Source organism: Castanea sativa, chromosome 10 (genome assembly GCF_040712315.1).
Source record: "Castanea sativa cultivar Marrone di Chiusa Pesio chromosome 10, ASM4071231v1".
NCBI lineage: Eukaryota > Viridiplantae > Streptophyta > Magnoliopsida > Fagales > Fagaceae > Castanea > Castanea sativa.
Window position 1 is genome coordinate 6,184,602 of NC_134022.1, and position 72,089 is coordinate 6,256,690.

The following is a 72,089-nucleotide window of genomic DNA, read 5'->3' on the forward strand; positions in this document are numbered from 1 at the left end:
TGTTAGTAGTCAAACTATTCAATGACCTTCATGTTTTACTATTTCATGAAATACTAGTTTAATTGCTGTGGAATGCAGGAATTTCATTGTTATAGATAGAAAAATCTTATTATGGGATAGGTTGCAAGACCAATATAAATCAAACATGTAATGGGACCAAATAAAAATTTTGAAATGTAAAAAATCAAAATGAAAAGAGCCCTAAATTTTAAGGGTAAAACCTAAAATGTATACTTCACTCAAAAAATTACATAACAAAAATTGCTACTTATCAATTAAAATCAAAATAGATGTAGTCTAATAGACAAAACATGTAAGGTTCAAATAATTCATACACAGATCCATCTCAACAAAATGACGAAAGAAACTAGAGTAATGTTCTTCATAGCATAGGAGAAAATTTGTTATTACACTGTCTCCAATTACACCCCCATCAACCAAAACCAGAAGTTGAAAATTTTGTAATATCACTGAACAATTTGTAAAATATAAACTGCAAAATATTGAACACTTTGTTAAAATGCCAGATACATATGAACATGAGTCTCCAATGTAACAATTAAGCTTTTGACAATTACTTATTTTTGGTTGAATTACTCTGGTGGGGGCGAAATATTGAGCAAATCCAGGACCATAATCCCTTCTTCTTCTTCTTTGATGGTAGAGATTTAGCATCCCTCTTAGCAACAAAATCAGCCATGTACTGAACAACAGCCTAATGAATAAAGAAGTTGAATCAGTCAATGGAAAGTGACCAAAATGTAACAGAGCAAAAGACAAACCGCATTAAGCCAAAGTGGTGATCTAACATTACCTGAGCACCCAATTTGGTTACATGTCTTGGTGGCACTTCTAAAGGAGTCTCATTAGCATTAAAAACTCTCAATTTTGACAAAGACATGAAAGAATCTGGCAATATTCTTATTTGATTGTAACTTATATCCAACTCTTCAAGCATCTCAAGATTTCCAATAGCTCTTGGCAAGGCCCTTAGGTCAGCGAAATTATTCCCCGCAATCAATTTCTTGAGACTTACTGCAAAACATAGGTTTTCTGGTATGGACTCAAGTTCATTGAAGCTGACATCAACTTCCTTCAAATTGGAAAATTTGCCCATTGTCGTCGGGAGCTTTTTAACTCTGTTATAGTGCAAAGTGAGGATCTCCAAGCATTCAAGATTTCCAATTGCCTCAGGAAGAGCCCTGAGCTGATTAAAGTCTAATCTTAGCTCCACAAGTGATGAGCAAGATCCAATTGTGTAAGGTAATTCTTCAAGCTGGTTTGTTTCTACATTCAATCTCATCAAGCGAGTCAAACTCCCAATTGTCTCTGGTAAATGAGTGAAGTCATTTGCGCCCAAATCAAGATTAATGAGGTTTATCAAGTTGCCAAAAGAAGCTGGCAGTGATTTCAACCTGTTAGCATGGAGGTCAAGATCAGTGAGATTGATTAGTTCCCCAAATGAGTCAGGAAGGTTTATAATTTGGTTTGAGTGGATGTCAAGTTTTATCAAGGCACTGAGGCCTCCAATAGTGGGTGGCAGAGCCATGATTTGGTTCTCTGATAAATCCAATTCAGCGACAGTCGATAATTTCCCAATTGATAAAGGAAGCCATTCCACCTTATCCATCAACTTTCCTTTAAGATCAAGAGCTACTGCTCCTCTTTTAGCAGAATTTTCTATAAGGGATGCCACCTTCAATAGACTCAATTTCTCAGACTCTACACCACCTATAAATACACCCAGAACAACATCAAGACCATTATATTAATTTCAACTATCCTAATAATCCATATGGGCCTAGTTTCCAAGGGAAAACAACTATTTGCAATTATAAAACAAATCATAAAGATGGATTTCTAGATAACTATGAACTCGACTGACTGTAAGGTTAATAGAACAATTAAGCTTTCGACCATAATCTAAGTCATTTACATTTTCCTACCACATTTTTAGCTTCAACAACAACATAAAACCAGGAAAAATAATTATTTTTCATGAAACAACACAGAACGCAGGAAAATAACAAATTACCAAAAACAAAAAAAGAAGTCATCTATAAACAATTTTGCCTTTTAAATCTAAAATAAAACCCAAAACAGTAACTTTTTTGGTGATGAAATTGACCTCAAACTAATATGGGTTCTATATTAAGCCTTTCATTAATTGTTTCAAGTACAGGATTCAACAGTACATGCATAATTTCATAAAACTAACTAAATTCACAAAATAAATGAGAAATACATACTAACCTGCTCCTGAAGAGAAAAGAGAAGCCTTTGAGGAAGAACTCCTAGCCAAACCCTTCAAAGTTGTTCCCTTTGATTCTTCATGTTCCTTTTTCTTCAACAACCTCTCGTCACTGATTACAATTTCTCCAACTGGGTGACTCAGAACAACATGTTCCTGATTCTGGGTATCCCCAGAAACCAACCCAGATGCTCTCTGAATGAGATCATCAAAGGTCTGAAACATCTTGTCATGCTCAACCAAGTGAAGAGCCTCTTTCCTCTGTTCATGGCTCTGGAACAAGACCATGGTTCTCCTCACTTGCTGCAGTATAGAGAACAGTTCCTCAGGAACACCTTGGGGAGAAGACTCTTGCTTTGAGATTTCCTCAAGCTTCATCACCTCCTCAGTGTTCACAGTTTTGAGCACAGACATTGCAGCCTCAACCTCTTCAATGGATGGTCTTGGTGGCAGTGATCTGTAGGTTCTCATGATTTCTTCTACAGATTCTACAAAGGCAGGTGATGGAGGGTCTTGCTTTGGTATTACAGTCATGGCGATGGTGGGTTGGAAGTTGGAATTTTGGAAGAGAAGACCGAAGAGAAAGAAGACAACCTTTGGTTTTGAAAACTGTCTGTGGGCTGCGTCTGCCTTTGGTTCTTAATTCTTCTTATAAATAAATAAATAAGGGAAGAAAAGATTTTTTTTTTCCTCTTTTTATTTTTTATTTTTTATATATCATTCTCGTATTCGTATATTTAAATTAAATTGTATAGGTATACAAGGACTAAGAAAATTTATTTTATTAAACTCTTATCTGTACTTATTACTTACACTTTGAGCACGCGTGAGAGGTTCTTCCATTTTTTAGGTAAGGTTTGATTTAGAATCTTTTTATAATTTGGAATTAATACATTTTTCAATCACAAAAAAAAAAAAAAAAAAACTAGAGATGTGATGAATATTATGTGTGGTGAAATAATTTTTCATCACACTCTTAGGTTTTTTTTTGTGATCGAAAAATATAGTAATCCTAAATTATAATAAATGCTCTAACTCAAAGGCTAGTATTCTGTAACTATTATTCATTTTGTCAATTTTATTAATCTAAATTAATCAAAATAGGGTTAAAATAGTAAATTCCATCCAAATAAATTCCTACCCACGTTTGAAATACTACTCCTACTTCTACGTTGAAATACTTTCCCACAATCTTATAAAAAAAAATAATAAAAAAAAAAAAAAAAAAAAAACACTCCCAGTACACCAAAAGGTCCAAAACACTCCCCAAGTTCATCAACCAAAAAAAAAAAAAAAAAAACTCCTCACATTCAAATAATGCTCTATCAATTATCTACCCACGTAACTTTTCACAAATACAAACTCTTCCTAGTAGTTTTTTTTTCTCTTTTTTTTAACTATAAAAAAAACTCTTCACTGTGAAACCTTTAGGAATTCAAGTAAAAAAAAAAAAAACCCTAAAAATAAAGAAACACACACTATCAAATATCTACGCACGCTCCTATTGAAAAAAAAAAAGTTCTATAAAAACACCCCCAATACACCAAAACACTCCCCACGTTCATAAAAATAAAAAAACTAAAAAATTTTAATGCCAAAAACTTATACAATGATGGTAAAAAGATTTCGTAAAAAGAAAAAAAAATACGAAGAAGGGAAAAAAAAAGTGAGGAAATAGAAGATAAAGATTTTTTAGAATTTAACTCTATCATGGACTCTTTAAAATCTAATCACCACATCATCAACTATTTAAATAAATAACTAAATAATAAAAAATTAATGCCTAAAACATATACAATGATGGTAAAAAAAAAAATTTTAAAAGAAAAAAAAATACGAAGAAGGAAAAAAGAAGAAGTGAGGAAATAGAAGATAAAGATTTTTTAGAATTTAACTCTATCATGGATTCTTTAAAATCTAATCACCACATCATCAACTATTTAAATAAATAACTAAATAAAAAAATTTAACGCCAAAAACATATACAATGATGATAAAACTAATGAAAGAGAAAGAGGAAACAAAACAAACCAAAAGCAACGCAAATAGAGAGATATGCAATCAACAACCATTTAAAATAAAAAACAAAGATACTTATTCAAATGGGTCTCTCTGAAGAAAAAAAAAAAAACATAAACGTGAGTGAAATTTAGGGTTTTGTTTTGCTCCTAACCTTCACTAGAGAGTAAACTCAACTGACAGACAAAGAGCAAGCAAGAGAGAAGAAGTGGCAGTAATTTCCTCAAAAAGAGCACAATTCACACACCTAAGGATTGAGAGCGCAAGAGAGAAGATGATTTTTTTTTTTTTTGAGAAGTCGTCCTTGGGATTTGAGAGAACACGAGAGGGAAGATCAAAATTAAATTTTAAAAAAAGAGAGTTAATGTGATACACACACACACACATATATATAAGTAGAGCTCAAAGAAAGTCAATCATAAACCAAAGAAAAGAAAACAAAGAGGAACTTGCAAAAGATAGAACCTGAAAATTTGTTGGAGCCTCTGACAATAAATGTCATTAATCTGAAGAAAAAGAAAGGAGGATGTAGAGCTAAACTAAATGTCTTCAATCTGAAGAAGAATAAGAGATAGAAACTGCAAAGCGCATGTGAGTTTGTGAGTTTTCAAGTGTAGGAGTTTTAATTTACATATTTATCCTAGTTAATTGAAAACTTGTAAGTAGATATGATTTGGGTACTTTAGTTATCAAAAATGTGGAATCCAAAATGTGGAATCCAAACAGGGGAAGCCCCTTAAATAGTAGTATAGATTTAAGGGGCTTCTCATGTTTGAATTTCACATTTTTTTAGTTCAAAAATACTCATATGCCCTTATGTTTAAGTAGAGATAAAACTAAAGGACAATTTGGTAAAAATACAATTCTAATTCCCACTAAAACATTGCCTAAAATAGAGGACCACTTTCCTGTTAATTTTCAAATTACTTTATCCATTTTAGCCATTTATAAATTAGATTTTAAAAATAAAAATTATATATAAAATAAAATAAAAACAATTTTTTTCTACAAAATAGGACTACTAAAAAAAAAAACCTCTTTGCACGCGCTTTGCGTGTGTGATGAAGCTAGTTATTTTTAAATATCTTCATTTTTGCTTACAAAATAATAAAAGAAAGCAGAAAAAAAATTCAATCTTTTCATACTTAAAAATAAAATAAAATAAGCAATATTTTCAAGACCCTTTTACTAAAATTTAAAAAATGTAGTAAGTTTTTAATTAACTTATAAAGTTTATTTTTATTGTTGAATAAAGATTTTAAATTTAAATCCCGTCTAGATAAAAAAAAAGGTTCTTATTTTCAAAATAAAGCAAATTTAATCTTTTCAAACTCAAAAGACGAAAAAAAAATATTTTCAGGACAAAGTTTAGTTACAAAATTAGTTGTAACTTAAAAGTACAACCTTACTCAATAAAATAAATACTATTATATATTTTGAAAATATAATTGTAAAATTCTATGTGCTTTACACTTTTAATATCCATGTCAAATTTTGTGTCAATTGGATATTATTTGTTATATGATTTATAAACTTATATTTTATGTATAATTTTAAATTACAAAAGTTTGCAATTTAAACAATGTATTGATGATATAGTTATAAATTTAATTTTATAGAAATTTTGTAAGCATGAAGGATATAAGAAGAAGATGTAATCTAATAATGAATTTGTCAAAATTCACCTCTAACAAAAAGATATTGAGTAAGGTTGGCATTAAGTTACAATCAATTTTGTATCTAAATTTTGTCCATATTTTCAAGACCCTAATACTTATCTCATAAAGGATTTTATTGTAAAAAAGGGGTCTTAAATTACTACCACGTACCCTTAGAGCGATGGTCACTCCACATAGGGCTGTACACGGTGCGGTGCGGTCGGTTTTGGAAGGTTTTTTTGCACCGCACCTACAGGGGCAGTTTTTCCTCATCCCTGACCGCACCTCATCTGTGGAGGGTTGTGAACCGGTCTACACAAGGTGCAGTGCAAGATACCGATTCGGTGCGGTTAGTTCGGTTAATTTCTCATTTTTTTAGGTACCAAACACAATGCAATTAACAACCCCAAACTACATCATGCTCATTAAAAAAAAAACCCAAATATTCTATAAAAAAAAAAAACTACAAACAAATTCACAATATTTTCTCAAACATAACCCATTTCCAATCACAAAAAACTAAACCAAACCCATAAAGATCAAACAAACACCATTGAAAATAAATTACATAAACAAACCTGGTAGAAAGCATTGCATTTGTAAGGAGAAGCATCTGAACTCTGAAGTCAGAACATCATTAGAAACTTACAGAAGTTGAGGTGAGAGAGAGAGAGAGAGAGAGAGGAGTTGTGAAGAACTGAAGATTTTGCTAGGACTGGGAATTTGGGAGAGGGAGACTGATGAGAGTGAGGGAGAGAAAGAGAGGAGATGGGTAAATAATTCTAAGGTTTAAAATTAAAACGTCGTTGTTAGTAGCTTACATTTGTTTGTTTGTTTGTTTTTTTTTTTAAGCTGATGATAAAATGACGTCGTTTTGGAGCTGGTATTAAAATTTAATATCAAGCACTAAAACGACGTCGTTCTAGTGGCAGATTATATATATATTTCTAAAAACCTAAATTTTTTTTCTCAACTTACCCAACACCGTTTCCTTCTTCTTCTTGTACCTTGCTTTTTGTTTTCATGTCTAGCTTTCAGCTTTCAGTTTTCTTCTCTTTACACTGATACATATATTTTAAATCATAGTGTGTGTGTATATATATATATATATATATATATATATATATATATATATATATATATATATATATATATCGGTGCGGTGCAGTGCGGTTTCTTGTCGGAGTGCAAAATAGCCACTGCTTGCCGCACCGGTCGTCTTCTGTTTGCCCATATTGCTGCCGATCACCACGCCGGATACCTGCGGAGAGGCTTGGAAAGGGTCGGATCGGTTCGGCGCCGGCCAGTTTCATCGGCGCCGACTAGATCTTGAACAGGCCACAAGTATAAGTATTCGTGGAATGTGAGGAGTAAAGACTGTGGTTCAAGTTTCTAGGAGATAGTTTTACATACACATATATACTTAGATTAAGTTATAATATGATTTTTATGTTAAAAAAAAAAACTTATATTTGAAATCCAACTAGACTAAAAAGATAATAATGTCTTATTTTAACAATAAAAAGTAATTATTATATAATAAATGTCATAAATTTTAAGTTTTATTGACTTTATAAATAAAAAAGTTTTGAAAACATTAGGACATATAATGAGAAACAAAGTAGGATAAAAGATGCGCACAAAAATGTGATTAAAGAAATTGGGAGGAGAAGTAATCAATCAAATTTGGATAATGTTTCTCTCTGACGTGAAGAGGTAGGTAGTTTTTAATTTGCAATAGATTCTTATCTATCCCAAAAATTTTTAATAATAAAAATAATGAATTTTTATTATTATTCTTTTTTTTTTTTTTGAGAAAGGATTTATTATTCTAATAGTTTCTGTGATAAACATTAAAAATTTGGAATATGTAGACATGCAATGAACAACAAAGCATGATTACTTTAATAAGAAATACTCAGGTAAACATAAAAAAGAAAAAAAAGAAAAAGAAAAAGAAAGAGAGATAATTAATTAAAAATGGAGATTTTCTTTGACGTCGAAAGGTGACGGTAATTTCTATGATGGCATTGACAAAGCAAATTCCTTTTGCACGGAATTAGAGGAGCCGCCAAAGCAATCAAATTTTAAATGGTATTTGTGGGTTTTTATTTATTTTTAATAAATTGATTTTTTTATGAGAAATAATTTGATAGTTGGGGAGGGTGGTGACTGTAATTATTTTCTGTATAAATATTAAAGAGCACAATTATGTATGACTTGGTCGTTTTTTAAAACTCACCCATTTTCTTGTTTAAAAACTAAAAAGTCTTCTTTCTTGCAAGGCAAGAAGAAGAAATTACTAAACAGAATATCTATAGAAGTTTTATTTTTCCTGAATTGGAAACAAATGATGGAAACAGAAAGTAACTTTGTTTTTTTTTTACCCCCCCCAGAAAGGCTGTTTTCAAAAATCATTATACCCAAAGGTCCCAAACCGTGTTCTAAATTTCTAATATGTTTTTAATTTGAATTTTCCACCATTTTTATGTATTTTGTTGCCTCAATGATGTTTCAAAGGTGTTTTGTAATTCATTTTTCCATTATATTCATTTTTTTTTTGGACAAATTGCAACTTACTCACACGCGGTTTGACTGAAATTTAATTTGCCTTAAAATTTAACATTTTACCTGAAGTATGATTGAAATTTAAGTTGTTTACTTGTGATTTGAAATCTCATGATGCAAGTTTTTCGCTAGATTCTTTTTGATCTTATTTAACCTTGTACTTTTATGTTTTTGTATTTTTGAAGGAGAGAAATATAAAATAGAGCAAAATTACATATTTGGCCTTATCTTTAACCAAGATGAGTTATGAAAATCTAGTTAAGCTAACCTTAGGTAAGTAAAGTATCAGATTTCAAATCACAAGTAAGCAACTTAAATTTCGACCAAACTACTAGTGAATAAGTTGTAATTTGCCATTTTTTTTCTTCAGTGATAAAGCTAAAGACAAAAAAACCATTTTTAAGAATAGGTTCCAAACTGAAACTAATTTCCCATCCACCTCATAGACATAAGATAATTGCCGTAAGCCCTAACGTTATATTGTGTATGTTTCATCTCTCTGTCTCTCTCTCTCTCTCTCTCTCTCATGAACGCTTGTGAGTCCATCATGTCATCAGTGATGTATAGTAGGTCAAAAGGTCCAAGTGGTGAATAAGGTGATCTATATATGGTACAAGTTATCGAATTGAATTGTATATTTTTTTTATAATACAAGATAAAATTTTACTTTAGGTGCAGTGGTTACTCCATAAGTATAAGTACTTGTGGGGTGTGGGGGGCAAGGGTTGGGATTCAAATCTCTAGGAGGGAGCTTCACATGAATTGAATTGTATTTCATTGCTTAGCAACCAAAGTAAAATAAGTCACCCAATTGATATTTCCCTAAAAGAATACTAATTATAAAAATTTACTAATTAAGCTTAAGCATTAGTATTATATAGCATGCTAATATAATCATAGGACAATTATAGTATTGCAGATTCATTTAGCAAGACTGTTATAGTAAGGATAAGATTGATTCAACGACTTCATAATTTAATAATGTAGTATTTATCCTCTTTGCAAAAATAAAGATATAGATGCACAGTTTGTGGGATTTATAAGGTTATTTTATTGGAGTAATTAATCAGATTCAAGAGCTTAACCTGCCAACTAGAAATGTAAAGCAAAACGTCCTTTGTAATTTGACATGACTGATTATTGTTTACTTTTCTTTTTTTTTTTTTTTGATAGGAATTGTTAACTTATTTTGATATCAATTAGGAATATTCAGAAAATTGGAAGTTATATTTTTAGATTGTTTTAGAATATAATATAAATTAAATAGGTTTATATGTACACTTAGAATTACTTCCACTCTTTTTTTAAACTCCTTCTCAGCATTGAAAATAGTATTGAAAGTAGTATATATATCAAGTTACATTTAACTTTAAGCAATGTTACCCAAATTTTTTATTGAATTAATATTTTGAAAATCCCACAATTGGATTATATGATTTTTATGTTTTTATCATACCAGATTTTATGTTTTTATTATTCGATCTATAAACTCATCTTTTATAAATAATTTTAATACAAAAAAATTGAAATATAAATATGTTATAGATGAGATAGTTTTGATTTATGATAATCTTGATCGTTGGAAGTATACAGGTTATAAGAAAAAAAAAATGTAACCTAACAATGAATTTTGTCACATTTGCATCCAAGAAAAAATGAGTAGCATAACATTGTTTAGTAGACATACTCTACCCGCCACTTTTTATATGGACCCACAATAGGCCAAATGATTAAATTTTATTTTAAGACATGTGCTAGATAAGAGAGTGCCATATAGGAAGATTTTACTTAGATTAGGTAAGAGTAGAATTTTTATCTTGTATAAAAAAAATTGGTTTAATTAAAGGTAATAGCAAAAAAAAAAAAAAAGTGGCATTAATCAATTGGAGGCAACACGTGATCGCAAAGAGTGACAATTATTTGGAGCATTACTTCAAGTGAGACACATGCCAAGTACATGAATTTATAAGGCAAAAGTAACCTTTTTTTTTTTTTGTGGAGAAGGTAAGGAACAATAGCCTTGAAGTGATTAAAAAAGGTTACCCAGCCTTACTACTCATAGGTTATTTACTTTAATTTAATTAGGCGTTCATCTTGTTGAAAACTTATTCCTGAAAACTTAAACTATAATCTTTGTCCGCACATCCTACACCCCATAAGCACTTATATTTGTAAAGTGACTATTGTATCAAGGGTGCGCGATGGTAGACGTTCATCTTGTTAAGTAGGCATTTACTTTTCCTACACTATATTTTACTTTGAGTAGGTTTAATAACTTAGGCTTGGTGGATTAGACTTTGTAATCCAGGCATTTCCTCATTTTCATTTTTAACTTGTGCATCTCACAAAAAGTCCTATTAAGCCAAACCCCAAACCTAAACCTTTGAAGCCATATATCCACTTAGAGTCAATTTGAACCACTTCGACTGACATGAAATAAAATAAAGAGACCAACTTTAATATATAAAAATTGGTTTCTACTTAAACATCGACATTTTTTTTTTTTCACCGCTTACAATTAGTCACTTTAGCATGATGTGAAATTAGGTGTCTCTATAATTATTGTTGACACTTTTTTAATTCTTAACAACCAATTCAAAATTACAAAAAGAAAACCTTAAAAAAAAATGTTTCATTTGTTTCGACATTAATATTTTTTTAGAAAATGAATAATTTTCCAAAAAGCTTTTTTTCTAAAAAAACTATATCATTTTTTTTTATATTTAGTAGCAATCTTAAAATGAGTTAGAAAACTATTTTTTGACTATTTTATTCATTTATATAGGTTGATGTGAGACAAAGTTATTTTCTTTAAAATTTTAGTGTAAAATAACTTTATCTCACATTATGCTAAATAAGAGAAGTCAATAAATAATTTTTCTTTGAACTTTTTTTTTTCTTGACACTACAAAATACAGGAAAACATGAAAATGTATCTTCACATAAGATATTCTACCAAAACAAATGGAGCTTCAAAATATTTAATGCTACTCCTCAACTGCCACCGGATGTTCAAGGAATAGGGAGGCCACGGAATATTCTTAAAGAATCTTCCATAATCTTTTACATTATGTCGTGGGTTATGAACTCATAAAAGATTTGATTTTTTTTTTTATGAGAATAAAGGATAATATTTGATATAAGTGATTAACGAAACATTTGATTAAAATTAGGATCTTCAATGCAGAATTTTGTTATTGCTGACCATCGCTTTCGACTCAGGAAATAAAAATAAATAATAAAAAAAACTTTATTTTTGTTGAATCTTTGCATAATTCTGTAACATTGATGAGCCGAATATCAGTAGAAGTCTATCATAATTTTTTTGGTGAATTAGAAGTATATCATAATTAATTTTTCAAAGATGTCATAGTTGAATCAGTCAAATTAGAGGTACATTTTTTTTAAAAAAAATTATTTAATTATTTTAGTAACTAAGTATAGGATTTGACCCAATAGTATCCTTCAATGCTCTTAACTATAATAATGGCTCTTTATTATCATTTCAAAATATTAATTAATTTTTTTTGGGAATAAACAGATTAAAATATCAACAGATTTTTTTAATAGGTTAGATTTTTTTTTTTTTTTTTGGTTAAAAGGGAAATTTTATTAAACACAAAAGCTACAAAGCCATATTAGGCATAGTTTTGGCACAACGCCTTACATAATACACACCAGCAGCATCAGAGTTAAAAAAGAAGAAATTTCAGGCGTTGGGAGATTGTTAAACACTACAAAATTATCCTGCTGCAAGCACCCTGTTCTCGCCATGGCATCTGCACAACTATTTGCTTTCCGAAAGGTATGGTTCACTTTGACTTGCTGAAATCTGGTGAGAAGGGACCTGCAGTCAAGTAACAGGGGTGTATAAGTTCTGTTAGGCAGCAAGTTAGAAAGCAAGAGGTCTGTTACTATCTTGGCATCACACTCAACTTCAAGGAAAGGAATGTCCATTTGGGCAGCTAAGAGAAGACCATCTCTTACAGCCTAAAATTCAACAATTACACTGGTGGATTTACCTATTCCCCTACTAAGCCTTTCAGCCATTCACCCCTATGATAACAGATTAATCCTCCACCACCCGCTTTCCTCGGATTCCCTAGCGATGCTCCATCTATATTTAATTTACACCAACCCGTGCTTGGTATGGTCCATTGAATCTGAACTGAACTCCATCTTTTGGCACAGATAGACTTCCCAATGCAATAAAAATAATCAACAACGCGCTTGATGCAAGTATAATGCAGCCTAGGATTTAGGACACGGTTTTCAAAGACTAGCTTGTTTCTATGTTTCCATAGATTCCACACAGTGAAGGTAAATAGGATTTTCCAGGGCACACTATTGGAAAGGATATCATGACTGCTTAGACAGTTAACTTTTAACCATTGTAGCATCTCCAAATTGTAGGATGCTTCTAGCGGGGTTGGGATTCCAACCTTCCTCAAATCTGCATTGCATATGGGCATTCTCTGAGAAGGTGAATGGCAGTTTCACTGGCATTTCTGCAGAGAGGGCATGTGACATCACATTGAACTCCTCTATTAGCTAGCATCTCTCTCTTAGTTTGCCTCCATATAAACATGTCCTCCTTCCTCCCAAACAATTGGATGGGAGTGGCCTTAATTTTATCTACAATGTCAGAGGGGAGATTAAAAGATAGAGCATCCCAGTTCCAATTATTACCTTGGAGTACATCTGCCATTGCCAGATTGCACTCCATGTTATTGATTGGGCCTGCAATTAGTTCTCTAGGTGTACAGCCTCTTAACCACCTGTCTGTCCAAAACTTAACGCTCAAACTATTGCCAACATTCCAGCCTATGCCATTATAAACACAGGGAATCCATTTTAATGGCTTTCCAATTTGTAGAGCAAGGTAGCTTCTTTGGGTCCTTGGAGTTCATTCTTGACTGTGAACAGTACTTCCTCAAAATTACCTTGGTCCAAAGAGCATTTTTCTTGATACGTCCGCCAGTTAAGTTTAGCAAGATGAGCAATCTTTTTTTCTTTTGTAGATTGGATACCCAATCCTCCTTGTTCCATAGGTTTGAAAATTTTATTCCAACCTACAAGGTGCATCTTCTTTCTTCCATCAGTTGAGCATCCCCACAAAAAATCTCTGTTAATTTTGTCTAATTTCTCACAAAGATGGGAAGGTAGTGCCACTCCTTGCATCACATGGTTAGGCACGGCTAACATGACTGATTTGACCAGTACAGTTCTACCCGCGAAGGAGAGGAACTTGGATTTCCATCTAGCAAGTCTATTAATCACTCTCTTGGCTATAAAGTTGTACTGGTTTCTTTCTGTATCTTTGTGCTTTAGAGGGAATCCTATGTACTTTCCTAGGTTGTTAGTGGCATGAATGTTTAGATTACCACATATTCTTCCTTTCAAGTCATCATCCACATTTTGAGAGAAGTAGATCCGAGATTTGCATGTACAAATCTTTTGCCCTGATTCAGTACAAAACCAATCCAACACTTCCTTGATGGTTTCACTGTTCTCCTCACTTGCTGTAGCAAAAAGCATTAGATTGTCGGCAAAAAATAGATGGGATATGCCAATATGGTCCCTAGATGCTTTTGTAGGAACCCAATTGCCTTCCATACACTCCTTATCAATGAGGCTGCCTAAATACTCCATACAAAGTATAAAGATGTATGGGGAGAGTGGGTCACCTTGGTGAATTCCTCTCATGGGGTTAAAGGATTCTAGAGTACCCCCATTAAACAAGATGGATATGCTAGTGGACGATATGCAACTCATTATAATCTTGATCAGCTGAATGTTGATTTCAAGAGGAGAATCCTAGTGAACCACCAACCAGCTATCATAGTGATTACAGAAATGAGAGTTAGTGGAGAAAGGGCTGGCAGGATTGCAGAAGGTCTGCCCTTTGATGGATTCTATGCTATAGACACCCTAGGTTATGTTGTTTGTTTGTGGTTGCCCTGGAAGAAGGATGAGGCCGAGGTCTTTGTCTTGTCAACAATGGAGCAAGAGATTCATGCCTCAGTGAAGGTATGTAATTCAAAAACTACTTGATTAATTTCTTCAGTTTATGCTAGCCCATGTTTAGTTGAAAGGAGAATGTTTTGGTCTAATCTATCTAAAGTAGCTGAACTACATTCTTTTTCCAGGTTAGTATTAGGGGACTTCAATGAAATTCTGAGTGGGGAAGATAAATTTGGGGGTAGGAGTCTTAACCTCAATAGGGCTATTGAATTTAAAGAATGCATTGACTCATGCAATCTATTGGATTTAGGTTTCTTTGGACCTAAATTTACTTGGTCCAACCCTAAGACAAGTGTTTGATCTTATCTTGGAAAGACTTGACAGATGCTTTGCCAACCCATCTTGGGGCATCCTCTACCTTGAAGAGTTGGTGACTCACCTCCCAAGAGTGTTCTTTGATCACCGCCCTATTCTAATTGAGCTGACCAACCCCCCTCCACCCACTAGAAATAAATCATTCTGATTTCAGACAATGTGGCTACTTCACCCTGAGTTCCCTAGTTTGGTTCAAAATGCCTGGGGCCAAGATGCACCTCTCAGCTCTGCCATCCTAAACTTTACCAATAGAGCCAATCAGTGGAATAGGGAGGTGTTTGGTAATCTTTTTGCTAAAAAGAGGAAAGTTCTGGCTCGGTTAAATGGAGTCTAGAAAGTTTTAGCTGACCACCCCAATAATTTCCTCATCCAATTTTAGAAGCAACTCATAGAAGAATACTCACTTGTTAGACTTCAAGAAGAGGAATATTGGGCGCTTAAATCTAGACTAAATTGGGTTGCCTTTGGAGATCGTAATACCTCCTTTTTTTCATGTCTCAACATTGGTAAGAAGGAATAGAAATAGGACCAAATGTATTAAAAACACTCTTGGGGAATGGATATCAAATAAGGAGCAGATTAAAAATCTTATCCAAAACAACTTTCTTACCATCTTCACAACTAGCCTCATACAAGCCTTGAGAACTTCTGAAGTGGCACAATTCTTGTGTACCTTCCTATTTGAGGAAGAAAAGGCAAAACTAATTGAAGATGTCACTTATGATGAAATTAAGGCTGGGTTGTGGTCACTTAAGGCTTTTAAAGCTCTAGGGGTAGATGGACTACATGCTGGATTCTTCCAAATCTTTTGCCATGAAGTTAGTGAGTCAATTTGCAAGGAAGTGGGTAGTATATTTAGCTCAGGGGTGATGCTAGACTATCTAAACAGAACTTTGATAGCCCTAGTTCCCAAATGCTAAAACCCAGAGACTATCAATAACTATAGGCCAATTAGTTTATGCAACACAGTCTATAAAGTGGTCACCAAGATTATTGTTGCCTAGATTCGACCCTTTCTCAGCAATCTCATCTCTCCTGTACAAGTAGCTTTTGTACCAGGAAGGAAAGGATTGGATAATGTCCTCATTGACCAAAAGTGAACACATTCCATAGAAAAGAAAAAGGGAAGAGTGGGGTATATGGAAATCAAAGTGAACCTGGAAAAAGCATATGACAGACTTGAATTAGCCACCCTGATTCGTCCAAGTGAGGCACTACTAATGGCCTTCTTTGCTTGTTCAAGAGATTTGCTTCCTCCTCTGTTATTAAGTGGGTGTCTGTGAGGAACATTCTACCATGGGTTGAGAGTCAGGGCCCATGCTTGATGATCCAAAGGTAAACTTCCTGACTTAATGCTTGCTGGCGTTATTGGGAAGGGATTCTGCCAAGCTGCTTTGATATCCACTTCGAACCAGCCCATTGTGTCTATGGGTGATGCTCTAATTTGGGCAATCATCTCATTGGGTATTGGAATGGCCTTGCTCTTAAACCAAAAAGCCCAACCAGAGCTGACCAGATTGTGTGGTGTTGGACAAAGAGGGTTCATTTTCTTTTTAGGCAAGTTTCTCTGAAGCTTTTAGCAAGGTAATGGTTTTGTTCCCTATTGTGTGGCTGAACCTTTTGAAAGAATTTGTGTTTTTTGTTCCCATAGATTTCTTCTCTCGATGGGCTTTGGAGTGACGACTCTCTAACATTGCCATCCTATCCTTCTCACTGCTCGATATAGGCATCCAAATCTCCATTTCATTTCCACGCTACGCTCCATTCCTACCGTTGGATGTATTGTGTTCTCTCTTGCCACAATAGTATGAGTGGATTTTTCTGAATCTATAGAGATTGACTTGACGTTTTTAGGAGGAGTGGTTTGTACCACATCTTCTCCCGATATACTAAATTTCCCTTAGTTACTCTCTCCCCTTGGCGGGTTGGTTGGTTTGGCCCACGGGCCCAACCATTCCTAACTGAATTCTTTCGTCTAGTTACAATCATCCAAGAGCCATAGTTAGACTCTGACGTATCTTCAGCTTGCCTTTCATTGAATGGTGTAGGAGTATTATCCACCCTAATTGTTTCGGTCACCTTGGGAAGGATCTGGTAGCAACAGCTTTCTTTCTTATGTCCAATTCTTCCACAGCAAAAGCATAGTGAACTAATTTCCTCGTACATGACCCTCTGTTTCAACCTTCCAATTTTTACAGTGTTGATCAAGGGTTTATCCAAATCCACTTGGATACACAATCTGGCATAACTACCTCTAGAGCCAGTTGCCGTGAAGGAATCAATTCTAAGTACTGAACTGATTGCGTTGTGAATCTCCTTCAATGGGTAGCTCTAGGAGCCTTACCCATACTACTACTGATGTAAACTGAGCCTCTGAGGCCTCGAAGTATCGCTCCCAAGGCTTGATAGCTAGGAAGTGCTCCCCCACAAAACATGGTCCTCCACGCAGCACCTTATCATAATCTTCATTGTCATAAAATTTGATAAGGAAGAAGTCTTTACCTAAATCAACATAGTCCATTTTTCCTTTAGGATTCCACATGGCTTTAATCTTGAAAGTATGGTAGCTGAAGCCCACAATCCTTCCATACACTTTCACTATCAATGCCTTGGACCAAGGGGCTCTGATGCGTGATTTGGTTTCTCTTGACAGCGATACCTCTACCATACCTTCTGATAACTGATCTACTTCATCATTTGATACCTCAGCATCTTCGATGTCTTTTTCAAAACGAAATGCTTGAGCATATGCAGTGGCCGCTCTTGAAATTTTTCTTAAAATGTTCCTTAAAAAGCATAAATAATACAATCTAATAAAAAGAAAAATTCATATATTGACAACAACAATAATAAAAAAAGACACAAATACATAAAGTTTACAATTGTCTTCTAAGAGTTTTCATATTTTGAAATCATTGTATAATAGTCTCATTATTAATGCTACAAACTACATCTCTTTCAATGTACACAACCAAGTAATCATTCATCCACTGAATATAGAACAAATTATGGAGCAAAATTTAATTTTATTGGCATAAAAAAAATTGAGGGTGTTTCCAATTTTTTTTTAAGGGTAGACAAATAAATTTTTTTTAAATTATTATATATATATATATATATATATATATATATAAAATTTCAGGTCAGGGTAATCTGGGACCACCTTGACCTTAAGGTGGCGCTGCCCTTGAGCATATGCCCCTGGAATATCCCCTATAAGAAAATCCTTTTAATGTTCCTTTCCAGTATCTCGTCTTCTTTGCTGGAGCTTTGTGTCTCTTTCGTACTCGACCTCCATGTCAAACTTTGATTCTTTTTTAGATTCATTAATAGGTTAGATTCAAATCAAGGCAACGATAAATTTTTTTATAAATTAAGCTAATTAAACCCATGTAAAGCATTAATAAGAAAGTTAGGTCATTATCACAACCACAAAAAAAAAAAAGATTAAATTTAGGTGTATATGAAATATGGTTAAAAAAAATTAAAATTGTGGCCCAGACTACCACGTGTCTTGAATCTTGATTGAATTGATTCAAAGGAGAATAACACCTAAGTATTACAGGTCTTTTTTTTTTTTGGTGTGGTGTTATTAACCTGCCAGGTTTTGGGGTAACACAGACTCATGTCTTATCTTGTAAGTCTATGGGCCAAATAAATCATTAGTCGGGTTCCCTGTAATTAAAAGTAAAAATGAGCTCAATTTAAAAAAATTAAACCAAACTGATTGCAGATAAGATTTATTAAATTGGGTCACTACTTCTTATCCATTATTCCTTTGGGAAAGTGACGGTCAAAACATTGATATCAGAAAGTGCCAAATAATCAACGTCAATCAATTTTCCTAGGACTGACTATTGAGGCACAGCCTGCTTCAGAATTATTACTCCTACCGAAAATGCAAGATTAAGCTGGCACGGCAAGTTTTACAGAACATGAGTAGATTTAAAAAAAAAAAAATTTATAAAATTTTTACAATTTTAACTTTATTTTTATGTTTTAGAAATAAGGATAAGTTAATTAAATTAAGAGTATTTTTAAAATAAAAATAAAAATAATTAAATTTTTGAATCTTCTTAATATATAAAAGAGAGAGAGAGAGAGAGAAAAAAAAAAAAAAAAACTGAAGGAGAGTGTAGATAGGAAACAAGGGCAAGTTTCTATATACTGGTGTGATACACATGATAATACGACAATTTCCAAAATTTAGGATACAAAACAATAAAATACATGTTTAATTAATTAATTGATTATTTTATTATATATATTTTTGAGGAAGATATATATATATATATATATATATATATATATATTAACATCTTTTTTTTTTTTTATTAAATAAGCATATATCAATTTAAGAGCAATAATGGATGGTAAAGTAAATACATGGCCATTAAATAATACTAGCGTATAACTCGTGCATATGCATAGTACAATTAAAAATAATCACAATTGTAGGGATGTAATTCGAGCCTCAGCCCAACAAGAAGGAGAACGTAGGCCCAAAGAACCCAATATGATGAATTTATAGAGTGTGAGCTAGAAATCTTGATTCTAATGAGTTTAAACGGTTATGGCAATGACCCAAGATCACAAAACAATATATATGAACAAGTTTATAAGATGAAGTTTATCCTTGGACTCAAGTCGAGAACTAAGTGTTTATATTTCTTCTTACTTAAAGATCTTTTACCAAAAATTCTTCTCCCCTTTCTTTACAGGACCCTCCTCTTTCTTATAGTCCCTCCTCCTTCTTTGTAGATTTAGACTGCTCCCTCTGATACTCGTCCCATCCGCCTTTCTTGAAAATCCCTAGGTAATAGCTGTAAGGTTGAAAATCACTGTTCAGGTATCACTTCCTCATAAATGCGGCCAGAGACTTAGGTACAGAGCATTCAATGCGGTGGTAGCAGCTTTCTCAAAGATCTCCTTTTTCTTTCACCCCTTGCTCTCTGTGCCTCTTTTAAACATATCTTCATCCCCAAGACCTTCTAAAATATCATTCTAGTTAACATGACGTACCACTTGATCCTTACTGCACTCAACCGAGGAGGTAGTCTTCCTCGGATTACTTACATTCACTTCATCCGCCACATTTGCTTTAGGGGCTGTAATTTTGATATCGTTAATACCATTAATCCGTCCTCGGACGAGCAAATGTCCTCGGCTCAAGCCCATGGCCTAAAAACGTATCTTGGGCCTTTTGTTCCCACAATAGCCCCTCAAAACTTTATTTTTCTCTCCCATCTAAGGAGAAAATTGGAGTTTTGACCCAATCGTCACAACTTTTACGCGCTTCTCAAATTTTCACAAGTGAGAATGTCATTTCTCATTTTTTAAATTGTTTTTGACGCTTCGAAACCCACGATGCCCCCATTAAATGCTCTAGGCAGCGCCCTGTCTTCCACGTTCAACGGTGAGGTGTAAATCTAACGGTCAGAATGTATCCTTGAATTTTGAGCGGGATAACTCCCACTTAGCCCCGCCTTTCATATAAAACGCATGGGAGGTCACAATTTTTCCATTACTTCAGAAATCGGTTAGCCCTTAAGAATCCCTTATTTCCTAATTCTCAAGAAGCTCTTGAAGAGTCACCTGGTCTTTTTTTAGTAAGTTTTCACGCTCCCAAGTTCTTTTCTTCTCGGCCATCCTTCTCGGCCCCATTAATTTTATCCATTTTTTTTTTCAAATCTTCATTTTTATTTCATCCAAATGGGTAGATTCAAAGGGTTAGTAGACACCCCTGCTGGTATGGAGGGCTTCCAAGCCAGATACCATATTCCCCAGGGAGTGGGTTTGAGGTATTGTACCCCAGACCAGATATATACCGATAGGAAAGAAAGGGAAGTTGCCATTCCCATAATCGCATTCATAGAAGGGGGAATGACACTCCTTATGGGGAACATAACTTGAGACTACTTGTTAAACCATAGGTTATGCCCTCACCAATGTGCACCTAATGTATTTAGAATTTTAGGTTGTGTCAACGCTCTAAATGAGCAGATGAGTTAAGACTCACATGGCGTGACGTTGTCCATATGTATGAGTGTCGCTCACTTGAGGACTCGGGGTACTACCTCAAGTCTAGGTCTAGCGTTGTCAGACTCATATCGTGTCTTCCCAAGTCCAACAAGGGCATGAAAGATGATTACCTCATCGCCTCTAGGGAGTGGAACGACGGCCTTCACTGCCCAGTTGAGGAGCGAAAACCAGGTGTGATTCCGTAGGATTAGGCTCTTTAGTATGGGATTTAGCCCAATTAACCTTATCATTTGTCTATTGTATTATGTTCATTTGCTTTCAATACTGGAATTTACTATTCTGACCACGATTTGCTCCTCGAATATTTTTGCAGATAAACGACATGTGTCACCCCGCTTAAGCTTAACAAACGTCCAAGACCTTAACAGAGTTTTAAGATCTGAGGTGTTTGTGAGCGAAGACAGGCAGCTGAGGGCGGTTCATCTCATCCTAGGTTTCGAGCCATTATCAACCACCTTCCAGGACATAGGTAACGCCATAATCGTAGGCGACCGTAGGCACCAAAGGATAGACGTCTCTAAAACAGGATTTCTTGCTCAACAAGACTTGCTTGACGAATTTCCTATCAATCTTTACGCACACCCAATAGCTGCAATTCCCCCCTCCTGTACACCCTGAAGCAGCGGCCTCTCGAGAAGAGTCTACATTCTCACGCTTGTCCCTCGAGGAGGAAATAGACCAATTCCGACTCGAGAAAGTAGAGAAAACACCAGAAGGCCCCGTTGTCTACCTCTCAGATGAAAAAAGCGAATCGAAAAAAAGCTCGGGTATTAGAGGTTTTGTAGTTGCACATATGGATTAGCAGCACCGAAAAAGAGGAAGAAAAAAAGTCTCTACAAAAAGGAAGAGGCTTGAAGGCTATCCTTGCCGACAGGGGTAAGCAAACCACAAAAGGCGCTTCGGGGTCTCAGCCCTTTGCCAATCCTCCACCCCCTCCTCCTCCTCCTCTTCTTCCTCCTCCAGGTACCTTACTTCCCATACCCAATCTTAAAAAGAAAAGACACGATGAAGTTGAAGAGGGGGAGCTGGCTCAACAGAAGGGGCCTAAACAACAAAAAATAACCAAAGGCCAGACGCGAGCCTCTTCTGTGGAGAGCAAGGAGAGCCATGATGTGGCCAAGGTACGTCAAACTCAGTCCAATTGGGCCCCTCGGTTGGAGTTGGATGGAGCCACTATTCCCCGAAATTCTACAATAAGAGAATTTCAAAAAGGGCACGCACGCCCATTATCTGGCTGAAGCCTTAAAGCAGCCTATACTTCTGTCTAAGGATATGGCTGCCCTAAGAAAAATGAGGCAGCAAGAGCTCTTCCTGTCCCTCAAAAGGGACTTAGCTCTGGTAAGATTAGTTGTTAGCGTCAACATCTTCTGTTACATTATTTTGTTATTATTTGTTTTCTATTAGTATTACTTTATATTGTTTTATTATTATTATTTTTTTGTTATGACGCACTGGTTCGTTGCTTTTGTGCAGACTATCTAGGAGGTATTCGTTGGCGAGGAGTGGGTAAATGATGCTCGGAACAAGGCTAAAGCCGAGGCCAACTTCAGGGCCGAGACTGAAAAAGCCTTGGGTTTGGCCGAGAAGGAGAAAAAGGAGTTTACTGAAAAGTTGGCAGAAGAAGGGGAGGGAAGAAGGAGTGTTGTGTCTGGGCTTAAGATTGCCAAGACTTAGGTGGAGGAGTAACGCAAACAGCTCCATTACAAAGGAATAGAGCTAGCCACTGCCCAACAAGAAGTTCTGGGCTTGAAGAGTGAGTTAGCCCAAGCTAAGGAAGCGGCTTGCACCATCAAGGAGACCGTGGAGGCCGCGTCGCTGGCTTCCTACAATCGTGGGGTCGAGGAAACGGAGGTCCGCCTGGCTGGGGAGTTTGCTGAGGTATGTTGGGATTACTGCCAACAGGTGTGGGTGGAAGCCCTTAATGTGGCAGGAGCCCCTACTACCTCTGAATAGAGGAAGGCTGAAAACGTATGGTATCCCCTAAATATACGTGCGATTCTAGCCATCCCTCCACTTCCTACTATCCCAGAATCCACTCATCCTGTGCAACCCTTCACCACACAAGGCTTTCTTCCTTCTTCTATAGTATCCATAGGGCTCGGTCAAGTTGGTGATAAAAGTGAGAAGGTTGACAAGGTCCTGAGTAGGGATGTTGGTCAGGGTGGTCCTTGGCCAAGAGAAAAGGATAAAGGGAAAGAAGTTGTAATTTCATCTGAAGCTAAAGTCCCAAATGCTTCTCTCTAGATCAAAGAAGTTGCTCCCAGAACCAAAGAGGCTGATATCAAATCCAAAGGGGCTGAAGATAAGACTAAGGAAATCGCGGCCAAATCCAAAGAAGACCCTCTGCCAAGGACCAAGGCATAGCTTAGGCCTCTTTTCTCTTCTAGCTCAGTTTATGCTAGCCTATTTGTTATATGTTCATTTTTGTAGTTCTATTTGTGTTTTCATCCATAATGTAATTGTCTACCCATATGATGGTTAGATTAAGACTCTCATCTTTTATTCTGTGGAAATTTTTATTTATTTGAGATATTTACAATTAGTCAGTAATACTTTCTCTTAGCTTTTAGTTTTAAAGCTATTCCTATGCGCAATGTTAATGACTAAATAGTAATGACTAAACAATAATGTCAAAACAGTAATCATGGCATTTAGAGTAGTGAGCCAAGGAAATGAACCAGTTTTTACTAATATATTAACGAATCTTTTATGATGTTTTTATCAATGACTTGAATAAATCCTTTTATGAGATTACATTCTTTAAAGGACTAACAAGCATTGGCTACCAAACAATATCGAAAAGTGGCCATCCTCCCAAGGCAAGTGGTTTAAAGATCCAAACATGGCCTAGGGTTCATTTAATACTTAGACAAATAATGAAAGCTATCAATTTTTCCAAGGTAGGTGGTTCGAGGAGCCAGACATAGCCAAGGATTTGTTTGATACGTATAGAAACAATGGAAGATATCAATTTTCCCAAGGTATGTGGTCCGAGGAGCCAGGCACAGTCAAGGTTCTGTTTGATTCTTAGAGAAACAATGAAAGATATCAATTTTTCCAAGGTATGTGGTTTGAGGATCCAAGCATAGCCAAGGTTCAGTTTGATTTTTAGAGAAACAATGGAAGATATCAATTTTCTCAAGGTATGTGGTTCGAGGATCCAAGCATAGCCAATGTTCTGTTTGATTCTTAGAGAAACAATGGAAGATATCAATTATCCCAAGGTATGTGGTCCAGGAAGCCAGCATAGCCAAGGTCCTGTTTGATTCTTAGAGAAACAATGGAAGATATCAATTTTCCCAAGGTATGTGGTCTGAGAAGTCAGGCATAGCCAATGTTCTGTTTGATTCTTAGAAAAACAATAAAAGTAACGCATAAAACAATAAACTATATGGAACTGGAAAATACTCATTAATAATAATACATTCGCAGGTTATTTACATTCTAAGGACGTGGTACAACCTTTTCATCTAGGTCTTCCAAATAATAAGCCCCTATTCTAGCTACTGAAGTGATATGGTACAGCCCTTCCTAGTTTGGTCCCAATTTTTTTCAGGCTGGATTTTTTGCAGTACCTAAAACCTTCCTTAACATTAAATCTCCTGGCACCAATGACCTTAGCTTCACGTTTGAGTCATAACCCTGTTTAAGCTTGTGCTGATAGTATACTAACTGAACCATCGCATTTTCCCTTGGTTCCTCAACTAAGTTCAAACTCTTTTCTAACAATCCATCATTGTTGCTCGGACTAAAAGAGCTCGTCCTTAACGTCGGGAAACCTGTCTCGAGAGGAATTACCGCGTCGGCCCCATAGGTCATTGAAAAAGAAGTTTCTCATGTGGACCTACGAGGTGTAGTCCTATATGTCCAAAGGACATGTGACAACTCTTTCACCCATCTTCCCTTAGCATCATCCAACCTCTTCTTAAGCCCATTAACTATTACCTTGTTAATAGCCTCGGCCTGTCCATTCCCTTGCGGATAAGCCGGAGAGGAATATCTGTTTGTAATACCCTGATTGCAATAATATCTCCTGAAGTTCTTACTATCAATTTGAACACCATTATTTTAGATAAGGGTATAAGGAATTCCAAACCGAGTAACTATGTTTTTCCACGCAAACCTACTTGCGTCCAGATCCTTAATGTTTGATAATGACTCGGCTTCAACCCATTTAGTTCAGTAGTCTGTGCCGACCAGCAAAAATCTCTTATTTGCCGCTGCCTTGGGGAAGGGTCCTACAATATCCAAGCTTCAGTGAGCAAAATGCCAAGGACTGGATAGGGGATTAAGGACTACCCCTAGTTGATGAATGTTCAGAGCAAACCTCTAGTATTGGTCACATTTCTTCACGTACTCCAGCTCTTCCTTCTGCATATCAGGCCACCAATATCCTTGAGTAAGAGCTTTGTGGGACAAAGATCTTCCCCCAATATGACTTCCACAAATCCTTTCATGCAATTCTTCCAAAAGCAGCTCCGTCACTTCTGGGTGTATACATAGCAGGTATGGTCCTTAAAAAGAGCGCTTGTATAACTTCTGATCCTTGGACAGCCAAAACCGAGGAGCCTTCCTTTGTACTTTGTCGGCTTCATATTTTTTCCCAAGTAAGATATTCTCTTTGAGATACAGCACCACAGGGTCCATCCAGCTAGGTCCCACTTTGATTTGATGAACATGGATTACACCTACAATTATCTTAGTAGGCATACACAAATCTTCCACTAGAATAACCCAAGGTAAACTCTGTGCCGAGGACATTACCAAGGTGGCTAGAGAGCCGACATGAGTGTTCCTGTTTCTAGAGATTTGTACTAAAGTGAAAGATTCAAAATTTGATTGCAAGCGTCTAACCTAACTTAAGTATTCCTGCATTCTCGAGTCTCTGGCTTCTAGCTCTCCTTCCACCTAGCCTACAACCAACATTGAGTCCGAGAACATCTCCACGTTCTTCACTCCCATTCTCTAAACCATATTCATCCCTATTAGCAGAGCTTCATACTTGGCTTCATTATCCGTGGCTGAAAAATCTATTCTCAAAGACTTTTCGATGACGATCTTATCTAAAGATATTATAACTAGCCTTGCTCCAGATCCCCTTTGATTTGCTGCACCATCTACGTACACCTTCCACAATAAAGATTCCTTTAGGGAGATCATGCCAACTGATTTTTCATCCATGTCCGATCTCTTCATATGCTTTTCTAATGAGGGCTCAGCAAACTCGGCTACCAAGTCAGCAAGAACCTGGCCTTTGACAGAGGTACGTGGCATGTACTTTATATCAAAATCCCCTAAAATCGTTCCCCATTTGGCAATCCTTCCCGTATAATCAGCGCTCCAAAGTAGAGACCTAAGCGGGAGTAGAGTTAGGACCACCACTGTATGAGACTGGAAGTAATGAGGAAGCTTTTACATGGCATGTACTACTGCCAAAATGTCTTTCTCCAGCGGTAAGTAGTGAATCTCAGTTTCGTGCAATGATTTACTTACATAATAGACCGGCTTCTAAACACCGTTATCGACCATTGTTAGCCCTAAGCTGACAGCATGGGAAATTACAGCGATATAGGCAAACAGTACCTCATCTACTTCTGGTCTAGGCATAATAGGTGGCCGAGAAAAGCTAAAGCACACTCTTTAGTTCATTCAAATCCTTTCCACTTATTCAACAACTGGAAAAAAGACCTTCATCTGTCTGCGGACCGAGAAATAAACTGATTTAAAGCAGCCATCATTCCTGTCAATCTTTGAATTTCCTTAGGATTACTAGGTTGCTGCAAACTATTAATAGCCTTCACTTGATCAGGGTTAACTTTGATTCCACGATGTGTAACCATAAAGCCTAAAAATTTACCAAACCTCACGCTAAAAGAGTATTTAGAAGCATTTAGGCGTAACTTATACTTCCTTAGTGTCTTGAAGACGTTTTCAAGATTTCCCACATGCTCGGACACCAATTTACTCTTTACCACCATGTCATCCACATAAACTTCAGTGCTCTTTTCTAGTTGAGACTCAAACATCCTAGTCATCATCCTTTGATAAGTAGCCCATGTATTTTTCAAACCAAAAGGCATTACCTTATAATGATAGTTTCCAGTAGGAGTAACGAGGGTTGTTTTCTCTTGATCATCCAAAGCTAAAGGTATTTGGTGATAACCTTGAAAAGCATCTAGGAAACTCATTCGAGGATGTCCAGTCGTGGCATCCACCAATTGATCAATGCGAGGTATAGGGAAAGGATCCTTGGGACATGCCTTATTCAAGTCGGTAAAGTCTAAGCAGACCCGCCATTTGCCATTCTTCTTCTTAACTACCACAGTATTGGCCAACCAATCAGGATAAAATACCTCCTTGATTGCCCCTGCTTTCTTGAGCTCAATTACTTCTTCTTTTACATCATCAGAATGTTCTTTAGATGATCGCCGAGGCGGCTACTTCCTTGGTAACACAGCGGGGTTGACATTCAAATGATGACAAATGAAGCTCGAATCGACCCCCGGGGCTTCATAAGCATTCCAAGCAAAGACATCAAGGTTTCCCTTAAGGAACTTCACCAATTCCTCCTTCTCTTGAGGAGGCAGCTGGGCGCCTATCTAAAAATACTTTTCTTTATCATCACCTATAGCAACTCGTTCTAAGGATTCACACTCTGCTTCCACAGATAGATCCCTTGATAACCTCGGCTCCTTTAATTGCTACAAATCATGATCATCTGATGCCGATGACCCAACTCCAGACTGATGTCTAACTGCAGCCACCATACACTACCTCGCTGTAGATTGGCTTCAGATCAGCTCTTCAACCCGGTCTCTAGATGAATATTTCACCTTTAAATGCAAAGTGGAAGGGATAGCCATCATGGCATGAAGCTAGGGTCTTGCCACAATGACCATGTATGGAGAATATGCATCCACCACTATAAAGTTGACCTCTACAACTTCTGACCCTGTTTGTACCGGCAATTTGACTTGTCCTATTGGTATAACCATCTTCCCATCGAAACCTACCAGAGGTGAATTATAATTAGTTAAATCTTCTAGTTTTAATCTTAGGCCTTTATACAAGTTAGGATACATAATTTCCGCCCCGCTACCCTAATCCACCATAACATGCCTCACGTCATACCCCCTATCCTGAGTGTGACCACCAGAGCATCATCATGTGGCTTTATAGTTTCAAACTTATCCTTATCCGAGAAACTCAATACCAATTGCAGTGCAACCTTTGCTCTTTTTGGCCCATGATTAAAGTTGTCAGATAGTGGTCGAGCCACAGTTATTATGCGGGAGGGACACGAATCCGCCCTTCCAGGAGTTGCAAAGATGACATTAATGGTGCCCAACAGAGGCCTGGAAGAGGTGTTCCCTTGAGTACCTGATCTTATGTGACTGATTTGCCTAACGGGCCTATATAGGAACTGTTGCAACCTTCCCTCCTTAACCAATTGCTCCAAATGATACCACAAATTTCGGCAATTCTCTGTGGTATGTCCGCGCTCCTAGTGGTACTGACAATGAAGGTTCTGATTACGTCTTGTGGGGTCTCCATTCATCTTGTTAGGCTATTTGAAGTATGGTTCATTCTTGATTTTCTCCATGAATTGGTTCTCGGAATACCATGTTAACGGCCTGTGGCATAATACCAGCCTCAATCTGCCTAGTGAAGTCTCGCCGATGACGGTTATCGGTGTATTTGTCCAACCTGAAGTCCCTCATATCCTGAGAGACCACCTTCGCCTTTCCTTTACCTAACTGTTGGTCCTCCTCAACTCGCTTATACTTATCAATCCGGTCCATAAACTGGTGCACACTACTAACTGGTTTCCCAGTTAATGACTTCCTCAACCCATGCTTGGCTAGTAAGCTGACTTTGAAAGTTCTAATGGCCACATCTTCAAAATTTCCATCAATTTCATTGAACATTTCCCAATATCTATATGTGTACGTTTTTAAGGTTTCACCCTCTCGCATGGCCAGGGACAACAAAGAATCCAAAAGCCAAGGGATCCTACTACACGTAATAAAGCGAGATCCGAACGGCCGAATAAGTTCTTTAAAGGAATTAATGGACCTTGATCCTAGGCCATCAAACCATCTCATCGCAATAGTCCCCAAGCTGGAGGGGAAAACCTTGCACATCAACACTTCATTGTTGGAGTACACATCCATCCTTTGGTTGAAATGGCTTACGTGCTCCACATGGTCAGTTTGACCATTATACATGGTATATGTTGGTTGGGCGAAACGCTGAGGAAGTTTTCCCTTTTCAATCTTACGTGTGAAAGGAGATTTATTTGACTAAACACCCTACCCATAACATCAGTTCCTAAACCCCTGGTGGATGAATTCCTATTCCTGCAATTATGATGGCCACTATCTTCATACGAGTAAGACTCACTGGGGGGAGTTCTTGAACTTTGCCTATAGCTATCCCCCCCTCATTCTCATTCTCACCAGAAGAAGAGTCAGAGATGGACTGAGTCCGCCTTAGTTATTCGTGACATAACTTTCTCTTTAAACTGTCAATTTCCAACTGCATGGCCCTGGTATTCTCTTTGTGGGAGATTCTGCTTCCACCTCGTGACTGACTCTTGCTCGTATGAGTGGTATGTGCACTCCCCTCCCGATCTCCACCTTGTTCAATAGTGTGAACATCATCTTGAAGCTGAGACCCCCTAGAGTCTACTTGGTGTGGACCTAAATTTGCCATAAACTGATTCTAAACTCACTAAAAATCCAACATTTTCCACAGACGGCGCCAATTGTAAGGACGTAGTTCGAGCCTCAGCCCAACAAGAAGGAGGACGTAGGCTCAAAGAACCCAATACAATGAATTTATAGAGCGTGGACTAGAAATTTTGATTCTAATGAGCTTAAACGGTAATGGCAATGACCCAAGATCACAAAACAATATAGATGAATAAGTTTATAAAATGAAGTTTATCCTCGGACTCAAGTCGAGAACCAAGTGTTTATATTTCTTTTTACTTAAAGATCTTTTACCAAAAATTCTTCTCCCCTTTCTTTACAAGACCCTCCTCTTTCTTATAGTCCCTCCTCCTTCCATGTAGATTTAGACTGCTCCCTCTAATGCTTGTCCTATCTGCCTTTTTTGGAAGTCCCTAGGTAATAGCTTTAAGGCTGAAAATCACTGTTCAGGTTTCACTTCCTCATAAATGCGGCCAGAAACTTAGGTACAGAGCATTTAATGCGGTGGTAGCAGCTTTCTCTAAGATCTCATTTTTCTTTCACCCCTCCTTACTCTTTGTGCCTCTTTTAAACATATCTTTATCCCCAAGACCTTCTAAAATATCATTTTAGTTAACATGATGTACCACCTGATCCTCACTGCACTCAGCCGAGGAGGTAGTCTTCCTTGGATTACTTACATTCACTTCATCTGCCACATTTGCTTTAAGGGTGTAAGTTTGATATCGTTATTACCATTAACCTGTCATCGGACAAGCAAATGTCCTTGGCTCAAGTCCATGGCCCAAAAACGTATCTTGGGTCTTTTGTCCCCACAACAATTACACACATATATGAGTTCAAAATTTCAAATTATACCTAGTGCCTCTGTCAAAAAAAAAAAAAAAAAAACTTAGTGTAAGAATTACACATATTTTAAGTCATGGATGAGTTTTATTCTCTCTCTCTCTTTTTTATTTTAGTTTTTTTTTTTGGATATACACATGAGTTTACTCCTTTTTTTTTAATTGGATCTTTTTATGGTTTATTTATACTAGAGTCTTCTTCTTTTGCACAACATCAACTCATCTAGATCAAAAAAAAAAAAAAACTTAGATAGGATATGTGGGGTAAAATTAGACAACAATTGGAACCAAATTTAAAATCTAATCGAAGATTTTTTAGCTATTGCTCTCTCTCTCTCTCTCTCTCTCTCTCTCTCTCTCTCTATATATATATATATATATATATATATAGAATACAAAAGATAAAAAAGAGTGAATAAAAGATAACATTGAAACCAAAATAAAATAAAAGATTAGTATTTAAGACGATCTAACAACATCATCTTTTTCACTCCCAACAGCTTCGCGAATATTAGTACCAACATTGATACTAGCATTCCTAATAAGACTGCCATTCAACTTTGGCTCATCAATTGTAAGGCTAACAATCTCAAGCACCCCAGCTAATCCATATATGTCATTCCAATTATCTACTGCAATATCCCACATATTTGTTGCTCATAGGTAGTACTCCTCATTGTTGCACCTTGACAGAAGTTAAAAGATTATAATGCTCATATACCAAATTCTCAGCAGTTGCAAGAGTCATTTTATTTCTCAAATAAATAATAACAATTTAGTAAATATATTTGGAGCATATTGGGGTGGCATGACCAAATTCATCCTCGCCCTACCTCAATGATCAAGGCCAAGATTTTGCCCCATCCTTGAGAGAGGGTAATATCACATTTTATGAGTCTTATACACCAATGGGCTCACATACTATGAATGTCTTGTTACATGTAGTAGAAATATATAATTCTTTTTACCATCCTCACATCATCATTTTTTTTGAAACGAGAAAAACTTACGTGAGACAAGATGAGATGAAATAGCTGTCAGTCTATAAGCCTGTGAAGTTTAATTAACGCCTCAATATTTTTTGTTATGTTTGCCCATTATAGCCTGTAAAACTTGGCCCATTATAGCCTCAAGTTCATCATCCTGGATAATGTGGACATGGTCCAGCCAAATTTCTTCCCATCAATGCTAAGTTGTTAACCCAAAAAATTTAGAAAGTACATTTAGCCCAAACCAAAGCGCATCCTCATGATTTGTCAGCCCTCCAATTTGTCTTTTCACTTCTATAACACACACACACACACACACACACACACACACAAATGCTTTCTCTCTCTCTGTGTCTCAGAATTTCGTCTCAGCAAAACACTCCAAAATCAAACGCCGATCCTCATAAAAAATCCAGTGGTGAGTCTCTCTTCTCTTCTCTAGACCCGTAAAAAAATTTTCATTCTTTTTCTTCATTTCAATAAAAATACTATCAGATATCAATCAATCAATCTCTTTTTTTTACGATTCGTATATAACATGGGTTGCACTGTAAGAGAGAAGCACATGCGAGCGAATCGTAGGACCCGATCGCTTAAACCCGAATTTGATCCCTGTGCTTACATAGATAGAGCATCAATCTCCAAATCCATAGTTGATTCGGGTATTAAATCATTGAAATATCATCTGGGTCATCTGGGTCTCAAGGATTCGACCCAGAACCACAATTCTTGTAATAACAACCCCAATACCCAAGAAGATAACGGGTGGGGTTACTGCACTGAGGAGCAATTAGAGGAAATTCTGTTGAAAAACTTGGAGTTTTTGTATAATGAAGCTATATCTAAGCTTGTTGCATTGCGTTATGATGAGGATGTTGCCCTCAAAGCCATATTGCGAAACGGGCATTGCTATGGGGGCATGGATGTATTGACAAACATCTTGCATAACTCTTTGGCTTATTTGAATTGTAGTGTTAGTAGTAATTGTGGTGCTGGTGGTGGTGATTGTGATGGTGATGGTGATGGGAATTCGGATGAGTCCGAACCCGTTTTCACTGATTTGAGACAGTTGGAGGAGTACTCCCTTGCGGGTATGGTTTCTTTGTTGCAACAGGTAAAACCGCATTTGAGTAAGGGTGATGCCATGTGGTGTTTGCTTATGAGTGATCTTCATGTGGGTCGGGCGAGTAGTATTGAAATCCCGGTGCTTCCTTCGAATATGAGCAATGGCTGTGTTAGTAGTAGTAGTAGTACTATGGTGTCTAGTGCTGTTGAGAGTGTTGGTAGTCATTCGGTTGGTGTTGTGACCCCGGCACTTTGTAGGTTTCATGGTGGCTGGGGTTTTGGGAGTGGGGGAGGGTCAGAGTTTCCAGTTAATGGGCTTTTTACGTGTGGGGCAGAGGTGACTTTGCAGAGAGATATTGACTGTCCAAAAAGGTTTAACCTTTCTCCTTCGATGAAGTCATTGTTGAAAAGGAATGTTGCCATGTTTGCTGCTGGTTTCAGGGCAAACTCAAAACAGTTGCAGCCACGGTCTCAAGCTTGTCCAAGTGCTTTGTCACGCGGGGGTGCCCAGGTTGTATTGGGGGCTGAAGTTCCAGTTGAGCAGAGTCAGGAGTCTTCGTGTTTGAAGAACCAAGAGGTTGTGAACTCGGTTATGAGTAAATTCCGTGATTTGAAACTTGATGAGAGTTGGGATTCTGTGGCAGAAGATCAGAAGGATGAGATGATAGTGACTCTGCTTCATCAGGTTAAGGATTTTGAGAGACAAGTGAAGGAGCGGAAGGAGTGGGCTCACCAGAAGGCAATGCAAGCTGCAAGAAAGCTTTGTCATGATCTGAATGAGCTTAAGATGTTGAGAATGGAAAGGGAGGAGACTCAAAGGTTGAAGAAAGGGAAGCAGACTCTTGAGGACTCAACCATGAAGAGACTATCAGAGATGGAGAATGCTTTGAGAAAGGCTAGTGGTCAAGTGGACCGGGCGAATGCAGCTGTGAGACGACTTGAGACTGAGAATGCAGAACTCAGAGCAGAAAAGGAGGCTTCGAAATTAAGTGCATCAGAGTCTGTTACGACATGTTTGGAGGTTGCAAAGAGGGAGAAGAAGTGCCTGAAGAAGCTTTTAGCTTGGGAAAAACAGAAAAGTAAGTTGCAGGAGGAGATTGAAGATGAGAAAGAAAAGATTAAGGAATTGCAGCAACAACTGGTTCGGATCAAACAGGGTCAGAAAGAATTTGAGGTGTGTTAAGAATATAATTTACCTCTGTATCAACACACACACACACACACACACACACACACACACATGCAAACTCTCATGTCTATTTACATGGGTCATTTTCTTATGATATGGAAATAGAAGTGGGAGGCCAACTCAAAAGCTCACTTGCTATGATGATTTCTGCAAAAAAGCCATGATGTAAGATATATAGATGATCAATGTAATATGGGTTGAGGATAACAACTGAGGAACCAGTTTAGACTTGGCAGTCAGTTGAAGCAAAATGTTGCATAGAAGTATAATTTGTTAGATTGCAAAATGTTGCCTTATCTGTAAGATCAATTAATTATTCTGTGAGAGAAAGCAGTTCTTTTTTTTTTGGGTAAATGTTATATATGATTACAAATCAGATGAATTAACAATAAAATTATTTGGAGTTCATGGTCACTTACTCTTTTAACTTTGCTTTAGGCTTACTGTACTGAATTTCTGTTTACCACCCTCCTCCACATTCATGATTCATCTAATTGTCTGTGTATTTTATTTTTTGGGGAAACTTAAGCTCAGTTTTTCACGTTCTATTTTTATTGGATTCATCACCGTTAATTTTCTTTGCATCTACAACTGTCTCCACAGCTTTTGTAGCGCCTTATAAGTTCCCCTGAATTCTTGTGTTAATCTTAAACAATCAATGTATTCTATAATGTACATGCTGTACTCACTATTGCGCCAATTTTTTTAAAATTTATTTTGATAAGTATTTACTAGTGAACCAATTATGCCTGTGCAATTTTCTTATTACAGCTAAAGTGGAGGCAGGAGCTGAATGCCAAAGAGCTAGCCTCGGCACAAGTGGAGGAGGAACGACGCTCCAAGGAAGCAGCTGAGGCTAGTAACAAAAGAAAACTTGAGGCTTTGCGCCTGAAGATAGAAATAGACTTCCAGCGGCACAAGGATGATCTTCAAAGACTTGAGCAAGAACTTTCACATCTAAGATCGTCTACTCAATTCACTGAGTCGCACCATGCATCAGATACAGTGTCCACAGAATACAATGAGGGCATAAAACCACAAGGAGAATCCATTGCTAAGCTGCTTCATGAATTATATAGTTTGGAGGATTCTTCAGAGCAAGAAGTCAATGGTGATCGCGAATGCATAATTTGTACGAAAGATGAAGCCTCTATTGTTTTCTTGCCGTGTGCTCACCAAGTTCTATGTGCTAATTGCAGTGATAACTATGAGAAAAAGGGTAAAGCTACTTGTCCGAGCTGCAGGGTTCCGATTGAACAAAGAATCCGTGTTTTCGGTGCAAGTTCGTAGTTTATTCAGTTTGAGTTGTGATTTGAACATGGAAAATAATTGTAAGAGCATTACAAAAGGAACATCTTTGCATGCTTATTTCTTTATTTTTCTTGTAATTTTTTGGGTGCTATATAGGTGGTTACACATGTAACTTTTCAAAAATGGGCAATAAATTCTATGTTGTGTGGTTCGGCATTTTACAATCAATCTCATTAGTCATTACCTACACCATGATTAATTTTACATTTTTCATGATATATATTAGTTTTTGAAAAAAAAAAATCAGATGTAAATGAACAAGGAAATTTAAACCTATACTGTTTTCTTTTTAAATTCATTCAACAAGATAGTTTGAACCATGACGTCCTATATTTAAGGGTGGTCATATAATTAGGGTTGTTATCAAGCTAAGTTGAGTGAGTACCAACGGCTTAAGATTGGAGATTTTATTACCAACAAATTTTGTTTCTTGATAAATAAATTATATGCTAATCGAGATAAATGTAGAGGATTCCAATTAGCACAAGTAAAGTATTGTCATTGAATAAAAAAGCCTCTACATTTACAAAAAATCAGTTGTGATTTAATCTAATGATGAAAAACAATCATTATGGAGTTGATATCATAGTCATAGGTTCAAATCCTTCTTTATTTACCAAAAAAGAAGAAGAAGTTATGTTTAATTTTGTTCTTAGTACTAGTTGACTTGAGTTATTAACTTTACTTTTCAAACAAGCTCAAGCTTGTTTATGGTTGCTTCATCAATTTAGGAGCATTTCCATATGCAAACTAAACTGAGTTCAAATCTTCTGTCCCACTTTTCTTGCTCCACTTTATACTTTACCAATAAAAACTTGTCACGTGTTCACCTAATTAATTAAATACTACTATTAATTAATAACCGTAGCATTAATAAGTCAATAATGATAGTATTTAATTAATTAGATGAACACGTGACAAGTTTTTATTGGTGGAGTATAGAGTGAAGCAGGAAAAGTAGGACAGAAGATTTGGACTCAACTAAACTAGCCTTTAACTAGTGCAAAATATGAGAAAAGTTTGACAAAAAATTTATATATAATACATGTCTAATAAATAAGAATTAATAAATAAGAATTAATAAATAAAAAATCAAATTAGATACTTTGTATAAAGAACTTTTGTAGTTTAAATATCATTTGTTAAGAGAACGTCAAACTTAATTTAAACAAAGGTTGATTAGTGTCTAATTAATTTAAACTTACATTTTTTATTTGAGAGAAATTTAAACTAATATAATTTTTCACTACTGGTTCTTTTAAAAATATGAGATGAGTTCAAGTTACATCTGGTGTAACTTGACAAGAGTTACGCCATTTGTAGACCATAGATTTGTAAGAGCATCCACATCAGTGTATCTAAAATCATGTATAATACAAATTTTTTTCAATTTTACACATTTTGAGCTACATCAGTGTATCTAAAACTGGGTAAAAATGTGGAAACTCATCCACGAGCTACAGTACCGTGTAAATATACACGGTTACTGTAGCTCGGCTAAACAATATTTTATCATTTTCCCTTCGCTCCTTTTTTTCTCTCTCTGATCCGTTCTCAACAGACTCCATCATTTTCTCAACACAGAATACAGAGATATACTTTGCTCAAAAAAAAAAAAAAACACAAACATACACAAACAACCACAGATCGGTGCTTGACTTGTAGATCGGAGCTCGGATCGCGCTCCGAGCGCTGGATCGGAGCTCGCGATCGCGCTCGGAGCGCTGGATCGGAGCTCGGATCGCGCTCCGAGCGTTGGATCGGAGCTCGCGATCGCGCTCGGAGCGCTGGATCGGAGCTCCAATCGCGCTCGGAGCGCTGGATCGGAGCTCGCGATCGCGCTCCGAGCGCTGGATCGGAGCTCCGATCGCGCTCGGACCGCTGGATCGGAGCTCGGATCGAGCTTTGATCTGGGTAGAGAGAGAGTGAGAGAGATGATCTGGGTAGAGAGAGTGAGAAATGAAGAGAAGAAATGAAGAGAAGGAGAGAGAGAGAGAGAAATTAATCAGAACGGAAGAAAAGAAGAAATGAAATAAAGACGCGCGTAGGTTAGTTGAGGAAATTAATAAAAAAAGTGAAAAAATTATTATTTAATTAATAGAGGGAGTAGGATAGATGAACTGATGTGGGTAATTTGTAAAAGTGAATGTGTAAAATTTTAAAAGGGGTTTTTTGTGTAAAATAGAGGAAATTTTTACATGGACTGATGTGTTTGCTCTAATTGATGTAATGGTTAAAAAAAATAGCATTAAATGCTAATTGAGTTGCACTTCATTCACTAAGGCTTTGTTTGGGAGTTCATAAGGGAAGAGAATGGAATAGAATGATCATAAGGGAATGGAAAGGAATGGAATGGAATGAAATATATTTAAGTAAGGGAAAAGAATGGAAAAAAATGGAATGGAATGGAATTAAGTAACCTTGATTGAATATTTTAAAATAAAGGAATGGAAATGAATGAAAATGAATAGAATGTAAGTAATCTTGTTTGAGAGTAACATGGAGGGAATAGAATGGAATCATTTTATGACAATATTACTATTAGATCCCTATTTTAAAATAAAAGGTTGAATATATAGGAGTATTTTGGGAGTTTTAGTAAAAAATTCATTAAATCTAATTTCATTTCCTCCAATTCCTCCCAATTTCGGGGGAAAATGAAAATTTGAGGTTTTAAGGGAATAGAGAGGAATGAGTGTTCCCTCCTACTAATTCCATTCCCTCCCACTTAAACTTCCAAACAAGGGAAGGAAATAATATTCTAAAATTATTATTTTCATTCCTTTTCATTCCATTCTATTCCCTCCTCCCAAACGAGGCCTTAATTAATAGCAATTTTGTTTTTCTCTTCTTATTTATTATTTAAAACCTTTTACATATATTCCTTTTTTGCCAATGACTTTACAAATATGTTATTTGTATTTTGTTTCCAATTTCAATTTGAAGGTATAGAGGACAGGAAAGGAATTTGGGACTTGATTATTTTGTGGTACTATGCCATTGATAATCATATTGTGAGGTTTCCTCAACCTCCACTAGATGCAAAGCAATTAGGAAAATCTTATTTGGGAAATCTTGTTTGAAGACCATAAAATTTAATATCTTAAGACACTTAATACAGTAGAGAAAGCTTTCATTTTTTGTTGTTGTTGCTCATTTTAGGCAATAAAGTAGTTCAATGATGAATTATCTCTCTTCATTCAAGGCCAATCCTAGCCAACTAACACTTCCAGTTTAGCGATATATAGTTCTATTACCTCATAATTAAAATCTTACTCTTCCTTTAAATTTGTTCTTTGTAATAATGGTTTTTGAACTCTTTAAAACTTACTTTTTCAACTTTTTGACACGAGACCAAAGATTATCAGTGATCATGTTCATAAGGACTTAGACAAAGGATGAGGATCCCAGGTAACATAGTGATATAGTTTGATGCAACTCTTCATTGGTAATCTAAGTACATAAGTGTTTGATTTAATTTGTTTTGTTGACATGGCGAGACAGGATTGGCTGGCGTAAAACACATCTTTTACGCTAACTCCAAACCTTTTTTTTTTCTCTCTCTCTCTCTCTCTCTCTCTCTCTCTCTATATATATATATATATATATATATATATATATATATATATATATATATATGGGTTGGATTTAAGGGGAATTTTTGTGTACTTCCAGAGTACCATAAATGCATACTTCCTCTTTTCATATGAATGGTGGGTTCTAGTAATTAAATTCATGGTAGGACCCACCATTTATGTGAGAGGAGAGAATACACATTTATGGTACTCTGGGAGTACCTAATAATTTTTCGAATTTAAGTTACACTTAGTGTAACTCTCATCAATATTACACCACTCAATAACTTGTTATAGAATTTATATTTTGAAAATCCCACTGCTGAATTACATGTTTTATATGTTATCAAAAATCATGTCAATTGTATGCCATTTGATCCACAAACTCATCTTTTATACATTATTTGAAACTACAAAATCTTGAATTTAAAAAATTGATTGATGACATGACTATTAATTTTTGATTACCTTAAAATTTTGCAAGCATTGAGAATATATGAAGATAATGAAATCTAACGGTAGATTTGTCAACATTCACATCCAATTAAAAAATATTGAGTGGTGTAATATTGCTTAAAGCTACACTAGGTGTGACTTAAACCTCGCCCTGAGTTCAAGTTACACTTGGTGTAACTTTAAGTAATATTACACTACTTAATATTTTTTAATTAAATGCGAATTTTGACAAATCTACCTGTTAGACTACGTTATTTTCATATATTCTTCATGCTTGCAGAATATACACATACGCGTGAGGACACACACACACACAAAATAACTTTTGAGCACGCATTCACGCGTGTGCTTGGAAGCTCTTCTATTTTTTTTGGGTAAAGGTTAATAATTTGTATTTATTATAATTTAGAAATATATATTTTTTATTTTTTAAACAAATAAAAATGATAAACTTTAAAGATAAATGGTAATTGTAATTTCTTTTTTTGAACATGAAGAGAAAAAACTCCTAAATTTTAGGAGTTTTCTTTTTGAATTCAAAATGAAGTTTGTTATTTAAAAGTTATGACCTTATTTCTAAATAAAGTTACTCTTCAACAATATGATATTATGTTTATTTAAGTACAATTTTTATATAAAATTATCTGATATTATGTTTATATAAGTAAGATATTTATATAAAATTTTCAAATTTTCTGTTCATGAACTTCTTGAATATACTATTATGTTAACATCTAACTTGCTTATTAAATAAAATGCAAAATAAATAAAACCCTTTTTCTTGGGAGTTGAAGGAAAGCTGAGCACCATTTTCCTTAATTATCTACATACAAAAGGAGAAGATTCAATCAAAGATAACCAAAAATACACTCTTGAATCCAATTCCTATAAAGTATAAAATAATCTAATTAGAGCCACAACATCACATATCCTACCCAACCAATAGCCTAAAGGAAAAATAAAAAATCAGTTTTATCTAAATTCTAATAGGCTCATACTTCCAACAGCTTACTTGAGTATTATTAACTAGTAATTATCATTGAAATTGTGCATATAACCATAGTAAGGTTGGCATAGAAGTGACTTCACAAGCATTAAGAGAGGGAGAGAGCTCTAATGGAACTTTGATTGTATTGCTAATTTGTAATCTAAAAGGAAAAAAAGAGGTTCAACTTATTTCTACATCTTTCCATTGTTATTTTTAAAAGAACACAATGGGTTTTCCAACCTGAGAAATTTGTTGGAATCCCTATCTTACAATCATGAAATTTTCAGGGTTTCTTAAACACATGAATAGAGATTATAATTTTTTTTTTGTTTCCTATCAGTTCAAACCATAGCTATTAATCTACACTATCAATAATTCTATTACAACTTGTGTTTTGCAAAGGTATTCCATTGCTTATTCAAGAAACTGTCGTAATCTATTTTATTAATGATTATCTAAACAATGTCATACTGTAAAAAACATAGACAACCCAATCATTACTAAATTGCAGAAAAACAATTGAAAACCAAAAGAACTAGACAACCACCAAACTTTACAATCACAAAGCGCACTAACGAGTTTTTTTTGGTTCCCCAGAAATAGTAGGAACATTTTTTTAAAAAAATATTTTAAGTTTGAAACTTATTTTTTTTGTATTATTTGAGACCCATTAAATTTGAAACTGAGCCTAATAAAATCACTTTACCAAGTACAATTGAATCTTTCAAGCTGATTTCTTTTGATACCAAACCAGCTAAAAAACATAAAACCCAAAGCAACCAATTTCTAGGATTCTACTTTCTAAGCAAACAAAAAAATCAACAGAAAAGAAAGGAAAAATAGAAACAGAGTACCAAACAGATTAATATAAAAAGTTCGGCTTGATTTCTTTTGATACCAAATAGAGTACTCACAAAAAGAAAGGATTCTACTTTCTTAGCAAACACATGAATCGATAAAGCAAAACCCAGATAAAGAATTACATTAAAATAAATAAACAATAAAAAGGAAAAACATTTGATCTTGAGAGAGAAAGAAAGAGAACCAACCTGCAATTGCTATGAGCTAAAATAATGGTGACCCAAGAAACAGAGTACTCACACACACCCACAGTTCGACTTGGTATTTTGTATTTTTTTTTTTTCTAGTTGTAACCTAGAACAATGGTGGAGGACCAATGTAGAGAGTCAAACATAGACAAACGGAAAGAGAGAGAGAGAGAAACAGAGAGACAAAGGGCTTGAACACCAAACGTAGAGAGAGAGAGAGAGTCAGATGTTTTCTTTTGTTGGGTTTAGAGATACGTATTGAATGCAATAAATAAGGGATAACTAATGACATACTTGTAAGAATGTTAGCATTAATGAGAGTATTTTTTTTTTCCGTTGGATCTACTTAAATTCAATGGCTTAGAAAATGTGTAACTCTAAAGTTGCACAAGGTGTAACTTGAACTCATCTCATATATATATATATATATATATATATATATATATATGGGTTAGATTTAAGAGAAAATTATTGTGTACTCTTGGAATACCATAAATGTGTACTCCGTCCTTTCACATGAATGGTGGGTTCCAGTAATCAAATTCAGGGTGAGACCCACCATTCATGTGAGAAGAGGAAGTACGCATTTATGGTACTTCGGGAGTACCTAATAATTTTTCGTATTTAAGTTACACTTGGTGTAACTCTAAGCAATATTACACCACCCAATAACTTGTTAAAGAATTTATATTTGGAAAATTATACTGTTGAATTACATGTTTTATACATTATTAAAAATCATGTCAATTGGATGTTATTTACCATTTGACCCACAAACTCATCTCTTATACATTATTTGAAACTACAAAAACTTGAATTTAAAAAATTGATTGATGACATGGCTATTAATTTTTGATTACCTTAAAATTTTGCAAGCATTGAGAATATATGAAGATAATAGAATCTAATAGTAGATTTGTCAAAATTCACATCCAATTAGAAAATATTGAGTGGTGTAACATTACTTAGAGTTACACCAGGTGTGACTTGAACTCAGCCTTGAGTTTAAGTTGCACCACAAATCCACCATTAGATTACATTATCTTCATATATTCTTCATACTTGCAGAATACACACACACGCGCGTGCGCGCGCGTACACACACACAATAACTTTTGAGCACGCGTTCACGCGTGTGCTCGGAGGCTCTTCTATTTTTTTTGGATAAATGTTAATAATTTGCATTTATTATAATTTAGAAGTATATATATATATATATATATATTTTAAAACAAATAAAAATGATAAATTTTAGAGATAAACGGTAATTATAATTTCTTTTTTTTGAACATGAAGAGAAAAAAAAATTCTAAATTTTAGGAGTTTTCTTTTTGAATTCAATATGAAATTTGTTATTTAACATTTATGACCTTATTTCTAAATAAAGTTACTCTTCAAAAATCTGATATTATGTTTATTTAAGTACAATTTTTATATAAAATTATTTGATATTATGTCTGTGGGGGTAAAAGGCCCAAAAGGTGCTTTTGGTCCATGGGCTTTGTCTGAAGATCATTACCTGTTCGAGGACAAATTAGTAACAATAAGGATGTTAGATTTGGAGGCCCAATGGTAAATTGTGGCAGAAGAGGCTAATAAAACGATTCGAAGAGGGATATCTCCTCGGCCAGTCGAGATGGGGGTGAGATGGTAAGTCATGTTGACTAGAATGATCCTATAGGAGGTTTTGAAGATGAAGATATGTTTCATGGGGGCACGGAGAGCAAGAACATTTGGAAAATATCTTAGAGAAAGCTATTACCACCGCATTGAAGACTTTGTACCTAAGTCTCTAGCCGCATTAATGAGGAAGCGATATTTGAACAATGAATTTTAGCCTTACAGCTATTACCCAAAGACTGTCGGAAAGGGTTGATGGGACAAGTATCAACATTAGCAGTCTGGACCTACACGTGGAGAACAAAAACGAGAGGCGAGGGGGAGTATAAGAAAGAAAGGAGGTCCCAGAGATCGGTGGTCGAGAGATAGGAAGAAAAGTACTGTAAATTGGATATTTGTAATTAATCTTTAAGGGAGGAGAAATACAAGCATCCTTGTTGGGCCATATAATAAGTTTCATCATATAATCTTGCTTATCCTTGTTGTTTTGTAGTCCTGGGCCATTGTTAATACCGTTTAAGCTCATTAGAAACAAGAGGCTTGACCCATACTCTATAAATTTATTGTATTGGGCTCTTTGCGCCTATACCATTCTTCTTGTTGGGCCTAGGTACAAATTGTGACCTTACAATGTTTATATATGTAACATATTTATATAAAATTATCAAATTTTCTGTTCATGAACTTCTTGAATATACTATTATGTTAACATCTAACTTGTTTATTAAATAAATGAAAAATAAATAAAACCCTTTTTTCACATTAAATTTCAAAAGTTCATCTACAATTTGGGTTGAACAAAGTTTGACTTCAAATATGTTTGGAGTTATCTTTTCTAATTAATTATATGACGATTTATAAAACTATCCATGTATTATTTAAACATGTTTAAAGCTATTCTTATCTACCTTGGATCATCCCCCTCTTTGCATTTAAGGATGGGGTATTTATTGGAGGGCTCTGGGCCCTTATCCCCATAAGTGGGGGATTGAGTTGAGCAGGACCGGCCCTAGGCCTAGGCTACTTAGGCCATCACCTAGGACCACCTACTAGAGGAAGACCCCAAATTTCGGGGCAAAAATTCATATATTTTTTTAAAAATGGAGATATAGGAAAAAAAATTAGTTTTATATTTTTCCTCTACTTTTATGAAGTCCCAAATAATTGAGTAATGTTAGAGATAATACAACTTTAAATACATGGGTCTTACAAATAGAGTAATACTATAGTTACAAACCATTTTAAAACATTTTTACAAACTGTTGTTGTGGCCAACATTTAACATCACTTTTTTCTTTATCTATAATCATTTACCATATCATTAGTTTGTAAAAATTTTTGTAAAAGAATTTGTATCTCTAGCATTTTCTCTTACAAATATGTGTCACTAATCACAAGAAATGATTCAAATAGGAAAATGCTAGATATATATATATATATATATATATATATATATATATATATATATATATATATATATATATATATATTTTGATACAAGATAGAATTCTGCTCTAGCCTAATTTAAGTGTAAATGTATGTGAAACTCTCTTCTGGAGATTTGAACCCTGGCCCTTGCCACTCACACCCCACAAGTTTTTATACTTGTGGAGTGACCACAGCACCAATGGTGCGCGGTGGTGCTAGAAATATTATTAATTTTACTTGAAAACTTTACAACTTGATGTGACAATTAATATGATATGTGGACGTCAATAACCCATGAAATACATTTTTGAATTATTTTTTGTGATTAGTGATACATCATTGTAAGCCTCATGTTGTAAAATTTATAATATCCCTAACATTATTCATTCAAATACTTGTTTATTATCTTTTTGAGGTGTCACTAATCGCATTTATTTCTACATCATTTGAAAGTTTTTTTAAGTAAAATTTGTTATAATTTTAGCATTTTTCCCCCAAAAAAAAAGCATATTACAAAATAAAAGAAATAGATTTTTATTATAAAAAATTATGATATTAAATACTAGTTAAATATTATTTAAGTTATAATAAAAAGAGTCCATTTAAATATATCACTTTAGGCCTCCAAATTTATTGGGTGCCCCTGGAGTTGAGGTATTTGTCTATTCTCCTTTTCTTCTTGTGAGGGAAATGGAATGGCCTGGAACTTAATCCTAACATCCTAATTGTTCAAACAAGTCATTCAGTATTTAATGTATGGAGAATGTCTGAATAGGTAACTTAATACATTTCCTAAGGATTGTACAGGGCCAACCAAGTTTCTTTGAGTGAGATTCATGCAGATTTAGCCCAAGGGGGCATCATCTTGAGTGAGGTCGATTTTGATGTCCCGTGGCTTCGTTATCATGTCAGAGGAACTCAAATGGCTATTGGATTTTTGATTTCATCTTGTATTCGAGGCACTAGTCACTAGTGCCTTCCTAAGAGTGAGTTTCAAGGGCATGGGCCCAAAACTGTTCGTTTATTTATTTAGAAACAAATTGTTAGCTATATCTATGATACATAGGAAATATAGGGCGAAAATGGGCTTTTGCCATTTTCGCGAAAAAAATCAGCATGTTGCCCCTTTTCCCAAACTAATTAGGGAAATGCCTCTATTTTGAAACTTGATTTTTTCAAAATCGAGTTAAACCTTATAGCGGTGTTTTAAGGAACCTATAGTGACGTTTTAAGGAGCCTATTGTGGCATTTTGGAACTCGATCTCCATGAAATTGAGTTATAGGTAAAAAAAAAAAAAAAACTTGCATGAAACTCGAGTTCATGGAGCTCGAGTTCCAAAACGTCACTATAGATCCTTAAAACGTCACTATAGGTTTCTTAAAATGCCGCTAAAGGGCTCCAAAATTTTTTGTTTTTTGAAACTCGATTTTGAGAAAATTGAGTTTCAAAAGAGGGGCATTTCCCTAATTAATTTGGAAAAGGGAGCAACACGCTGATTTTTTTTCGCGAAAAAGGCAAAAGCCCATTTTCCCCGGAAATATATGAGCATACATGAGTTGAAGGATAAAATTTAGCTACAAAATTTGTTGTAGCCTAAGGTTATAAGTTAACTCACTATCTTTTTATTGGAGGTGAATTTTGACTAATCTACCATTGGATTACATTTTCTTTTTATGTCCTCCATACTTGCAAAATTTATGAGAAAATAAAGATCAATAGTTATGTCATCAATAAACTGTTTAAATTGCAAGTTTTTTTATTTTAAAAATATAAGCTTATAGATCATATAGTAAATGATATTCAATTAACACAAAATTTGATATGTGTATTAAGAGTGTAAACAACATGCAATTTAACGGTTAGATTTTCAAAATATATAGTGATGCTTATTTTATTGAGTAAAGTTGTAGCGTTAAATTACAACCAATTTTGTAACTAAATTTTGTCTTATAAAACAGTACGTGCATATAAAAAGATACTTCCAAAAAAAAAAAAAAATTCTATTGTATCTATAAAAAAAAAAAAAAAAATCAATTGCCATGTTGTGTGTCGCTATTTGTATGTATGTATGGGTTGGATTTAAATTTCATATGATGTAACTTTAACAATGTTATTCCACCTAATACACTCTGATTGGATTAATATCTCAAAATTTTCATTGATGGATTACATATTTTTTATATTCTTAACATGCATATCAATGTTTGTGTTAATTGAATACTATTTACTATTCGATCTAAAAGCCTATATTTTATGCACAATTTTAAATACAAAAACTTGAAATTTAAACATTTAATTTATGACAGTTATTGATTTCTAATCATCTTAAAAATTTGCAAGCGTGTATAGTATAAAAGGAAAATCTAATCAAATGGTTGATTTGTTAAAAATCACATTTAATAAAAAAATATTACATGATACGACGTAACTTCAAGTTAGAAGATATAAGTTGAATTCAATCCTCTCTCTCTCTCTCTCTCTCTCTCTCTCTCTCTCTCTCTCTCTCTCTCTCTCTCTCTCTCTCTCTCTCTCTCTCTTTGGCCGTGTTTATTACACATATGCGTGGGTCCATGCGTGTTTGACGGTTTTTCCATTGTATATAATGGTGTTGGGTTTTCCGTTTTAGGCTTACTGAGGAGTGAGAACTATAATAAGTCAAAGGATGGTTTGGTATCCCTAGTCTTGAGCAACAACGAGAATAGCGTTGGGGAAAGAGGAGGCAGTCTATTTCACAAACTTTTTTTTTACTTCTCACGAAAAAAGGAAGCTTATGCCAATGCCTTGTGCCACTTGGAAAAGCCTGGACTTCATATAATAAAGAAGTTGAGAATGCACGGGAGGATCGCTTGATAAATATCAACCACAGCTGTTTGAAAACAACGTTAACGTACTTCCAAGAATCAAAGGAAAAAGTGGTTCATAATTCACCATATTAGGTTAACAATAACAAATAATAACATTTCCTTCCATTTCTGACAAGTTCTATATGTTAGCTGTATACAACCCGTGAACCTGAATAGTACCTCTAGCACCACCTTTTAATGCAATGGGTGCAACACATATGTGCCACTTGAGTTAGGTCAACCGTGTGTGTGTACTGTTGACCCAACCACGCCGAGTTGTCAGCATTCATATAGCCAACTCGGGTGAATCAATTTTGAGACGACTTATTTTAGTATCATAATCAATTTTATGAGAAATTATCAAGTCCATTAGATGAATTGCTGACGTGAAATAATGTCATTTATGCAAATGTGTAAGTGAGATTCTTAATCAACATAAGGAATTAAAAATAAAAATTACCAGGTAATGTCATATTTGCATAAATAATTATATTTTATTGGTTGGGAAGTCAGGGAGGATTATGTTAGCCGTCTTTCTAGTGGACCTAATAATTTCTCTAATTTTATGCCAATTTTTACAATTATTTTATGTGACAAATTGTAATTAACTGCTTGTTATATTCACATGTACCCACCATTTGCAATTAGTCATATTAGATAATTATAAAAATTAGTGTGAAAGTAGTTGTGTTCCTATAAGTTTTGTTTTGAAACCGAGGTGGAGAGCAAGCTGATAAAACAAAGATTAGGTTTTGCTAAAATTGCGTACCTTATAAACTTGATTGAAACACACTCAAATTGTATAAGATTTTTTTTGGGGGTATTTTTTAAAAGTAGACTTCATGATGGGGCCACGTTCGGCATTCCTTATGATTCCTTTTATGTAGTGTTATTTATATAGGAATCAATCAAGAAAGGAAAGCTTTTTAAAATTTTAATAATTCAAATGCTTCACATGAGATGACAAGTGTCCCCCTTGTTAATTAAATGAACATTGCCATACTTGATGAAAAAGCTGATATAAAGGGTAGGAGGATGTATTGTGTATCATATTTATGGAACAGTTTCTCAAAAAAAAAAAAAAAAAAAAAAAAAAAACTCGAGTAAAAACAGTAAGATGACATTTTTTTAGTTTTTTTTTTTGGGGTTAAACTATAAATTGCACTCTTTAACTTCTTATAAAATTTAATTCAATCCTTTAATTTTGAATTTTATTTAATTCTTTTTTTTTTTGAAAAGAAATTTTATTATAATTCAATCATTAGTTAGGGTACATTGGAAATGCACTGTAAGGTTTCTCAAAACGATGTAGTTTTGATTAAAAAAAAAACATAAATTAACAAAAACTTAAAAAGTGATAAAATTTAGTTTTTCATATATTATTTAAGATTGAAAAAGATTAAAATTTAAAAAACAAACAAATAATCAGATTCAAAAACAAAAAAGAAACAACTTTTATTTTAAAAAAGAACTGATAGATAGGTTTTAAAATCCAATTACAAAAATAGAACTTAACTAAGAACAAAGGGTGTATCAGATACGAGCTGAAAATGTCTGATGGTCAAATGATCTTGCGGAAACTTTTGTTGATTTGTTCCAGGTATGCTTTCAGAAGCTTTGTTTACTTTCTTTCTTTTCGGGCAAGAGCTTTGGTTTTGTTTAATCCCCATCATTTGTTTGCTTCAAGTTCGCATTTAGTTTATCTGAACCGATTTCTTGATTAATTCTTTATTTTTTAATTTATTTAATTTTTTATGTTTCTTGATTTTATGTAAGTTGTTTTCTTGATGATCAGAAGGTGTTAAGTCCCACCAACCCTTTTTTTTTCTCCCAAAAAAAAAAAAAATCATTTTAATTTTGGTTTTCTTGAACAATATTTATTTTGTTAGTTTTTTGCAATATTTTTATCATTTAGCCTCTTTTTTTGGGTAGAAACTTTTATTTATTTATTATTTTTTATGAACACAACAAAATTTTACAATATTTTCACAACAAGTTGAGGTGTCAACTCTATAAATCAAAATAAAATATATCCAGACTTGCTATAACTCAAAACAAGAGTGTTATAAAAATATTGTGCCCCTAAACTTTCTCCAAAGGAAAAATGTGTGAAAGATTGGAAGACCTAAATTTTGTCGAAAAAGAAATAAAGAAAAAGAAAAGAAAGGCATAAAATAAATCTGCACCACCCTTAAGCCTTAAGAAAGTTCTTTCTCAAAACTTGATAGCATATCTTCCTCTTTTTGTCAAGCAATGAAACAGCTCAAGTGAGGGAGGTTGACGGAATTTAAAATTTTGTGACCAGTAAACACACATATCGATCTGGTTTCTTTATGTACGTAAAGAAATTTTTGGACAAATCCAAATTATAACCTTTAATTTTAATTTTTTTTATCCTTACATATTTTGTCAAAATTGTCCAAGCTTAAATTGTTTTTCCCATAAAAAAAAGAAAAGTTTAAGTTGTTTAAACGGAAACTTCTTAATTAATGGGAGTGGATGAAAGGATGTAATTGATAAAAAATGTGAACTTTATGCCACATCTTGATTCTAGTATGTCTAAGAGTTTAAAATTTCAGGAGGGTTTTTTATGCATCGTTCAACTACTCTAAAAAAAAAAAAGTTCAAAGGTTATGTCATCTTCATTCACTTAGTTGAAATACATTACAGTATAACCTATTTTTATAATGGAAATTACATATACACAAATCATTTATAATTTTGAATTCTTCTAAAAATAATAATAATTTTGAATTAATTGTTTCAATCTCTAAATCTTCTCTAACAATTAATTTCTTGATTCCAATATCAAGTTTATTTTTTGAGTAACAGAAGTATGACCTTGATCTCCAACAATATGGAAAGTGTACATTTTCCTACAAAATAAATTTCTATAATGACATGTTACAAGGGTAGTGTTTATTTCACACTTCCCTATTATACATAAAGTACACACAATTTAGTTTTTGAATTAATATCGTATCTTGAAGTTACAATTTCAATTCAAAAAAGAAATTACATAAGAGTCGCTTCATATAGTTCCACACCCTATTACTACTGCATCAATTACACAATAAAGTATCTTGTAACAACTCATCAAGTTATGCTTTGTTAACTAAAATCTTTAACTTATTTTCTTGCATACTTTAACAAACCTCCACTATAACTAAACTACGAACCATCAGTTAGGATTGGAGTCAACCGTGTACTAATCAAAATGTTAAGGTTTGATTAATTAGTTTTGGCATGCGTGTCAAAAAGAGCTTTAGAGTTGTTGTATGAGATTTGGTGAATAATATTATTTAACTTATTTCTTTGTGTATTTGTTAAAATTATGTCATTTATTTTTTACAAATGTTTTGAACTGAAGTCGTGACCTGAAGACGTGATTTGAATTCAAAAAATAATTAATGACCACAAGAAAAGGTCCACCGACTTAGGTTAAATTGGCTTCTACCTTGTTTTGACTAAGCCCTTGAGAAAGCAACCGCCTTCTATCTACTTTAATGGAATGCATGTGAATGTAGGAATAGCATCACGATCTCTCTCTCTCTCTCTCTCTCTCAGATATAAATATAAAGTGACACTAGCTTCTTAGAGAAAGGTGGGTTTCTTATTAAACAAACGAAACTCCACAACAACGAAACAAAAATTATCAGCTTTCCCCACTATTTTTTTCTTCTTTTCCCATATCGTGGCTGCATTGTCTTTTTTTCTTGAAGAGAATATAAATAAACTTCTTGGGAATCATCTGGAATTTTCGCATTAGGAACACCGTTCTCTCTATAGCTCAAGATAAAGAAATGTTTCCCAAAGTTCATGCAGGCATGGAAATGGCTATGGAAAGAAAAGGAGATTGCACTAAAACTATGGGGAACTGGGAGAAACATATCCCAATCTTTGCCCAGAAAATGAAAACATATCCGGGTTTGTTGTGGAAAACGATGTGGAAGGTAGGACATGACGACCCAAGAAGGGTGATCCACGCTTTCAAAGTTGGTCTATCTTTGACACTGGTTTCCTTGTTATATCTCACGGAACCGTTGTTCGAAGGGATCGGACAGAATGCCATTTGGGCTGTCATGACTGTGGTTGTTGTGTTAGAGTTCACAGCAGGTTAATTACTCTCTCTTTGCTATCAACTTATATTCTTCTTCCTCTCTCTCTCTCTCTCTCTCTCACACACACACACACACATATATATAGGTTTGCAACCAGAGTTTTATGCGCTTGGTATGAATTTTTTTTAGTCGATGTTACAAATTATTCATTATTTCATTACAGGGGCAACTTTATGCAAAGGACTGAATAGAGGATTTGGGACGCTATTAGCAGGATCATTGGCTTTCATTTTTGAGTACATTGCAACTGAATCTGGCAAGGTCCTTAGAGCTGTTTTTATTGGAGCTGCAGTTTTTCTAATTGGTAAGTTTCACATTTAATTTGCGCTATTCCAAAGGGATCCTTGAGTGTCTAAGCAAATGTATTGAGTTCATTGTATTTTAAAGAAGATATTATATATATGAGCCTTTGTTTGATATATTCATTTTATTATCCTTAATTTTTTTGTCATTTCTGATACGAAGGGAAGTTTATGATCTCAGTGATTGAATTGTATGTAGAGTCTACATAGCTCCTATAAAATAACTTTTTTTTTATTTTTTTATTTATACTTTTTAAAGTCTACAGAGATCTTGATGCTAAAGTTTTGTGCCTACATAAATATTATACAGTCATTGTCAAAAATTTTCTCAACCAAGAACAAAAGACGATCAATTACTTGATATCACAATCCTTAAATCCTTATTTTGTTGATTTATGTAGAGTCTTCATAAGAACAATTCCAATATAGTATAGCTGCAGCCAACTTTTTGTTTACAGTTGTACTTTCCTTTTTCTGAGGCTAAATTTTTCATTCCAAAAAAAAAAAGCTAAGTTTACGCTTCTTCTTCTTCTTCTTTTATTTTTATTTTTTAATTTCATTTTCAACATTGCAGGATCTGCTGCTACATACCTGAGGTTCTTTCCCTACATAAAGAAGAACTATGACTATGGTGTTGTGATATTTCTCTTGACCTTCAATCTGATAACCGTCTCAAGCTACCGGGTCGATAATGTCCTGAAGATTGCACATGATCGCTTCTTCACCATTGCCATTGGCTGTGGTGTCTGCCTGCTCATGAGTTTATTGATATTTCCTAATTGGTCAGGGGAAGAGCTCCATAACTCCACTGTGTTAAAGCTTGAAGGCCTTGCAAAATCTATAGAAGGTATACAAATTTTCAATGATAATACCACAGCTTCCTATGTGTTAAGTAATAGAAATAATGAGTAAAATTTGTTTGAATTAAGAACCTATGAGGATGAATGTGTGCAAACTTGTAAATTATAAACTTGGAACTTCTTTTTTGGCAAGCAATACTAGTAAAACTTCACTGTTATTCATGTCCTAATGTTCTTTTGATTGATTATGTCAATAATACAAGTAATGTGCGACATGAATTTTGCAGCTTGTGTCAATGAATATTTTGTTGATACTGACATAGAAGATACCGGAAATCAGTCCTCGGAGGATCCCATTTACGAAGGTTATAAGGCTGTTTTGGACTCGAAATCCAAAGATGAAGCCTTGGTAAGATTTTCAAACTCTTTCACTTAGTTTACTATTGTAAGGGTGCGATTTTGGATCCTAAGCCCAAAGATTAAGGTTCAAAGAGCTCAACACAACGAATTTGTAGAGAATGAACTTAAAACTATATTTCAATGAGTTGGGCAACAATCATAATGGGCTAAAGATGACAAGAAAAACAAAAATAAATAAGTTTTGTGCATAACAAATCTTCCTCAGCAAAGTTCGAAGAGAGTAGTTCTTATATATATCTCTCTTAAACTTGATTACAATAACAGTTCTTATTCCTACATATAACAACTCTTTAAGGGTATTGGAATGATGATATTGTGACTTAAACAGGCACTATATGCAAGTTGGGAGCCAAGGCACTCAAGATACTGTCATCGGTTTCCATGGCAGCGGTATGTGAAACTGGGAGGTGTTCTTCGCCATTTTGGCTACACGGTTGTAGCTCTACATGGATGTTTGAGAACTGAAATTCCGGTAATATATTGATTTTTTTTTTCTATTTTATCCTAGTCGAATTATAGTATAGCACATGAATTTATTTTCTCACTTCCAACTTTTAATGTTTGCCCACTATTTGCAAGGAGGCAATGAATGGTCTCTAATTAATTTTTTCTTCCTAAAAGAGTAAGAATGATTGCAAAAATGATTGGGTTTTGTACAAAACTTGGCCACCCTGTGTAACTTTAAACAATAGGTAAATTTTTCAAGAGCCATATTTAATGTAATCCCCATAAAGAAGTTTCCATTTGAATTTAGAGCCATAATTACTTCATTTGAAATAGGATAGAAGAAATAGTAAAGTTGTTTCAATTTTTATTTTATTTTATACAAGATATAAATTTTATTCTAACTTAATCTAAGTTTATATGTGTATAAAGATTTCTTCTGAAAACTTGAACCATGCTCCTTACTTTCCACATCCCACAAGTATAAGTACTTGTGGAGTAATCATCGTACCAAGAATGTGCAGTAGTCATTTTAATTGATGTAATTTTAATTTCTAGAAAGAAGTTTCCATAAGGTTTCATAATGTTTTAACTGAAAACTTTGAATTACTTGTCTTATGATTGTCAAAGATAGGAAAAACATAAATTTACCCAAAAATCATCTGAATGTATTGTATTTATTGTCTGACTGTCCATAACAAATATCTGATTATTTTGTCATATAAAGGCAACTCTTGTGCGTGACAATAAATACAATCTCAACAATAACTGTGTTAAGCATAATATTTGATATAATCAATACAATTGATGTTTCTTTTTTCTATAATAATTGCGATTTCTTATTAACTGATCTTTTTTTGTTTTGTTTTTCTGGCTAGACCCCGCAATCTGTGCGAACCTTATTCAAAGACCCTTGCAATAGGCTTGCAGGGGAGATATCAAAAGTGCTAATGGAACTTGCCAATAGCATAAGAAACCACCGCCACTGCTCTCCAGAAATACTCTCTGATCATCTCCATGAAGCCTTACAAGACCTTAATACCGCCATAAAATCCCAACCAAGGCTGTTCCTTGGATCCAACAAAAACCAAGCCACCAACATGCTCGCTTTAGCTGCTGCACAAGCTAGCCAAAAGCATGAAAAGGCCCCTGGAGTCTCATTATCAAGTGTGAAAACTGACAGTTCTGCATTGATGGAATGGAAATCCAGAAGGGCTTCTGATTCTAAGGAAGCTGAGAGGAAGGTCTTAAGGCCACAATTGAGTAAGATTGCAATCACTAGCCTTGAGTTCTCGGAGGCACTTCCTTTTGCTGCTTTTGCTTCTTTGCTAGTAGAGATGGTGGCAAAACTTGACAATGTTATTGAGGAAGTTGAAGGATTGGGGAGGGCAGCATGCTACAAAGAGTACCATCCTTGTGATGAGGTTGTTGTGACTTGTGACAGGAAAAAAATAAATGTTTCTCAAAATAATGTGCATACCGATGGAGCAGATTAGTGGAAAATGTTTTAGGTGTTTATAAATTCTTATCGGTCGCTGCAGGTTTAGTGTTAAATGAAATTGTTTTAGATGTCTTTTAAGATTTAATATTGATTCATATGAGAGCATATTTGAGTCAAAATGAAACAAGCTAAAACTTCTGATTTTTCAGTTTCAGATTACCTAGTGATGAAGATTTGAACTATAATAAAAACGTTCTTTTGTCAACTGTGCTTTCATGAAATTTTCTCACACTCTTAAGACTCTAAACATAGCATTGAAGTGAATACTTTTTTATTTTTTATTTATTTTTATATAAATAAAATAAAATAAAAGCATTGAAATGAATACACCAAAATTAAAATTCCAGGTTTCTGATTATCAATAGATCCTTATAGTTTGTTTGGGGTCTTTTTCCAATTGTCCATGTGTTTGAACTTGATTGGGCTTTTTTTCTGACAGATTTAATTAGTTCAAAGAGCTGAATTTGTGACTCACTTCCACACGATGAGGGAGGCTAGCGGTGCATCTTGACAATATGTGGTGCTCTATAAACCTACAAAAAATAGGAAAAATTTGCAGCCAGTTCTCACAACTTGGAGAATTGGGTGTTGGCTTCAAAGGAAAAGGGAAAATGAGGTTTCCCATTTCAGAATAGTGTGATGAAGAAGAAAGGGCATTTCTTTTTGTGCATTTCAGAACTCATATGTGCATCTTAAACACTTACTGAATGTAACCAAAGTGTTTTGGATGTATGGGAACCAAGAAGTTTCAAATAAGTTAAGGAACACATTTTAGTCAACTAAGTTCAAAATTCACTTACATCAATCCATGCAAAATTGTGTAAAAATACATGATCGATATAGTAACCATGTGTTTCTCAAAAAAAAAAAAAAAAAAAAAAAGATATAGTAACCATATAAATTTACACTATACATTTTGCATTTAGTTTTTTATTCTCTTTACATGTTTCGAAGATGAAAGAAGAGAATAGATGGAGATTGTTGTGAATGAAGAAAGAGAAAAAAAATTTAAAAAAAAAATCAAGAAAATTTGATATGTTAATGAAATATAGTGTAAAATAGATAATATGATTTAGGGTATTTTGAAAAGTGAGTATGTAAAATAGAAAAAAAAAATAGAAAAAAAGAGAGAGGAGGTTTTATGGTAAAAAAATAAATGAAATTTTTTGCACAAGCTAAAGCAAAGGTACTTAAGTTTAGTTTTCAAGAAAATTCTAAGACCACGTAATAAATCACAACTCTTCCACAAATGTCTATGTGGCAGATTGTGAGTAGTACGTAAAGAAAAAGTAGTAAATCCATTAGGCACGGAGCTAGGACTTGGAGTTAGGGGGGCGATTTTATTGTTAGCTATATGCAGTGGTTTCGACTTTTGGCTCTATTGCTTAGCCAGCAAAAGTTTTATTATTATTATTATTATTTTATGCGTATGTAGAGTGTGTCTTTTGTTGGTAAGGATAAAATTATTTTGTTTAAAATTTTTTAAATGGCTAAGTTATTTGTTTTTGGTAATATTGGTTGATTAGTCTAAATTTTTTTTAAGCTTTGCTATTGCTTATTGATAATTTTTGTTGTTGGGCTAATATTTTGGGCTTGTGTGTGTGTGTGTGTGTGTGTGTATATATATATATATATATTTTTTAGATTTTAGATCTATAAATTTTTTTTATTTACTTTAAAAGGAGAAAAATACTAGGTTTACAAATTTTTGTTGTGATTAGTGGTTATTAATAAGTAAAAAAGTGATGTAAGTGGTGGATTTAGATGCAAACTAGTAAGAATTTGCTATCTCAATAGTCTGTAAAAATGTTGTAAAAAAATTTGTAATTGTAGCATTTCTCTTATAATGATAAAAAAGGGGGACAAAATGTAATTTTATTGAATGAAATTACTAAAATTAGTACCTAAATATATAGTTATATAATTATATTATTTAAAAAATAGGGGGGGGGGGGGTTGCATTGCCCCCCAATCCATGAATAACTCCATCCATGAAATCTAGGTAAAAGTGATGTACAACTAGTCAAAATCTAGCCACATAAGATAATTGCCTACCACATGGATAGTCGCGACGATTACTAAAATTACTCTAGTTTAAAACCTTGACTCAAATGAGTGGCTGACTCAAATGCCTTAAAAATTACTTTCATAAAAGGAAAGGTCCTCACTGGAATTTGATGGTGCCAAAAGCTCCAACAGCTCATTCTCAGGTGATACTTGACTCTTGACTTGATGAAAGTAAAAAAAGATGTAACAGCAGGTAATGCTTGGTTTTCATAAGTTCTTTGTTTACACAATATAAGGATCCATCGGTCTCTCTTGCTAGACCTTTTAAGGATCCAAATTAATGTAGAACCACTCCTTTATGCCCTCCAGTCACGCTCTTACGCTTTTCCTTTTCCTGATTGCTTTCCTTTTTATGAGCTTTGGTTCACATGGTTAGAAACTTTAGCTGACTTTCCTTTAATTTATTTCTGTTGAAGTAGTTTCAGCGAGCAACCAAAACTTGATTTTTTTTAATTTTTTGCTTCTCACTTGTTAACATGTGTTTGTAGTCACGGGTTGGGCTTCAAAAAGAAGGGGTTTTGGTCTGATTTATGGGCCTTGGCCTCGTTGCTCTGCTGCCCAAAAACAAAGTCATATATGCAGAAATTCTAAGCAAGTCGCGTAAAAGAAAATAAAGAAAACAATACTTCTCTCTCTCCCCCCAAAGTTGCAAACTAATAAATCTCTTTCAAAATTTTAATTTAATGAAAAATTTTCTTAGGCTTCTTGTTTGGTTGTAAGGGCCTAAGAACACTAGCATCTAGCATCCGGATTTCTTAAGAATTTATCTATTTTATATCCTCAAAATCTACTTTATCTATTTTTTCCATCTCATTTTATAACCCACCCAACATCCCAATTTCTATTTTTATATACAACTCTTTAAAATAATATAAACTACACTATCAAATAATATAAAAAATTATGTTTCTCTCTCCTCTCTTTCATCTATCTTTCCTTTCTTCCTCTTTCTTTCTCTCCAGAAAACCCACTACCACCTTCCACCAAAACTCAACCACAAATGCCAATTTGTCACTACCAAAACTACTCCCAAAAAAATTGCCACCGCCAACTACCACTATTGAAAAAACAAACCACAACAATCAAAACTGAGTAACTACCCATCCTAAAATCAAACCCATAGCAAAAAACTGAAAAATAACTTAACCACAACAGCCACCAACCCCATAGCCCATCGCCACCACCTAGAATCCATCACCACCACCACTACCACCACCATCAACAACCACCAAAATCACATATCCATACTCACAAAAAAAAAAAAAAATCAAAACCTAGATTGGACCCACCACCACCACCACCACCATCACCATCACCATCACCATCTACCATAAACATCAAAACCCAGAAAAACCCTTCATTGCCTACCTTCACCACTCAACAAACCCACACCAAACAACCCACCACCACTCAACAAACCCAGAAAAAAAACCCACACCCAAACCGGCAAGCAACCCACCACCACTGAGCAACCCACTACCGCCGAGCAACCCACACACACCATTCACCACGAAATTGCCGATTCAAAGTTTAAAACTAAAACTCAAACCCGAAATCCCAAAACTTATACAATCCACCACCATACTCAAACCCAAACCCCAAACAACTAGCTGCCGCGGCGAAGAAAACCCAAATCCCCCAGCAACCCGAAGCCCATAACACTGATTTAAGGGAGGGAACTCTGATTTTGTTAAGGGAGTATTCTTAGCTGTGGTCTCACTCACATGGCTGTCACTCCTCTTGATCTCATCAAGTGTAATATGCAGGTCCGATTCTTCTAGATCCCTTGCTCTCTTCCGTTTTTAGCTTCTTTTTGGCTTGGGTTGATGATAGTGGGTTTTCTCTAAGATTGGTGGCTGTGGCGTTGTGAACCCCAGGCAGTGGTGGTTGTTGATTGGTTTGGATTCGTTGGTTATGGTGGGTTTGATGATTTTTTTGGGTTGGACGTTCGATGATTCTTCTGGGTTGGAGGTTTAATGTGGGTTTGATGATTTTTTCATGTTGGAGGTTTCGGTGGAGGATAGGGATTTTGTATGAATTTTCGCATGTTTATTTGATAAGAAAATACATGAAAAGAAAAGAAAATCTTAGATTATTTTAATTTTCAAGGCAACTGAAGAACATGTTACCCATTGTTCTTCCGAAAATAATGAAGTTTTTTTTATTTAGTTAAAATTAATAAATTGATTTTTTTTTAATTTAGATGTTGATGTGGCATTTTTAATGCTAAAATATATTTTTTATTTTAATAGTGCCGCCAGCCACGTCAACTTTTTCAAGTTAGTTGGCTGAGGGTAAGGACTGATATGACACGCGCTAATTGATTTAGGGACTAAAAGTGATAAAATTAAAATGTAGGGATCAAAATGAGAAAAAGTAAAAATGTAGAGACTAAAAGTGCATTTGCGCCTTTAATATATTGTTAAGGAAATTAAAGTTTGGCTACAAAATTAGTTGTAACCTAAAGTTACAATTTTACTAAACAAATTAACATGACTACATATTTTGAAAATTAACCATTGAATTAATGTATGTTCTTTGTGTTCTTAAAACTTATGTCAAATTTAGTTTATCTGAACCAATTTCTTGATTAATTCTTTATTTTTTAGTTTATTCATGTTTCTTGGTTTTATGTAAGTTGTTTTCTTGATGATTAGAAGGTTTTAAGTCCCACCAACCCTTTTTTTTTTCTCCAAAAAAAAAATCATTTTAATTTTGTTTTGTTGAACAATATTTATTTTGTTAGTTTTTTGCAAAATTTTTATTATTTAACCTCTTTTTTTGGGTAGAAACTTTTATTTATTATTTTTTATGGACACAACAAAATTTTACAATATTTTCACAACAAATTGAGGTGTCAACTCACTATAAATCAAAATAGAATAAAATAAAATATATCCAGACCCACTATAACTCAAAACAAGAGTGTTATGAAAATATTGTGTCCCTAAACTTTCTTAGAAGGAAAAATGTGTGAAAGATTGGAAGACCTAAATTTTGTCAAAAAAGAAATAAAGAAAAAGAAAAGAAAGGCATGAATAAATCTGCACCACTCTTAAGCCTTAAGAAAGTTCTTTCTCAAAACTTGATAGCATATCTCCCTCTTTTTGTCAAGCAATGAAACCACTCAAGTGAGGGAGGATGACGGAATTTAAAATTTTGCGACCAGTAAACACACATATCGATCTGGTTTCTTTGTGTACATAAAGAAATTTTTGGACAAATCCAAATTATAACCTTTAATTTTTTTTAAATTTATTTTTATCCTTAGATATTTTGTCAAAATTATCCAAACTTTAAGTTTTTTTTCCTATAAAAAAAAAAAGAAAAAGAAAAAGGAAAAAAAGTTTAAGTTATTTAATGGAAACTTCTTAATGGGAGTGGATGAAAGGACGTAATTGATAACAAATGTGAACTTTATGCCACATCTTGATTCTAGTATGTCTGAGAGTTTAAAATTTTAGGAGGTCTTTTATGCATCGTTCAACTACTCTCAAAAAAGCCAAAAGTCTTGTAGTTGAATTGACATCTCTCCATGCATAAAGTACTTGAGGGTCTAGGAGGAAAGGGTTCAAGTTGCGGGATTAGTATCATATTGTAATTATCTCTAAAAAAAAACTACACTAAAAAAAAAATTCAAAGTTTATGTCATCTTCATTCACTTAGTTAAAATCCATTATAATATAACCTATTTTTATAATGGAAATTACATATACACAAATCATTTATAATTTTGAATTCCTCTAATAATAATAATAATTTTAAGTTTTCAATCCCTAAATCTTCTCTAACAATTAATTTCTTGATTTATTCCAATATTAAGGTTTTTTTTTTTAGTAACAAATGTATTACTTTGATCTCCAACAATATGGAAAGTATACATTTTCCTACAAAAAGAAAACACTGCCCTATTACACACAAAGTACGCACAATTCAGTTTTTGAATTAAATTTTCTTGATGTTACAATTTCATTTCAAAAAAGAAATTACATAAGAGTTGCTTCATATAGTTCCGCACCCAATTGCTACTGCATCAATTACACAATAAAATATCTTGTAACAATTCTCCAAGTTATGCTTTGTTAGCTATAATCTCTAACAGATTTTCTTGCGTACTTTAACAAACCTCCACTATAACTAAATTAAGGGTCTGTTTAGATACCGCTTATTTTGCTGAAAATAAAAATTTATTGTTGAAAGTACTATAAATAAATGTAAAAGTTAGCTGAAATAGTACAATGAGCTCATAAATAGTACCAAAAAGTGCAGTATGGTCCATAAATAGTACAAAAAATAAGTTGAATAGTGAAATAATTTTTATTTTTCATTGATATTCAAACGGAAGCTAAGAACCTTCCGTTAGGACTGGAGACAACAGTGTTTAATGGTTTGTACTAATCAAAATGTTAAGGTTTGATTCATTAGTTTTGGCATGCGTGTCAAATAGAGCTTTAGAATTGTTGCATGAAATCTAGTCAACAACACTATTTAACTTATTTCTTTGTTAATTTGTTAAAATTATGTTTATATATATATATATATATATTTTTTTTTCTTACAAATGTTTTGAACTGATGCCGTGATCTGAAGACATGATCTGAATTCAAAAAATAATTAATGACCACAAGAGTTAACTTGGCTTCTACCTTGTTTTGACTAAGCCCTTGTGAAAGCAACCGCCTTCTGTCTACCTTAATGGAATGCATGTGAAAGTAGGAATAGCATCACGATCTCTCTCTCTCAGATATAAATATAACGTGACGCTAGCTTCTTAGAGTGAGGTGGGTTTCTTATTAAATAAACGAAACTCCACAACAACCAAACAAAAATTATCGGCTTTCTCCACTATTTTTTTCTCCCTTTTTTCATAAAAAAAATGATGTACTTACAACAAATTTTAAGTGACATGTTGTTACTAGTTGTTATTGTTGGGGCAAAAAATTAATCTTAGTATTAAGTTTAAATTTGAATCAATAACAATTAACCACCTGTAATTTATTATAAAAATATTATGAACATAACATCTCTCTGTCTCATATTGTGGCTGCATGGTCTTTTTTTCTTGAAGAGAATATAAATAAACTTCTTGGGAATCATCCGGAAATTTTGCATTAGGAACACCGTTCTCTCTGTATTGCTCAAGATCAAGAAATGTTTCCCAGAGTTCATGCAGGCATGGAAATGGCTATGGAAAGAAATGGAGATTGCACTAAAACTATGGGGAACTGGGAGAAACATATCCCAATCTTTGCCCAGAAAATGAAAACATATCCGGGTTTGTTGTGGAAAACGATGTGGAAGGTAGGACATGATGACCCAAGAAGGGTGATCCACGCTTTCAAAGTTGGTCTGTCTTTGACACTGGTTTCCTTGTTATATCTCATGGAACCACTGTTCAAAGGGATCGGACAGGGGGCCATTTGGGCTGTCATGACTGTGGTTCTTGTGTTAGAGTTCACAGCAGGTTAATTACTCTCTCTTTGCTATCAACTTATATTCTTCTTCCTCTCTCTCTCTCTCTCACACACACACACATATATAGAGGGTTGCGTTTTATGCACTTGGTATGACCTTTTCTATTTATTGATGTTACAAGTTATTCATTATTTGATTACAGGGGCAACTTTATACAAAGGACTGAATAGAGGATTTGGGACGCTATTAGCAGGATCATTGGCTTTCATTTTTGAGTACATTGCAACTGAATCTGGCCGGGTCTTTAGAGCTGTTTTTATTGGAGCTGCAGTTTTTCTAGTTGGTTAAGTTTCACATTTAATTTGCGCTATTCCAAAGAGATCCTTGAGTGTCTACGCAAATGTGTTGAGTTCATTGTATTTTACAGAAGATATTATATATATGAGCCTTTGATTGATATATTCATTTTATTATCCTTAATCTTTTTGTCATTTCTGATACGAAGGGCAGTTTATGATCTCAGTGATTGAATTGTATGTAGAGTCTACATAGCTCCTATAAAATAACCTTTTTTTTCTTTTTCTTTATAAAGTCTACAGAGATCTTGATGCTAAAGTTTTGTGCTTCCATAAATATTATACTGTCATTGTCACCATTCCAATATAGTATAGCTGCAGCCAACTTTTTGTTTACAGTTGCACTTCCTTTTTCTGAGGCTAAATTTTTCATTCCAAAAAAAACATGCTAAGTTTAAGCTTCTTCTTCTTCTTTTATTTTTATTTTTATTTTTTAATTTCATTTTCAACATGGCAGGATCTGCTGCTACATACCTGAGGTTCTTTCCCTACATAAAGAAGAATTATGACTATGGTGTTGTGATATTTCTCTTGACCTTCAATCTGATAACTGTCTCAAGCTACCGGGTCGATGATGTCCTGAAGATTGCACATGACCGCTTCTTCACCATTGCCATTGGCTGTGGTGTCTGCCTGCTCATGAGTTTATTGATATTTCCTAATTGGTCAGGGGAAGAGCTCCATAACTCCACTGTGTTAAAGCTTGAAGGCCTTGCAAAATCTATAGAAGGTATACAAATTTTTAATGATAATGCCACAGCTTCCTATATAAGCGTCAAGTAATAGAAATAATTAATAAAATTTGTTTGAATTAAGAACCTATGAGGATGAATGTGTGCAAACTTGTAAATTATAAACTTAGAACTTCTTTTTTGGCAAGCAATACTAGTAAAACTTCACTGTTATTCATGTCACAATGTTCTTTTGATTGATTATGTCAATAATACAAGTAATATGCGACATGAATTTTGCAGCTTGTGTCAATGAATATTTTGTTGCTACTGACATAAAAGATACCGAAAATCAGTGCTCGGAGGATCCCATTTACGAAGGTTGTGAGGCTGTTTTGGACTCGAAATCCAAAGATGAAGCCTTGGTAAGATTTTCAAACTCTTTCGCTTAGTTTACTATATTCAAGAATTAATATATAGTACATATAATAACTCTTCAAGGGTATTGGAATGACGATATTGTGAATTAAACAGGCACTATATGCAAGTTGGGAGCCAAGGCACTCAAGATGGCATCTGTTTCCATGGCAGCGGTATGTGAAACTGGGAGGTGTTCTTCGCCATTTTGGCTACACGGTTGTAGCTCTACATGGATGTTTGAGGACTGAAATTCCGGTAATATATTGATTTTTTTCTATTTTATCCTAGTCGAATTATAGTATAGCACATGAATTTAGTTTCTCACTTCCAACTTTTAATGTTTGCCCACTATTAATTTGCAAGGAGGCAATAAATGGTCTCTAATTAATTTTTTCTTCCTAAAAGAGTAACAATGACTACAGAAATGATTGGGTTTTGTACAAAACTTGGCCACCGTGTGTGACTTTAATCAAGGAGAAATGATATGTTTACAATATTTTTACAACAAATTCTAAGTAGCAGGTTGTTACTGGTTGTTATTGTTTGGGCAAAAAAATAATCTTCGTGTTAGGTTCAAATTTGAATCAATAACAACTAACCACCTGTGATTTGTTATGAAAATGTTGTAATAATGTTATGGACGTAGCATCTCTCTTAAACAAGAGAGAAATTTTTCAAGCGCCATAATTGATGTAATCCCCATAAAGAAGTTTCTATTTGAAATTAGAGCCATAATTACTTCATTTGAAATAGGATAGAAGAAATAGTAAAGTTATTTTAATTTTTTTTTTATACAAGATAGAAATTTTACTCTAACCTAATTTAAAGGCGTGTTTGTTTGAAGGTGAAATATGGAGTCTAACCTAATCTAAGGGTGTGTTTGTTTGGAGGTAAAATATGGAAGATGGAAAACTTTGGAGAAAAACTAAGAATGAAAACTTTTTTAGAGTGTGTTTAGTTGGGTGGAGAGGAAGAAAAATAAATAATGAGGCCTAGGTATTTTTTCTCCTGGTCCACCAAAAAATTTTCTCTCCAAAATAAAGAAAAAACTGAGAGGAAAAATCTCATAGAATGAACTTTCAAAAATACCTTTAAAATTCACCTTCAAGTCTCCAATGGGATGACTTTTTATTTTTTCCTCCTTTGTTACTGATGTATTGACTTTTTTTTACCTTATTTTTTTTTCTTTGTTACTGACATGATGATTTTCATTTTTTATTATTTTTTTCTTCTTTTCTTTTTGTCTGAACGTAGCTTCTTTTCTTTTCTTCTTTTTTTATTTTCTTTGACTTTTTCGGGATGTATAGCTTTCTTCTCATTATTTTTGGTTGGTTTTTTTTTTCTTTTTCTTTTTTTTTCTTTTTTGAAAAAATTTTGTTATGCTTTTTTTTTTTTTTTTTTTTTTTATACTTTACTTAGTGTCTATCTATACATAATTTTAAAAAAATATATAATGTGTTACCTTTTATGTTATTTAACAGGGACATGGTGGTCAATTTATACAAACTTTATTTATTTATCTATTTTTGAGCAAGTTTCAACTTATGAAGTCCGCTTCTTATAATAGCTTTTTATCATCAGGCCAAAACACCAATCAGCTTTTGGTGTTGGCGGGAATTAAACCCCAACTCCATTATATAACCATCAGAGACTTTACTAGTTGAGCTAACTAGAAACCACAACTTTATTTTTAACAAAACAAAAAAGTTTCCCATTCATCCACTTTTTTACCCTCTCAACCAAACACAAATGAGGGAAACTAAAATCTTTTCTATCCTCTCTGCATTTTCTATCCCTCTACTTTTCTATCCTCCCAACGAAATGAACCCTAAATGTATATGTGTGTGAATCTCTCTCTTAGAGACTTAAACCCTGTCTCTTGCCTTCTACACCCTACAAGTACTTATACTTGTGGAGTGACTATCGCACTAAAGATGTGTGGTGATCATTTTAATTGATGTCATTTTAATTTCTAGAAAGAAGTTTACATAAGAGTTCATAAAGTTGTAACTGAAAACTTTGAATTACCTGTTATATGGTTGTCAAAGATAGGCAAAACATAAATTTACCCAAAAAATGTGAATGTATTGTATTTATTGTCCGACTGTCCATAACAAATATCTGATTATTTTGTTATATAAAGGCAACTCTTGTGGTGACAATAAATACAATCTCAACAATAACTGTGTTAAGAATCATGTTTGATATAATCAGTGCAATTCATGTTTCTTTTTTCTGTAATAATTGTGATTTCTTATTAACTGATCTTTTTTTTGTTTTGTTTTGTTATTCTGGCTAGACCCCGCAATCCGCGCGAACCTTATTCAAAGACCCTTGCAATAGACTTGCAGGGGAGATATCAAAAGTGCTAATGGAACTTGCCAATAGCATAAGAAATCACCGCCACTGCTCTCCAGAAATACTCTCTGATCATCTCCATGAAGCCTTACAAGACCTTAATACCGCCATAAAATCCCAACCAAGGCTAGTCCTTGGATCCAACAAAAACCAAGCCACCAACATGCTCGCTTTAGCAGCTGCACAAGCTAGCCAAAAGCATGAAAAGGCCCCTGGAGTCTCATTATCAAGTGTGAAAACTGACAGTTCTGCATTGATGGAATGGAAATCCAGAAGGGCTTCTGATTCTAAGGAGGCTGAGAGGAAGGTCTTAAGGCCACAATTGAGTAAGATTGCAATCACTAGCCTTGAGTTCTCGGAGGCACTTCCTTTTGCTGCTTTTGCTTCTTTGCTAGTAGAGATGGTGGCAAAACTTGACAATGTTATTGAGGAAGTTGAAGGATTGGGGAGGGCAGCATGCTACAAAGAGTACCAGCCTTGTGACGAGGTTGTTGTGACTTGTGACAGGAAAAAAATAAATGTTTCTCAACATCATGTGCAACCCGCAGATTAGTGGAAAATGTTTTAGGAGTTCATAAATTCTTATCGGTCGCTGCAGGTTTAGTGTTAAATGAAAATGTTTTAGATGTCTATTAAGATTTGATATTGATTCACACGAGAGCATATTTGAGTCAAAATTATACAAACTAAAACTTTTTATTTTTCAGTATTAGATTACCTAGTGATGAAGATTTGAACTATAATAAAGACTTTCTTTTGTCAACTGTGCTTTCATGAAATTTTCTCACACTCTAAGCGTGCTTTCGGGATGCTTATTTTGTTGCTGCGTTTTTTTTTTTTAAATTTTTTTTTTTCTTCTAGACCAGTGCCTCTTGCACTGTTCATGGTAAATAGGCAAATGAATAATAACCGAAAAATTATTTTTTATTGTTTTTAATTTTCAGCAAAATAAGCGGATTCCAAATAGACCCTAACGCTCTATTTGTTTCAGCAATGATCTTTCTAGAAAAGTGATGTAAGTGGCGGACCCAGATGCAAGCTAGTAAGAATTTGCTACCTCAATAGTCTGTAAAAATATTGTAAAAAAGTTTGTAACTGTAGCATTTCTCTTATAATGATCAATAAGGGGGACAAAATGCAATTTTATTGAACAAAGTTGCTAAAATTAGTACCTAAATATATAGTTATATAATTATATTATTTTTTTAAAAATTAGGGGGGGCATTGCCCCTAGTCCATGAATGGCTCCGTCCATGAAATCTAGGTAAAAGTGACGTACAGCTAGTCAAAATCTGCCACGTAAGATAATTGCTTACCACATAGGATAATCGGGACGAGTACTAAAATTTCTCTAGTTTAAAACCTTGACTCAAATGAGTGGCTGACTCAAATGCCTTAAAAATTACTTTCATAAAAGGAAAGGTCCTCATTGGAATTTGCTGGAGCCAAAAGCTCCAGCAGCCACTACAAAAAACGGGGTCTATAGCCGCATTTCAAAAACGCGGCTATAGACACCGAAAACGCAGCTATAGACCTGAAGCCGCGTTTTCTATGGCTGCGTTTACAACCCCGGCCTAAGTGGCGCAGCAACCGACCCTGCGGGTCTATAGCCGCGTTTTTAAAAACGCGGCTACAGACTTGACCTGAAGCCGCGTTTTTGAACCACGGCTATAGGCTTCAGGTCTATAGCCGCGTTTTTTAAAAATGCGGCTACAGACCAGACCTGAGCTGCGTTTAAACCGCAGCTATAGGTCTTTTTAAAAACAAAAAAAAAAAAAAATTACTAGGGTTTTTTTTTCCCCAAAAAATTCAAAAATTCAGCTTTTTTTTTTTAAAACAAAAATAATTTTCTGGGTTTTTTTTTCCCCGAAAAATTCAAAAATTCAGCTTTTTTTTTTAAAAACAAAAATAATTTTCTGGGTTTTTTTTTCCCCGAAAAATTCAAAATTCAAACAAAAAGAATTTTTAAATTAAACACAAACCCAAAAAATTCAAAATCAAACACAAACCCAAAAAGTTTAAAATCAAACACACCCAAAAAATTCAAAATCAAACACAATATACTGACAGTACAAATGCAACGTGCTCCAAATTTAAACAAAACCAACCCAAATTTAACACTAAATCTATTCAAAGAACACAAAATCTCAAGAACACAAACCTATTTAAACATAAGCACAATATCAGCAACACAATAGCAAAAATAACTTCTAGAAAAAGTATAATACCCATTAAAAAATTAGAGAATTTTTACCTCAAATAGTAGAGATGAGTGAGCCTTTAGCTTTTCTTATGAAGTTTTCCAGTGACCCTTGCTTGAAAAATGAAGTATATGGTGGTGTGGAGTGTACCGGTGAGAGGAGTGTGCGTTGTGTTGAAAGAAAAAAAGAAGGAAAGAGAGAAAAAAAAGAATAGAAGAAGCAGCAGCAAAGAAACAAAGAAAAAAAAAAAGAGCTGTGTTGGAGTGAAGAAGGAAAAAAAAAAAAAAAAAAAAGAGAAAGAAAGGAGTTCGGCGTGACTTGCAGAGAAGAAAGAAAGAAAGAACCCAGGAAAGCAGAGATTGACGAAAGAAAGAAAAGATAAGAAAGAAAAGATAAGAGTGGGGGTAGGTGGGAAAGTGGGTTCTGGGCTTTTTTATTGGTGTTACCTATAGCCGCGTTTTTCAAAACGCGGCTATAGCCCCTCCCTTATACTAAAAAAATTTATTTGGATGCACAGGTCATCCTTTTAAAAAATATATATATATTATTTGACTGGACCTATAGCCGCGTTTTCAGAAACGCGGCTATAGTCCCTCCCTTATAAAAAAAAATTTATTTGGATGCACAGGTAATCTTTTTAAAATATATATATTATTTGGCTGGACCTATAGCCGCGTTTTCAGAAACGCGGCTATAGCCCCTCCCTTATATATAAAAAAAATTTATTTGTATATACAAGTCATCTTTTTAAAACATATATATTATTTGACTGGATCTATAGCCGCGTTTTTGTGAAACGCGGCTATAACCCTCCCTTATAAAAAAAATTTGTTCTACTGTACATAGCACCCTATTAAAAAAATATTTTTGTCTGGACCTATAGCCGCGTTTATCAAAACGCGGCTATAGTCCGGACGTAAAACGCAGCTCAAGGCACTAGAAACGCGGCTTCAGACCGAACCTATGGCCGCGTTTAACAAAACGCAACTATAGATTGGGTCTGAAGCCACGTTTCTAGGAAACGGGGCTATAGGTTTGGTCTATAGCCGCGTTTCTTTTAAACGCGGCTATAGCGCGCGTTTTTTGTAGTGAGCTCATTCTCAGGTGATACTTGACTCATGCCTCGATGAAAGTAAAAAAAGATGCAACAGCAGTTAATGCTTGGTTTTCATAAGTTCTTTGTTTACACAATATAAGGATCCATCGGTCTCTCTTGCTAGACCTTTTAAGGATCCAAATTAATTTAGAACCATTCCTTTATGCCCTCGAATCACGCTCTTACCCTTTTCCTTTTGCTGATTGCTTTCCTTTTTGTGAGCTTTGGTTCACATGGTTACAAACTTTAGCTGACTTTCCTATATTTATTTCTGTTGAAGTAGTTTCAGCGAGCAACCACAACTTGATTTATTATTATTTTTTATTTTTTGCTTCTCACTTGTTGGGCTTCAAATAGAAGGGGTTTTGGTCTGATATATGGGCCTTGGCCTCGTTGCTCTGCTGCCCAAAAACAAAGTCATATATGCAGAAATTCTAAGCAAGTCATGTAAAAGAAATTAAGGAAACAATATTTCTCCCTCTCTCCCCAAAGTTGCAAACTAAGAGCCTGTTTGGTTTAAAGCAATTTTAGATCATATCATTCAAAACTCATAACCGAGTTCTCAAAACATGTGGGACCTACAAATTTTTTTTTTTGTTTGGCTAAATTTCCAACCCTTATTTACATCGCTTAAAACTCAAAAATTTGAGTTAGAGGGATAGAAATAGGGAACAAAAAATGGGTGTTTCCGGATTCTCAAAACTAAATTAAGAGGGAAATTTCGCAATATTGCTCATTTACTTGGGTCCCACATGTATGTATTGTCAACATCAAAGTCAGAGTTCCACATGCACTCCAACGACTCAATCACTGTGCACACACCAAACTTATGTTGTTCCTTCACTTTTCCTTAGGTTCACTTTGTCAAAATTTGGATGAGTGTAAAAATAAGAACAAGAAGAAGAAGGCAGATGCAAGCAAGATGAAGGCAGATGCAAGCAAGAAGTGAAGAGGTAGTTCAGGCAGAGAGGCAGAGGAATGAAACAGAGCAGTTCGGGCAAAGAGGCAGAGGAATGAAACAGAGTAGTGTTGGAAGATTAGCTTGCTATACGACTGACCTGAGTTTTAATATACGACTTGTAGTTTAGTTTTAAGTTTATTAGAAGATGTATATAGGGACACGTGTAATTCTAGGATTAGTTGAAATTGGGTGTTAGATTAGGATCCGTATAATGTGGGGTTAGTTGCAGATTAGTTATTTTGTTTTCTGGTGTTAGTTCTTGTATATATATATATATATACATATTGTACAAATTAGTTTTGATTCAATACGGAAATATAGAAATTCACCAATCAGTCTTTTCTCTCTAGCTTATCTTTTCTCCTCTCTAGCTCTCTGTTTTTCTTATATGGTATCAGAGCTTTGTGTTTCTGTTAATGGCTAACCAAGATCAGACTTCTCAAACTTCATCTTCTCCATCCACTGCTCATTGTGAGCTCTCTCCAATGGAGGATCCAAGGAGTCCATTCTTTCTGCACCATGGAGAGTCACCAGGTGCAATTCTTGTCACACAGCCCTTGACAGAAGACAATTATCCTAAATGGGCTAGGGCTATGCGTATGGCATTAGATGCAAAGAGTAAGCTAGGGTTTGTGGATGGCACTATAACAGCTTCCATGGCCATTACACCTCTGGAAAAGATTGCTTGGTCAAAGAACAATTCCATGATTTCTTCATGGATATTGAATTCAGTCTCTTCTCACATCTCTAGAAGTGTGATTTACAGAAACACTGCAATGGAGGTTTGGAATTCATTAAAGAATCGTTTCTTGCAAGCAAATGGTCCACGGATTTCACAACTCCAGAAGCAAATTTCAACAATCATGCAAGGAGATGCAACAGTGACTTCTTTCTTCCCTGATCTTCAAGCTTCTTGGGATCAATTGCTTAATCTCAAGCCTTTACCGTGTTGTTCTTGTGGTAAGTGTGTCTGTAGTGTGAATGATAAGATCACACTGTTTCATCATCAAGACTCTTTAATGCAGTTCCTTAATGGCTTGAATGAAGTCTATTCACAAGTTCGAGCACAGATTTTGATGATGGAACCAAGTCCCTCAATTGACAAGGCTTTCTCTTTGGTAATACAAGAGGAAAGACAAAGGGCTTTAGGCTTCAATGGAGGGCCTTCAGTTGATGCAACTGCTCTTGCAGTCAAGACTCAAGGATTTAATCAAGGTGGGAAGAATACAAAAGGAAAGGGTAGACCTATCTGCAGTCATTGTGGCAAGGCTGGTCATTTCATGGAGAAATGCTACAAGTTAATTGGTTTTCCACCAGGATATAAGCAAAAAGGCAAGGTGTCCATGGCCAATCAAGTGAGTCTTAATGGTGATTCTAGTCAATCTGAGGTTGCATCACAGCCAAGTTCTTTTCCTTTCACATCTGAACAATGCCAGCAGTTGCTATCTTTGTTGAGCTCTCATGCATCTTCTTCAGCCACCCCTGATGCCATTCACTCAGCAAATTCAGCACTATCAAGTATTTCTTGTGCCTCTTTCCAGGATTCAACTTGTCTTAGTTTGAATAATTCAATTTTTACTGAAAATCCTTCAAACAAAACAGCTTACAATGAAGAAACTTGGGTTCTTGACACAGGAGCCACTGACCACATTATTCATTCCATTTCTTTGTTTACTAAGATCACTAATTCAATATCTTCTTTTGTGCATTTACCTAATGGTGAAAAAGTTCTAGCCACACACATAGGCACAGTCCAGGTCACTTCATCCTTAATTCTTGAGGGTGTCATTTGTGTTCCAGCTTTTTCTTTCAATCTAATCTCAGTAAGCAAATTAACCAAGTCTTTATCATGTTGTTTGGTTTTCCTTTCAAACTATTGCTTCATACAGGACCTTACTTGCTGGAAAATGATTGGATTGGGTAAGCTTCATAGTAATTTGTACCTGCTGCAAGATTCAGTCAATTGCAAATCCATTTCAGAAGCTTCTACTATCCTAGAGTCAGTT

General features: G+C 34.6%; 5 protein-coding genes across 5 annotated transcripts; 3 read left to right on the top strand and 2 right to left on the bottom strand.

Moving 5' to 3' along the window:
- Nucleotides 1-355: 355 nt before the first annotated feature.
- On the bottom strand, nucleotides 356-2,873 carry LOC142611631 (plant intracellular Ras-group-related LRR protein 5-like). Its single transcript, XM_075783724.1, has 3 exons — nucleotides 2,254-2,873; nucleotides 815-1,731; nucleotides 356-715 (listed from the first exon to the last, which is right to left on the bottom strand). The coding sequence occupies exons 1-3, from the start codon at nucleotides 2,783-2,785 to the stop codon at nucleotides 575-577; spliced, it is 1,590 nt and encodes a 529-aa protein (XP_075639839.1). The 5' UTR covers nucleotides 2,786-2,873; the 3' UTR covers nucleotides 356-574.
- Nucleotides 2,874-27,752: 24,879 nt separating this feature from the next.
- LOC142611927 (uncharacterized) lies at nucleotides 27,753-29,105 on the bottom strand. Its single transcript, XM_075784078.1, has 3 exons — nucleotides 28,500-29,105; nucleotides 28,009-28,318; nucleotides 27,753-27,886 (listed from the first exon to the last, which is right to left on the bottom strand). Exons 1-3 carry the CDS (start codon nucleotides 29,103-29,105, stop codon nucleotides 27,753-27,755), a joined length of 1,050 nt encoding a protein of 349 aa, XP_075640193.1.
- Nucleotides 29,106-31,752: 2,647 nt separating this feature from the next.
- LOC142613582 (MND1-interacting protein 1) lies at nucleotides 31,753-35,154 on the top strand. The gene is made up of 2 exons (XM_075785981.1): nucleotides 31,753-33,664; nucleotides 34,451-35,154. The coding sequence occupies exons 1-2, from the start codon at nucleotides 31,964-31,966 to the stop codon at nucleotides 34,967-34,969; spliced, it is 2,220 nt and encodes a 739-aa protein (XP_075642096.1). The 5' UTR covers nucleotides 31,753-31,963; the 3' UTR covers nucleotides 34,970-35,154.
- A 15,402-nt stretch (nucleotides 35,155-50,556) lies between these two features.
- On the top strand, nucleotides 50,557-54,643 carry LOC142613915 (aluminum-activated malate transporter 12-like). Its single transcript, XM_075786432.1, has 6 exons — nucleotides 50,557-51,066; nucleotides 51,235-51,375; nucleotides 51,948-52,220; nucleotides 52,461-52,582; nucleotides 52,922-53,065; nucleotides 53,916-54,643. Exons 1-6 carry the CDS (start codon nucleotides 50,754-50,756, stop codon nucleotides 54,531-54,533), a joined length of 1,611 nt encoding a protein of 536 aa, XP_075642547.1. The 5' UTR covers nucleotides 50,557-50,753; the 3' UTR covers nucleotides 54,534-54,643.
- Nucleotides 54,644-61,704: 7,061 nt separating this feature from the next.
- On the top strand, nucleotides 61,705-66,586 carry LOC142614009 (aluminum-activated malate transporter 12-like). Its single transcript, XM_075786535.1, has 6 exons — nucleotides 61,705-62,069; nucleotides 62,223-62,363; nucleotides 62,834-63,106; nucleotides 63,351-63,472; nucleotides 63,582-63,722; nucleotides 65,767-66,586. The coding sequence occupies exons 1-6, from the start codon at nucleotides 61,757-61,759 to the stop codon at nucleotides 66,376-66,378; spliced, it is 1,602 nt and encodes a 533-aa protein (XP_075642650.1). The 5' UTR covers nucleotides 61,705-61,756; the 3' UTR covers nucleotides 66,379-66,586.
- The last annotated feature ends 5,503 nt before the right edge of the window (nucleotides 66,587-72,089 follow it).

Coding starts and splice junctions, on each gene's coding strand:
- LOC142611631 (XM_075783724.1), bottom strand. CDS start 2,785: ATGACTGTAATACCAAAGCAAGACCCTCCATCACCTGCCTTTGTAGAA. Junction 1,732..2,253: donor TCTTTTCTCTTCAGGAGCAG/GTTAGTATGTAT, acceptor GTGTATTTATAG/GTGGTGTAGAGTCTGAGAAA. Junction 716..814: donor TAACCAAATTGGGTGCTCAG/GTAATGTTAGAT, acceptor TTTATTCATTAG/GCTGTTGTTCAGTACATGGC.
- LOC142611927 (XM_075784078.1), bottom strand. CDS start 29,105: ATGTATAATGGTCAAACTGACCATGTGGAGCACGTAAGCCATTTCAAC. Junction 28,319..28,499: donor TGCCACAGGCCGTTAACATG/GTATTCCGAGAA, acceptor CAATTGGTTAAG/GAGGGAAGGTTGCAACAGTT. Junction 27,887..28,008: donor GGTCACACTCAGGATAGGGG/GTATGACGTGAG, acceptor CACCTCTGGTAG/GTTTCGATGGGAAGATGGTT.
- LOC142613582 (XM_075785981.1), top strand. CDS start 31,964: ATGGGTTGCACTGTAAGAGAGAAGCACATGCGAGCGAATCGTAGGACC. Junction 33,665..34,450: donor AGGGTCAGAAAGAATTTGAG/GTGTGTTAAGAA, acceptor TTCTTATTACAG/CTAAAGTGGAGGCAGGAGCT.
- LOC142613915 (XM_075786432.1), top strand. CDS start 50,754: ATGTTTCCCAAAGTTCATGCAGGCATGGAAATGGCTATGGAAAGAAAA. Junction 52,221..52,460: donor CCTTGCAAAATCTATAGAAG/GTATACAAATTT, acceptor TGAATTTTGCAG/CTTGTGTCAATGAATATTTT. Junction 53,066..53,915: donor GTTTGAGAACTGAAATTCCG/GTAATATATTGA, acceptor TTTTCTGGCTAG/ACCCCGCAATCTGTGCGAAC.
- LOC142614009 (XM_075786535.1), top strand. CDS start 61,757: ATGTTTCCCAGAGTTCATGCAGGCATGGAAATGGCTATGGAAAGAAAT. Junction 62,364..62,833: donor AGCTGCAGTTTTTCTAGTTG/GTTAAGTTTCAC, acceptor TCAACATGGCAG/GATCTGCTGCTACATACCTG. Junction 63,473..63,581: donor AATCCAAAGATGAAGCCTTG/GTAAGATTTTCA, acceptor TGAATTAAACAG/GCACTATATGCAAGTTGGGA.